Source organism: Dendropsophus ebraccatus, chromosome 6 (genome assembly GCF_027789765.1).
Source record: "Dendropsophus ebraccatus isolate aDenEbr1 chromosome 6, aDenEbr1.pat, whole genome shotgun sequence".
NCBI lineage: Eukaryota > Metazoa > Chordata > Amphibia > Anura > Hylidae > Dendropsophus > Dendropsophus ebraccatus.
Window position 1 is genome coordinate 55690449 of NC_091459.1, and position 60948 is coordinate 55751396.

The 60948-nt window shown below is 46.7% G+C and overlaps 1 protein-coding gene, 3 non-coding genes and 1 pseudogene across 4 annotated transcripts; all 5 read left to right on the plus strand.

The window, feature by feature from the left end:
- Positions 1-4278: 4278 nt before the first annotated feature.
- Positions 4279-4466, plus strand: LOC138796088 (U2 spliceosomal RNA). Its single transcript, XR_011363716.1, has one exon. It is a non-coding gene; the product is annotated as a U2 spliceosomal RNA (small nuclear RNA).
- A 3605-nt stretch (positions 4467-8071) lies between these two features.
- On the plus strand, positions 8072-8248 carry LOC138796086 (U2 spliceosomal RNA; annotated as a pseudogene).
- A 3329-nt stretch (positions 8249-11577) lies between these two features.
- Positions 11578-11759, plus strand: LOC138796085 (U2 spliceosomal RNA). Its single transcript, XR_011363715.1, has one exon. It is a non-coding gene; the product is annotated as a U2 spliceosomal RNA (small nuclear RNA).
- A 6945-nt stretch (positions 11760-18704) lies between these two features.
- Positions 18705-18887, plus strand: LOC138796159 (U2 spliceosomal RNA). The gene has a single exon (XR_011363760.1). It is a non-coding gene; the product is annotated as a U2 spliceosomal RNA (small nuclear RNA).
- An 11219-nt stretch (positions 18888-30106) lies between these two features.
- CCDC28A (coiled-coil domain containing 28A) lies at positions 30107-53350 on the plus strand. The gene is made up of 7 exons (XM_069973749.1): positions 30107-30264; positions 33080-33108; positions 34440-34600; positions 36825-36985; positions 45360-45514; positions 51469-51491; positions 52679-53350. Exons 3-7 carry the CDS (start codon positions 34443-34445, stop codon positions 52731-52733), a joined length of 552 nt encoding a protein of 183 aa, XP_069829850.1. The 5' UTR covers positions 30107-30264; positions 33080-33108; positions 34440-34442; the 3' UTR covers positions 52734-53350.
- The last annotated feature ends 7598 nt before the right edge of the window (positions 53351-60948 follow it).

Genomic DNA, 60948 nt, shown 5'->3' on the forward strand with positions numbered 1-60948 from the left:
AGTCTTTTATACTAAGGCAATGACAGCATGGGTTCTGCCCAGAATAGGATGAGAATTGTGTAAAAAGTAATCCAGATTTTCTGCATGCTTTAACTCTAGAGATTTGCGTGTCAAGCACCAGAAAGCAATAGAAGAGTTAAAAACATTATATTTAACAGGTCATGTGAGAAACATGGTCTGGAATGTTCTACTTCTATAGTTTTTTTCCTGACGCATGCATTGTATCTGTTGGAATATAATTTTCCACCTGGAGTACTAGTCATTCTGCATGTATAATCAGTATTGGAGCATATATATGTATACACACTGTAAGAGGGTAATAGATTAACCCCATAACGACTGATGATATAAATGTATGCCATGTATATCTGTCACTTAACCAGGCCCGCTTCTGCCATGAGGCGGAATGAGCCTTCCGCCTCAGGCGGCAGATTTTGCGGTCCGGCAGGGGGCGGCATTATGTCCCCCCTGCTGTCATTTTTGTTAAGTATCACTTAATAAAAATGACAGCGGCCGCTTACCTGTCCCGTCGCCTGCGCTCTCCACATCCCGTCAGGTCCCGCGATGTCACCCTGCAGCTGTCACGGACCTCCAGGCTGTGGTGAGTGCCCGGGGTCGGTGGGGGACGCGCTGGGGTGATCGGGTCGCACGGGGCCGCCCTGCGCGACCCGATCACCCCACTCACTCACCACAGCCTGGAGGTCCGTGACAGCTGCAGGGTGACATCGCGGGACCTGACGGGATGTGGAGACAGCGGAGAGCGCCGGCCGGCTGCGGCGTGGGACAGGTGAGCGGCTGGCTGCGGGGGGGGGGGGGGGGGGGGGGGTGGTTGGGGGGGGGATGCCGGCCATCACTCGGGGCGGCAGAAACCCCAGAATCGGCCCTGCACTTAACCATGGATGGCATGGTTGTGTCCAGTGGTTAAAAATTTGAGGTCATGTCTGGTGGTAAAGGTCATTGCTAGTATAAATCCAGTAGTGAAGCCAAATCTAGTGGTGAGGGGTGAGGTCTCATTCAGTAGGTTGCATCCTCTTCAGGAAGCAGGTCATCGTCCTTTTCAGGAAGCAGATTTCAATAATGGGAATAATAAGCGGTGTGAACTGCAGGGCTTCAGAAGCAAACCACCGAAGCCACCATATTAAGTAGCCCTATAAGTCAATGTAATGACAAGGGAAAAACTTAGGTCAGGTATCCATCCACAGATGGGCGACTTAATATGGTGGCTTTGGTGATTCCCTTACAGGAGCCACCCATCTGCTGGGCCCCTCCTGGTCTGGCTAGTTCTGTGTTTTGAGACTCTTAATGAAGCTCCACCGTCTCTTTTTTGCATATTCATGTATTACAAGAAGCAATGTACCTAGGATTTCACTGTATTAAAGCAGTTCACAAAAAATTATTATTGGCCCCCCCGGTAGGCGCTGGAACGTATAGTCACCGCAGCAAATCGGCTTCGTTCTGGTCCCCCAGCGCCATTCAAATCCGGCTCCCTCACTTTAGCCTCTGCTGTGACTCCTCTTCTGTCTCCTGTGATTGTACGCCGGAACTCAAGTGATTCAATGCATTCTCTATGGAAGCGCGTGACTTCCGGCGTTCAATCACAGGACACAGAAGAGGAGTCACAGCAGAGACTGAAGTGAATGCGTGCTGAATTTGAATGGCGCCGCGGGACCAGAACGAAGCTGCGCCATGGGACACCAATCAGCTGTGGTGAGTATACGTGCCAGCGCATACCCGGCGGGGGAGGGAGGGGGAGCAATAATAACTTTTTGTGAACTGCTTCTTTATGACTCTACTAGGCATTGCTCCCACCTAGTGGATGGATACCTGGCCTAGGTTTTTCCATTATCATTACACTGACTTATAGGGCTAGATAATATGGTGGTTTTGGTGGTTTCCTTAGAGGAGCCATGCCTTGGCTGGGCCTTTCCCGGAGAAGTCTGGCTAGTCCTGTGTTTTGAGACTATTAAATGAGGCTCCATGGGCTCTTTTTTGCACTATACTGTGAAGATGAGATACTAGACACACAGCAGTACATGACATGTGGTATCACACTATACTGTGGAGAGGAGATACTAGACACACAGCAGTACAGGACATGTAGTATCACACTATACTGTAGATAGGAGATACTAGACACACAGCAGTACAGGACATTAGTATTACACTATACTGTAGAGCAGGGGTTCTCAACCTGCGGTACGCGTACCACAGGGGTACGCGCCACAGGTTGACGGGGTACGCCGGGAGATGATGAAAAAAAGAAACTTTTGCCTTGGGTGTCGGGACACTGCTATCACTCAGCATTGTCCCAGCACCGATCCCCGCCGCAGCTCTCACCATCCTTACAGGGTACGAAGCAGCAGCGGCAGCCTCCAGTGCACGCTGTCTCACTGCGGCTGCCGGATCGGGGATCGGCGTCCAACTGGGGGCTCCAGGAGGGTAGGCGGCACCCTGGGGACGAGTTCCAGGCAGAAGATAGTGACCCACATGGGTGGAGAGGAAAAGCGGCGGCAGGTTGATGTCTCCGCCAGTGACCGCTGGATCAGCCACTTTAGATCAGTGGCAAGGGTGTTGTAGTGTGCGGGGCTACCCAGCCCAGGGCTCCAGCAGCAGTAAGTTGTGGACTGGGAGATGGGGCGCCCCTACGTCCACCGGCTGCTGCTCACCTCTGTTGGCCTGCCCTGGGTGGCTGGTGGTTGGTCTATCAGCCGCCTCCGGGGACATCAGCCTGCTGCCGCTTCTGCTCTCACCCCCGCGGATGACCGCTGCCTACCCTCTTAAAGCCCCCGGCTGGACGTTGCTCCCAAATTCAGCAGCCGCAGGGGGAGAACAGGCACCAAAAACTGCTGCTGCTTCGTACCCTGTGAGGTACCCTGTCCCCATCCACAACTCACTACTGCCAGAGCCCCCCGCACCACGGCCCCCTCGCTGGCCGTACACCTCTAATAATAGCACATACCCCCTTCACCTCCTCTCCCCACTTCTATACCCCCTTCTCCTTTTACCTCCTCTCTCCCCCATCACCTCCTCCCCCCACCACCTCCTCTCTCCATGACCTCCTCCCTCCCCCACCACCTCCTCTCTCCATGACCTCCTCCCTCCCCCATCATCTCCTCTCTCCATGACCCCCCCCACCACCACCACCCCTCTCTCCATGACCTCCTACCTCCCCCCACCACCTCCTCTCTCCATGACCTCCTCCCTCCCTCCCCCCACCACCTCCTCTCTCCATGACCTCCTTCCTCCCCCCACCACCTCCTCTCTCCATGACCTCCTCTTTCCCCCATGACCTCCTCTCTCCCCCCATCACCTCCTCCACCTGTCTTCCCTCACCTCCTTTCTCTTCCTCTCCTCCCTTTAACTCCTCTTTTCCTCCCCCTCTCTCTCCTGTTACCTCCTCCCCCCCCCCTCTGCCCCCTTACCCCTATCTCCTCCTCTCTCCTCTACCTCACCCCCTCTCTTCTCCTTCACTTTTTCTCTTTCCTTCTCCTCCTCTCTCCCCATCTCCCTTTACCGCCTCTCTCTTCCTTTCCCTTTACCTCCTCACTTCCGCCTCACCCCCTCTCTCCATAACCTCCTCTTTCCACTCCCCTTTTTCCCTCCTCTCCTCCCTTCACCTCCTCTCTCTTCCTCTCTCCGCCCTTAGACCTTACCCTGCCACACTGGGCCTGGAGGCTGAAGAAGAGAGGAAGACCCGCTCCATGCCCAGATTGGGGGGCATTTACTATGGTGACATAGCTGGTGAGGGGGCATTTATTATAGGGGCAGTGCAGGGAAGGGAACAATATTACTATATGGAGGGCACATCAGGGGGCATTGTTACTATTGGAAGGCACAGAAGGGGACATTATTACTATATGGGGGCACAGCAGGGAGCATTAATACCATATGGAGGACACAGCAGGGGACATTATTACTATATGGGGCAGAGCAGGGGGCATTAATACTCTATAAGGACACAGCAGGGGCATTATTACTATATGGGGGCAGAGCAGGGGGCATTAATACTATATGGAGAACACAGCAGGCAAACAACCAATCAGCCTACCTGCGGTTTAAACCATTTAATTTGGATTCTTTGGGGTCCAGTGTATGCTTTTGTTAATACTGCTGCACAGATGAGAATTCACCATAGTTTTTCTTTAATAAATAGTTATCAATGTGTAGCTATCCATACATAGATTTGATACATAGATTATCATATAGTCCGATTGATGGATGGAGAGGCAGACAGATTCAGGTAGACAGAACGAGGCAGGAAGACAGACAGGCAGGCAGACAGACTCTCAATATAAAAAAAAAATAAATCTGTTCTTATCAGTTTAATATCTGATACGTCCCCTATCTGGGGACCATATATTGAATGGATTTTTAGAACAGGAAGATGGTAAAAGAGCTTGCTCTCTCCAGGCATTGATCTGGCATTGACCTGGCATAGCAGTGCTTCCAGGTTCACAGTACCCCCCAAATGTGTTGCCTAAAAACAGAACTCCTCAAGGGTACCTCCAAATAAAGTCAGCTGCACTGAAACGGCATTGCAAGAAACACCCCCGAAGTGGGGTGCGCAGCTACACCCCAAGATTTAAGGCTTAGCATTGCTAATAAAAGTTTGTTTGGTAAACACTTGTTTTTCTCTGGCAGCCTGTTGCTATGGCAACAAAGTTGTTTACCACTGGTGATGTTGCAGTGTCCCAGCACATAGGTTCTTTCTTTCTAAAAGTATTCTGTTAGTTTAGGATATGGCCTAATCATGGACTCGTACAATGGACATGCTGGTACTTGCCAATAGACGGGCCGTGATGCGAGAGTATCACCCAGTGTACCTGCACAATCTGACACCAGAGTAGGTGGTGGAGTACACCCTAGTAGGATCTCAGAAAGGCCTCTGGGCGGCAGCTGTCACCAGGCCCAAGAATCCAGTGCAATGACCCTTTTTGCCTTCACCGTCTGAGCAGTGGGATGAGGACTGGCCTGACTTCAAGCCTCTAGGATCACTTGTTGCCACTCCCACAACCCCTGGTCCACCTACTACGGTAGCTAACACTACCTCTTCCACAGCGGCGCCAACGCTACCACTACTGTCACCTACCATGTGGCCCCTGTCATTTCGCCCATAACCACCGTGACCCCAAGCATTGTGGTCACCACAGCGTTGAACGAGGCTCCTGCTCCCGCCTCCTCCCAGTACTATCCCTGGAATAAGAAGAGAGGAGCCACTTGGGGTCCTCCTGGGCACTTCTGTTAAAAATTTATATGGGAAACTAGGCTGAGATGGCCATCGTGACTGCCCTCACTGTTGTTTGTTTTTCTTGTTCTTGAGTGATGTAAAGTTTTGCAACGTTTAAGCCTCAGAACCTGGTCCTCCAGACCATGCACCTTGTTGTTTTATTACCCAGCCTATAGACTGAGAGGACATTTTGTTGTTGTTGTTCTATTTCTTCAGTGCCTGCTCCTAGAGCCTTTCAAGGACAATGGTCATAATTGCCGAAAGAGACCCTCCTATCACAGAGACACTTATCCAGTTCCAGTACTAAAAAGAAAAAGTTCTTCCTAAAAGAACTTTCCAAAGATGTGTATTGTTTATATGGTTGATTATTGCACTAAAGCAAAGAGTTTATTTTCATATATTTCCCTCTTCTGAGTAAGGAGTAAGTTTACATGAGTAACCTCAGCAAGAGAATGTATTTTTCTAAGTATTGCATCTTTATAATATTTTATGTGCTGTTGTTGTATTTTGTAGCTGGGAAGATTCCATAATCCAGCCTTTCAAGACCTCAGATTAGTCTATATATTCTATATTTCTTCTCAATGTGCCTTAATTGTTTTGTCCCTCTACGGTCTGTTCCATAACATATTCTTTCAATACCCAGTAGTTACTACACATAGTGGCATCAAACACATACACATGTTAACTATATACTATACTACACCTTTGGCACCTTTTCGTGCGCATGGTCTATAGAATAATTTAATTGTATGATTGATTGGTATGTATGGGGCGCCCAATGTATGGTTGTATTTATTATTTTATTCTTTTCCTCTTCTTAAGGTGTCCAAAACACGCTTCACACACTTCACACACATTCTCAAGTCTGTCAAACACCCAAGAATCAACACAGGTTCCAAGGTATCTTCTCCAGTAGGACAACCCATGGATATTGTAAACCTACTGTCTAAACTGTATGGAATTGGAGGGTCTCCCGCCAATATTTGAGTAGTCCTGGCTCACATGTCAGATGGTTCACTCACTAGCTACCTGGTCAACAGAGTATGTTAGGCACCCCTAGCTGAAGTCCTGCCACTAGGGTTTTCTTTGTATTTCTTCAAGTCTCTTATTGCCTGTGTCCTTGAGTGTGGAACATACAGATAATCTCTTTCATGTCTATGTTGTCTTGTAAACCTATTTCTCTTGTAAGTCTCTTAAATTCTGATTCGCCGAGGTCGGCTCATTCGTAGCGGGGAGGTATGCAGTGTCCCAGCACATAGGTTCTTTCTTTCTAAAAGTATTCTGTTAGTTTAAGTGCTGGAAAGTGTAATAGACACTGCAAAAGCTCGTTTTATGTTGCCCCCAGTGTTTAAGTCTGGTATTGTATCTTACTGCTCATGTATATTGATTATACTTATTTGTTAGTCATGTGGTGTGGTGATGCAAGAGGCCTAGTGTCACATGATCCCCTGCTGCCATAGCAACTCCAATAGCCATCGAGCTTTTGGCTTGGGTTTCAGTTCAGTTCCTCTCTAGTCTTGAAGAAAGAAGGTCGCTTTCTCGCTGTCCTGTGAAGAGAAGGTCCGGTACCGCCAGCCTCGTGGTGCGGACGCTTTGCTACCACTCCTCTGTCTGATATATCTATATACCTGTTCCGGTCCAGTCAAGACCCGCTGTATTCTCCAAAACTCCTATCCACTTCAAGATCTGGGTTCATCGTTCAATTCTCCATATTCTCCTCATCATCGCTAACTGCAAGTATTTTATTCATAACTACTATACCCAGCATCAGTATCTCAAGGGAACTACTACTCCCTCCCTCAGTAAAGATTCTTCCTAACAAAAGAGACACTTATAGATCACGGCCTATTGCAAAACCACCTATCTATTCAGTTATAACTAATTCTGCCTATTGCCAAGTTGATTATTCCTGGTTGCATCCAGAGACTGTTGCTACTAGAGTTGCCGTTCAAATAAACATACAACTACCATTGTTTTCGAACCCTGGCATTGGTCTTATCATTGGTGCCTTGCTAGGGACAACGAAGAATTGGGCTGCGTGATCAGGCTCCCGTGGACTAGCCACATACCCTCGTGCCATAACCGTGACCATACCACCTTGCAAGTGGCAACCCGGAGCCTGGTTAACGCAATGTCATTAACGCTGTGCTGACATATACAGCTGACAGAAAGGCTAGCAGTTCATCTGCAGGCAGGCAACCAAGCAGGTAGGCTAGTTGGTTGCTTGCCAGCAAGGAAGACGCAGATGCAGTTTAAACCATTTAATTTGGATTCTTTGGGGGCCAGTGTATGCTTTTGTTAATACGGCTGCATCAGCATTGCAAGAAACACCCCCCAAGTGGGGTGCACATCTGCACCCCAAGATTTAAGGCTTGGCATTGCTAATAAAAGTTTGTTTGGTAAACACTTGTTAGTGTCTGGCAGCCTGTTGCCATGGCAACAAAGTTGTTTGCCACTAGCCTGCCAGGGCAGGGCTGGTGATGTCATTAAGGCTGTGATGACATATAAAGCTGACAGAAAGGCTAGCAGTTCATCTGCAGGCAGGCAACCAAGCAGGTAGGCTGGTCGGTTGCTTGCCAGCAAGGAAGACACAGGTAGGTGCGGTTTTAACCATTTAATCTGGATTCTTTGGGGGCCAGTGTATGCTTTTGTTAATACAGCTGCCCTGATGAGAATTCACCATAGTTTTTCTTTAATAAATACTTATCAATGTGTAGCTATCCATACATAGATTAGATACATGGATAATCATATAGTCCGATTTATGGATGGAGAGGCAGACAGATTCAGGTAGACAGAACAAGGCAGGAAGACAGACAGGCAGACAGACAGAGGCAGGATGAGACAGACTCTCAATATAAAAAAAAATCTGTTCTTATCAGTTTAATATCTTCTATGTCCACTATCTGGGGAACACATATTGAATGGATTTTAAGAACAGGGAGATGGTAAAAGAGCTTGCTCTGTCCTCTCCAGGCATTAACCTGGTATTGCAGTGCTTCCAGGTACAGTGCTACCTCCAAATGTGTTGCCTAAAAATAGAACCCCTTAAGGGTGCGCAGCCGCACCTCCAAATAAAGTCAGCTGCACTCGAAACGGCATTGCCGGAAACACCCCCAAGTGGGGTGCTCAGACTCGTAACTGAGGCTCCACGGACTCTTGTTTTGCATATTTAAATTTTGGGGGGCATCAGTGGAGACTCTTGATTGAGTACTTCATTGGAATTTTTTTCGCTGTTCTCCTTGAGTTCAGTGATCACTGTGTTTTGTTGGTTGATTTTTCATTGCCCCAACTAGCCAGAATCCTACCCCACACTGACGAGGGGCAAAAACCCCGAAACGGCTGTCTGTGGGTGGAAGCCTGCCTTTGCAAGCCCTTGTCATGATCGCAATACTCGCACCTTGAGTTAGACATTGACAAAAGGGGCCACCCTGTTGTTTCCCTGTCTATGTTCCAATACTCGCAACCGAGTGGGACTTAAGGGGTTATTTATCAGGGTGGTGTGGTGCTCTCCCCATCATGGAGGCACCCCGTTGGCAACAGGCTAGAGATATCTGGCTATCCCGTGTTTTGAGACTCGTAACTGAGGCTCCACGGACTCTTGTTTTGCATATTTAAATTTTTGGGGGCATCAGTGGAGACTCTTGATTGAGTACTTCATTGGAATTTTTTTCGCTGTTCTCCTTGAGTTCAGTGATCACTGTGTTTTGTTGGTTGATTTTTCATTGCCCCAACTAGCCAGAATCCTACCCCACACTGACGAGGGGCAAAAACCCCGAAACGGCTGTCTGTGGGTGGAAGCCTGCCTTTGCAAGCCCTTGTCATGATCGCAATACTCGCACCTTGAGTTAGACATTGACAAAAGGGGCCACCCTGTTGTTTCCCTGTCTATGTTCCAATACTCGCAACCGAGTGGGACTTAAGGGGTTATTTATCAGGGTGGTGTGGTGCTCTCCCCATCATGGAGGCACCCCGTTGGCAACAGGCTAGAGATATCTGGCTATCCCGTGTTTTGAGACTCGTAACTGAGGCTCCACAGACTCTTGTTTTGCATATTTAAATTTTTGGGGGCATCAGTGGAGACTCTTGATTGAGTACTTCATTGGAATTTTTTTCGCTGTTCTCCTTGAGTTCAGTGATCACTGTGTTTTGTTGGTTGATTTTTCATTGCCCCAACTAGCCAGAATCCTACCCCACACTGACGAGGGGCAAAAACCCCGAAACGGCTGTCTGTGGGTGGAAGCCTGCCTTTGCAAGCCCTTGTAATGATCGCAATACTCGCACCTTGAGTTAGACATTGACAAAAGGGGCCACCCTGTTGTTTCCCTGTCTATGTTCCAATACTCGCAACCGAGTGGGACTTAAGGGGTTATTTATCAGGGTGGTGTGGTGCTCTCCCCATCATGGAGGCACCCCGTTGGCAACAGGCTAGAGATATCTGGCTATCCCGTGTTTTGAGACTCGTAACTGAGGCTCCACGGACTCTTGTTTTGCATATTTAAATTTTTGGGGGCATCAGTGGAGACTCTTGATTGAGTACTTCATTGGAATTTTTTTCGCTGTTCTCCTTGAGTTCAGTGATCACTGTGTTTTGTTGGTTGATTTTTCATTGCCCCAACTAGCCAGAATCCTACCCCACACTGACGAGGGGCAAAAACCCCGAAACGGCTGTCTGTGGGTGGAAGCCTGCCTTTGCAAGCCCTTGTCATGATCGCAATACTCGCACCTTGAGTTAGACATTGACAAAAGGGGCCACCCTGTTGTTTCCCTGTCTATGTTCCAATACTCGCAACCGAGTGGGACTTAAGGGGTTATTTATCAGGGTGGTGTGGTGCTCTCCCCATCATGGAGGCACCCCGTTGGCAACAGGCTAGAGATATCTGGCTATCCCGTGTTTTGAGACTCGTAACTGAGGTTCCACAGACTCTTGTTTTGCATATTTAAATTTTTGGGGGCATCAGTGGAGACTCTTGATTGAGTACTTCATTGGAATTTCTTTTCGCTGTTCTCCTTGAGTTCAGTGATCACTGTGTTTTGTTGGTTGATTTTTCATTGCCCCAACTAGCCAGAATCCTACCCCACACTGACGAGGGGCAAAAACCCCGAAACGGCTGTCTGTGGGTGGAAGCCTGCCTTTGCAAGCCCTTGTCATGATCGCAATACTCGCACCTTGAGTTAGACATTGACAAAAGGGGCCACCCTGTTGTTTCCCTGTCTATGTTCCAATACTCGCAACCGAGTGGGACTTAAGGGGTTATTTATCAGGGTGGTGTGGTGCTCTCCCCATCATGGAGGCACCCCGTTGGCAACAGGCTAGAGATATCTGGCTATCCCGTGTTTTGAGACTCGTAACTGAGGCTCCACGGACTCTTGTTTTGCATATTTAAATTTTTGGGGGCATCAGTGGAGACTCTTGATTGAGTACTTCATTGGAATTTTTTTCGCTGTTCTCCTTGAGTTCAGTGATCACTGTGTTTTGTTGTGCGCAGCTGCACCCCAAGATATAAGGCTTGGCATTGCTAATAAAAGTTTGTTTGGTAAACACTTGTTTGTCTCTGGCAGGATGTTGCCATGGCAACAAAGTTGTTCACCACTAGCCTGCCAGGGCAGGGCTGGTGATGTCATCAAGGCTGTGCTGACATATACTGCTGACAGGCTAGCAGTTCATCTGCAGGCAGGCAACCAAACAGGTAGGCTGGTTGGTTGCTTGGTTGCTTGCCAGCAAGGAAGATGTAGGTAGGTGCAGTTTAAACAATTTAATTTGGATTCTTTGGGGGCCAGTGTATGCTTTTGTTAATACGGCTGCACCGACATTGCAAGAAAAAAAACAACAAGTGGGGTGCGCAGCTGCACCCCAACATATAAGGTTTGGCATTGCTAATAAAAGTTTGTTTGGTAAACACTTGTTTGTCTCTGGCAGCCTGTTGCCATGGCAACAAAGTTTTTTACCACTAGCCTGCCAGGGCAGGGCTGGTGATGTTATCAAGGCTGTGCTGATATATACTGCTGATAGAAAGGCTAGCAGTTCATCTGCAGGCAGGCAACCAAACAGGTAGGCTGGTTGGTTGCTTGCCAGCAAGGAAGACGCAGGTAGGTGGGGTTTACACCATTTAATTTGGATTCTTTGGGGGCCAGTGTATGCTTTTGTTAATATGGCTGCACCGATGAGAATTCACCATAGTTTTTAATAAATAGTTATCAATGTGTAGCTATCCATACATAGATTAGATACATAGATAATCATATAGACCTATGGATGGATGGAGAGGCAGACAGATTCAGGTAGACAGAACGAGGCAGGAAGACAGACAGACAGACAGACAGAGACAGGCAGACAGAGGCAGGCAGAGACAGACTCTTAATATTAAAAAAAAAAAAATCTGTTCTTATCAGTTTAATATCTGATACATCCCCTATCTGGGGACCATATATTGAATGGATTTTAAGAACAGCAAGATGGTAAAAGAACTTGCTCTGTCCTCTCCAGGCATTGACCTGGCATAGCAGTGGTTCCGGGTTCAGTGCACCTCCCAAATGTGTTGCCTAAAAACAGAACCCCTCAAGGGTGCACAGCCGCACCTCCGAATAAAGTCAGCTGCACCTGAAACGGCAGTGCAAGAAACACCCCCCAAGTGGGGTGCGCAGCTGCACCCCAAGATATAAGGCTTGGCATTGCTAATAAAAGTTTGTTTGGTAAACACTTGTTTGTCTCTGGCAGCCTGTAGCCATGGCAACAAAGTTGTTTACCACTAGCCTGCCATGGCAGGGCTGGTGATGTCATCAAGGCTGTGCTGACATATACAGCTGACAGAAAGGCTAGCAGTTCATCTGCAGGCAGGCAACCAAGCAGGTAGGCTGGTTGGCTGCTTGCCAGCAAGGAAGACGCAGGTAGGTGCGGTCTAAAACCATTTAATTTGGATTCTTTGGGGGCCAGTGTATGCTTTCGTTAATACGGCTGCACTGATGAGAATTCACCATAGTTTTTCTTTAATAAATAGTTATCAATGTGTAGCTATTAGAGATGAGCGAACCTGCTCGTCCGAGCTTGGTACTCAATCGAGTATTAGGGTACTCGATGGTACTCGTTACTCGGACGAGCATCTCGCGATACTCAAGGAAATCTCATCATCCGTTTCCTGTAAGTTTGCACGCTTTTTCGCAGCCAATAAACATGCAGGAGACTCTTTGGTACATCCTGCGATGACGTGGGACCCATACATGTCAATAGCAGCGATTGGTTGGCCAGATCAGATGACCCTGCCATATAAAACTCGGCGCCGGCAGTACTCGCTTCAGACGCATACTGTGAGAGATCAGGGACAGAGCTGCTGCTGGTCAGGGAGAGTGTCAGTGTAGGATTTAGCGTTCCAGTAGGCAGGATATATACTAGCAGTATAAACAAACAGCCCTTTTCAGGGCTTAAAAGCTTTTATTAATATATTACTACAGACTGTTGGGTGGGAGTTGCAGTGCTGCTACCACGATTTCACCCGCACACTGTGGTGACCGGCTGCTGGCAGAAAGGTGACATTAGGTGTTAACCCCCCCCCCCCTAAGAAGTGCTCAGTGTACTCCTTTTCGATTTTGGGGCTGGTGGTCCTGGTGTACTGCACTGTATAGCTGGGAGTTGTAGTGCATCTCGCATAGAACTTACTTCACTGCTCATATTGTATTGGGGTGACAAAGCGTGTGTACAGTTGTTGCCCATACCAGATAGCATCACATAAACTAGTGTGTACTGCACTGTATAGCTGGGAGTTGTAGTGCATAGATCTTACTTCACTGCTCATTGTATTGGGGTGACAAAATGTGTATAGTTGTTGCCCATACCGGATAGCACCGTCAAGCCCTCCCTAAACTAGTGCGTACTGCACTGTATAGCTGGGATATGTAGTGCATCCTGCATAGAACTTACTTCACTGCTCATTGTATTGGGGTGACAAAGTGTGTACAGTTGTTGCCCATACCAGATAGCACTGTCAAGCCCCCCCTAAACTAGTGTGTACTGCAATGTATAGCTGGGATTTGTAGTGCATCCTGCATAGAACTTCACTGCTCATTGTAAGGGGGTGTCACAGCGTGTGTATAGTTCCGGCCAATAGCAGATTGTACCGTACAGCCCCCCCTAAACTAGTGGGTACTACACTGTATTGCTGGGATTTGTAGTACACCTGCATAAAACTTCACTGCTCATTGTAAGGGGGTATCCCAGCGTGTGTCTAGGTCCAGCCACTACTAGATTGTACCGTACAGCCCCCCCTAAACTAGTGGGTACTACACTGTATTGCTGGGATTTGTAGTACACTACCCCTCAAGTGATGATCCCTTTGCATGAGACAATTGCCAGATCCTCAAGGATCAAAGTCAAATTTAAAATCAAAACAGCGGTGTGGGGAGAGGTGGTGAGTCACATTATGCAGGGAATGCAGTCAAATTGAAAATCGAAAGGGTGGTGGCGGGGGTAGAAGTGAGTAGTTACATTATGCAGGGAATGTTACCCCAACTGCTGCAGTCAAATTGAAAATCGAAAGGGTGGTGGCGGGGGTAGAAGTCAGTAGTTACATTATGCAGGGAATGTTACCCCAACTGCTACAGTCAAATTGAAAAGGGTACTGGGGGTTGTTGGCTACTTGTTGGCTACTGCTGGGCCTTAACTGGCACCCATGTAGACTACTGGTGTGCCTGCCCTTGCCTTGTTGTTGCTGGGCCTTAACTGGCACCCATGCAGACTACTGGTGTGCCTGCCCTTGCCTCGTTGTTACTGGGCCTTAACTGGCATCCATGTAGACTACTGGTGTGCCTGCCCTTGCCTCGTTGTTGCTGGGCCTTAACTGGCACCCATGCAGACTACTGGTGTGCCTGCCCCTGCCTCGTTGTTGCTGGGCCTTAACTGGCAACCATGTAGACTACTGGTGTGCCTGCCCTTGCCTCGTTGTTGCTGGGTCTTAACTGGCACCCATGTAGACTACTGGTGTGCCTGCCCTTGCCGGTAATGGCCACTTTATGTTTTTTTATTTTCTAACCTTCTGTCACGACTGGCTAGTACAGACAGGAGGGAGACAGTGGGCCCTGATCTGAATCCACCCACTGACCCTATCTGCTTGCCTCTGTCGACCCTAAACGGTTGCGGACAACAACGAAGACAATCCCTACGCTGGATAGGTGTAACACATAAAACGCAGACAGACAGACAAACAATAATGGAAGGTCAACTAGCCAAGTCAGAAACCGAACGAGCAACGCAGTACAGAATCAGGAAGAAGCGGGTAGTCAGGGGACAGGCAAAAAGTCCAAATCCAGGTAGAGCAATATAGAAGGGATCAGGCAGAATGCAGGGAATAACTGGGAAGCTGGGATCAGTAGAACCAATAGCCAGCGAAGTGCGCTGGCAGTGAGAACACTTTATACTGGGTCAGGAGGCCGGACCAGCACACCATTGGTCCGACCTTCTGATCCCAGATACACAGCAGCTGGCATGCTACAGACTGAGTGGCGGAGCGATCCGCCCCTCAGCCCGAGCGTGATGCCGTTCAGCTGCACAGTCTGGGCGGCCGCCACGAGTGACACGGAGCTGCGGCCGCCACGAGTGACACGGAGCTGCGGAGCCGGGTGACATCACCCGGCTCGGGCGGCCGTGTCGGCGCTGAGTCCTAGCGCCGACAGAAGGAGTTGGGACCGAAGAGGACGCCGCAGGAGCCCCGGCAGGTGAGTTCCTAACGCCTTCAATTTAAATTTTAAAATCAAATCGACTTCAATTCAAGTGCAATTTTTACTGTTCAAAGGAACAGACAGTGATAATGGTGAATCCTAATTTAGCATCCTTGTGTTATCCATTTCAAACCATCTGATCTTTGGATGTGAACTTGCGCAGGTTCTCTGCCATCCTTTTATTTTTTTAGCTCGGGGCCTCTTAAGAAGACTGTATTGTTATTCTTCGTCCCTACCTCCAAAGAGATGCCTATCACGCACAACTGCATGAGGGTGTGAGGCTAAATGTAGCCATAATCCGGCTATTTTAGTTTTAGGCGCAGCAGCACTGCCGTGGGTAAGCGCCAACAGGCGGTGCTCAAACTGCTGAACAGCACCTTCTACCTTCCTTGGATGTTTTAGCCGTTTTGAACGCAGGATTGACCAGGCCTTTTACCAGTAGCTTCTTTCCTTCCTTGGATGTTGTAGTAGCCTTTTTGAAGGCAGGATTGACCAGGTCTTTTTAATACACAGGCTACCGCACTTGCCGTCTTTTAGAGACTCTTTAAATGATTGAAAGTGTATTTGATCAAATTCCATGGCCTCTTAAGCAGACTGTATTGTTCTCTGTGTCCTCACTGCCATGCTCTGACGTCACACTACGTCTGCGGAGGAGTGGGACTGGTTGCCGGGGGCCCGCCGATCGCGCCCCCGACAACCAGCCAGCTGTTTTATTTTAGTCTTTTTGGTCTAGCTGTGGTCGGGGCCTCACCACCCCTGGTCGAGAGTCATCAGGTGTACCCTTGATGGTCACTGACAGCTGGCCTAGCCAGTTAGCTGTCAGCACCCGGGTTCGTGTGTAATTAGCAGTGAACTTGATTGCGTGTGACAAGGGGCGGAACCTGGTGGCGGCTCTGCAACTCGGCAGCCTCACACATGTACCGTGCCTGGCCCACGTCTTCAACCTAATGTTGCTGCGGTTCCTTAAAGCTTACCCCAATGTGGCTGACTTGCTCAACAAGGTGCACCGCATCTGTGCGCATTTCCGCAAGTCAACTGGCATCCATGTTGACTACTGGTGTGCCTGCCCTTGCATCCTTGTTGCTGGTCCTTAACTGGCATCCATGTTGACTACTGCTGGGCCTTAACTGGCATCCATGTTGACTACTGGTGTGCCTGCCCTTGCATCCTTGTTGCTGGTCCTTAACTGGCATCCATTGTGACTACTGCTGGGCCTTAACTGGCATCCATGTTGACTACTGGTTTTAGACAACACAGATTACTGAATGTTCACTCTCCTGGACCCTTGGTAGAAACCGAACATTTCCACTGTCATTCCTGCCGAGGAACGCAGTATGACAGTGAGTGAATCAATATCAACAGGCCCTGGTGCAGAAGCTGAAAATATACTTCCCATCTGACACCACTAGCTCCAGAGGACGTAGTTTTGTGGGCTAAAGAGTGGGGAAGAGGAGCAGTGGAGCAGGCAGCTTGTCAAGGGGCAGGGGAACACTCTCCAAGGCCTTTGACAGTTTCATGGCACCCCAGCAAGACTATGTCAACCGTCCCCAGTCTAGACAGAGTAGGGGGGAAGCCTTCAGGAAGATGGTGAGGGAGTACCTTGCTGACCATACCACCGTCCTTCCCGATCACTCTGCTACCTACAACTACTGGGTTTCAAAGCTGGATACGTGACCCCAACTGGCGCTTTACGCCTTGGAGGTGCTGGCCTGCCCTGCCGCTAGCGTGTTGTCAGAGCGGGTCTTCAGTGCAGCTGGTGCCATCATCACTGATATGCGCACCCGCCTGTCCACTGACAGCGCTGGCAGGCTGACGTTTATAAAAATGAACAAAGCCTGGATTTCACCTGAATCCAGCTGTCCACCCGGGGAAAGCAGCTGAACATGAAGATTCTTGGTATCTCCTCTCCTCCTCCTCCTCCTTCTCCTCTTCCTACAATTCTCAGCCAACTGCCAAGTCTTCTTCTGCCATGCAGAGTCTGGCATAACTATTGTGAGGCTCAATTGCTTCCTCACTCCTAATGGTTCTCTGTGTCCTCACTGCCATGCTCTGACGTCACACTACGTCTGCGGAGGATCGGGACTGGTTGACGGGGGCCCGCCGATCGCGCCCCCGCCAACCAGCCTGCTGTTTTTTGGGGTTTTTTTTGTGGAGCCGTGGCCGGGGCCTCACCATCCCCGGTCGAGAGGCATCAAGTCTACCCTTGATGGTGAGTGCTGACTGACAACTGGCCTAGCCAGTTAGCTGTCAGCACCCGGGTTCATGACCACTACATATCCCAGCCCCTTGACTCACTCCAATTTTTGGGTGGACTCACTTGTAATGGCTCTCTTTGTCTGGCCTAATTTTTGGGAGGCTCACTAGCTTCCTCACTCACTTGTAATGGCTCTCTGTGTGCTGAATGCCATGCTGTGTCTGGCCTGGTTTTGGGGAGCCTCACTAGCTTCCTCACTCACTTGAAATGGCTCTCTGTGTGTTCAAGGCCCTGCAGTGTCTGGCCTAGTTTTAGGGAGCCTCACTAGGTGTGCCTGCCCTTGCCTCCTTTTTGCTGGCCCTTAACTGGCATCCATGTTGACAACTGCTGGGCCTGCCCTTGCCTCCTTTTTGCTGGGCCTTAACTGGCATCAATGTTGACTACTGCTGACTACTGGTGTGCCTGCCCTTGCCTCCATGTTGGCTACTGCTGGGCCTTAACTGGCATCCATGTAGACTACTGCTGGGCCTTTACTGGCATCCATGTTGACTACTGCTGACTACTGTGGTGCCTGCCCTTGCCTTCATGTTGGCTACTGCTGAGCCTTAACTGGCATCCATATTGACTACTTCTGACTACTGGTGTGCCTGCCCTTGCCTCCATGTTGGTTACTGCTGATCCTGCCTGGCCTCCATGTTAACTACTGTTGCTCCTGCCTGGCCTCCATGTTGGTTACTGTTGCTCCTGCCTGGCCTCCATGTTGGTTACTGTTGCTCCTGCCTGGCCTCCATGTTGGCTACTGCTGATCCCGGCAGTTCTCTGTGTGCTCAATGCCATGCAGTGTTTGGCCTAATTTTGGGGAGGCTCACTTTCTTCCTCACTCACTTTTAATAGTTCTCTGTGAGCTCACTGCCATGCTAGGTCTGGTATAATTTTTGGAAGGCTGACTGGCTACGGCTTCTACCTTGTTGACTTTGAGGTTGTCCTCACCGCTATGCTGTGTCAGGCTGAATTTTTGGGTGGTTCATGATAAGCTACCTCTGTTTTAATGGTTCCCTGTGTTCTCACTGCCATGCTGTGTCAGGCTGAGTTTTTGGGTGGTCCCTATGCCTACCTCTGTTTTTAACCAGGCTGTTGCACAGAATTAGGCATAATGGTGCCATTAGGCAGCCTCAGAGGCATGCATACATGCTGCCCCTGCTGTTTCCTGTCCATTTCCGTTGTGTTTCCATCAATTTCTGAGGTTGACAGGTTTTCACACGACCTTCTCTCTACCGAACTTGAGTCCCCTCAAAAAATGCTCGAGTCTCCCATTGACTTCAATGGGGTTCGTTACTCGAAACGAGCACTCGAGTATCGGAAAATACTCGGCTCGAGTAACGAGCACCTGAGCATTTTAGTACTCGCTCATCACTAGTAGCTATCTATACATAGATTTGATACATAGATAATCATATAGAACGATGGATGGATGGATGGAGAGGCAAACAGATGCAGGAAGACAGAACGAGGAGGGAAGACATACAGACAGAGACAGGCAGACAGGCAGAGAAAGGTAGACAGAGGCAGGCAGAGACAGACTCTCAAAATAATAATAGAAAAATCTGTTCTTATCAGTTTAATATCTGATATGTCCCCTATCTGGGGACCATATTTTGAATGGATTTGTAGAACAGGGAGATAGTAAAAGAGCTTGCTGTGTCCTCTCTCCAGGCATTGACCTGGTATTGCAGTGCTTCCAGGTTCAGTGCACCCCCCAAATGTGTTGCCTAAAAACAGAACCCCTCAAGGGTGCACAGCCGCACCTCCAAATAAAGTCAGCTGCACCCGAAATGGCATTGCAAGAAACACCTCCCAAGTGGGGTGCGCAGCTGCACCCCAAGATTTAAGGCTTGGCATTGCTAATAAAAGTTTGTTTGGTAAACACTTGTTTGTCTCTGGCAGCCTGTTGCCATGGCAACAAGCTTGTTTACCACTAGCCTGCCAGGGCAGGGCTGGTGATGTAATCAAGGCTGTGCTGACATATACAGCTGACAGAAAGGCTAGCAGTTCATCTGCAGGAAGGCAACCAAGCAGGTAGGCTGGTTGGTTGGTTGCTTGCTTGCCAGCAAGGAAGACGCAGGTAGGTGCGGTCTAAAACCATTTAATTTGGATTCTTTGGGGGCCAGTGTATGCTTTTGTTAATACGACTGCACTGATGAGAATTCACCATAGTTTTTCTTTAATAAATAGTTATCAATGTGTAGCTATCCATTGTGGGAGATTAGCTCTGTGGAGCAGGGCAAACAGCAGGATTGGCAGTCAGAGACAGTGACACAAACTTTTATAAAACAGAGATGCCCCTGTTTATTGAAACCAAAAGAAATTCAGCCTTACCTACAGGCACAAAATAAAATAAGTCCTGCTCGTCTGAGCTCTAACTAACACAGCAAATCCTAGCTAAAGAGGTGACTTGCTACCAGTTACCCAACATAAAACAACATCAGTTGGTACAATACCGGTGTGGCTCAAAGTCCCAGCAGAAGCTTTAGCAGCCCTGACCCTCTCCACAGCCAGGAGAAACCTCCACGCACAGCCACAGCTCTATACACTCTGTGCCTCCACTTATGAGACCTGTGATCAGTGGCCTCCAGCACCTGGGCTGACTTGGCCAGATAGAAAAACCTGGACTGGCCAGAAAGGGAATGACAGGCCCCACTACCAACCTGCCTGTCATTCCATAAAAATCCAGGCCCTTTTACAGCAACTAAAAACAGTCCCATAGCAAGTAGTTTGCTATGGGTTTTAACTTTCCTGGATTCCTCCATATCTCATCCAGCTTTCCCTGGATGAGGTATGGACTTTCGGGAACCTAGTGTTCACATATGACCTGTACCTCGGGGAGATATAGCGATTCCCAACCACAATCCCTGTCACTGTCTCACACCATACATAGATTAGATACATATAGACCGATGGATGGAGAGGCAGACAGATTCAGGTAGACAGAACGAGGCAGGAAGACAGACATGCCGACAGAGACAGCCAGACAGAGGCAGGCAGAGACAGACTCTCAATAATAAAAAAAAATCTGTTGTTATCAGTTTAACCCCTTAGGGACCAAGCCTATTTGGACATTAATGACCAGGCTCCTTTTTCAAAATGTAACCTGTCTCACTTTATGCGCTTATAGCTCAGTGATGCTTTAACGTATGCTAGCGATTCTGAAATAGTTTTTTCCTAACATATGGTACTTTATGTTAGTGGCAAAATTTGGTCACTGTCTTGTGTGTTTTTTGTGAAAAACATCAAAATATCATGAAAAATTTGCACTTTACGAACTTTGAAATTCTTTGCTTCTAAAAAAAGAAACTCATATCACATAAATTAGTTAGTAAGTTACATTATCAATATGTCCTATTCTGGCTTCATTTCGTAAACATATTTCACTTTTTTCACGGGGCTTAGAAGTGTATCAGCAAATTATGAAATTTTCATAAAATTTCCAAAACTGATTTTATTTAGGGTCCAGTTCTTTTTTTAAGTTGATTTAGGAGGCTTGTATACTGGAAACCCCCATAAGTGACCCCATTCTGGAAACTAGACACCTTAAAGAATTAATCTAGGGGTATAATGAGCATTTTAATCCTACAAGGGCTGGAGGAAAGTATTCACAATTAGGCTGGAAAAAAATGGAAAATAGAAATTTTACAATAATATATTTGTTAAGATTAGAGTATCTCATTTTCATAATAAACATGAGAGAAAATGCACCCCAAATTTTGTAACGCAGGTTCTCCTGAGTACCCCATATGTGGGGGTAAACCACTGTATGGGCACACAGCGGGGCTCAGAAGGGAAGGATCGCCAATTAGCATTTCCAGTTCAGATTTTGCTGAAGAAGTTTCTGAGCGCCAGGTGCGTTTGCAGAGCCCCTATAGTGTCAGCAGAATAAAACCCCCCCAAAAGTCACCCCATTTTGGAAAGTACACCCCTCAAAGAATACATCTTGGGTGTGGTGACCATTTTGACCCCACAGGTTTTAGAGGAAAGTATTCAAAAGAAGACAGTAAAACTGAAAAAATAGAATTTTTCCAATAATATGTTTGTTTAGTTTGAAATTTCTCAATTTCACGAGGAACAGGGTAGAAAACTCACCCCAATATATGTAACGCGGGTTCTCCTGAGTATAACGGTACCCCATACGTGGGCATAAACCACTGTATGGGCACACAGCAGGGCTCAGAAGGAAAGGAGCGCCAATTAGCATTTTCAGTGCAGATTTTTCTGTTGAAGTTTCTGAGCGCCAGGTGCGTTTGCAGTGCCCTTGTAGTATCTGCAGAAGAGAAACCCCCTAAAAGTCATCCCATTTTGGAAAGTGAACCCCTCAATGAAGTCATCTTGGGGTGCAGTGAGCATTTTGACCCCACAGGTATTAGAGGAAAGTATAAAAAATTAGACAGTAAAAATGAAAAACTAGAATTTTTCCAATAATATGTTTGTTTAGTTTGAAATTTATCTACTTCACAAGGAAAGGGAGAGAAAATTCACCCTAAATTCTGTAGCGCAGGTTCTCTTGAGTACAACGGTACCCCATATGTGGGCATAAACCACTGTATGGGCACACAGCAGGGCTCAGAAGGAAGGGAGCGCCAATTAGCATTTTCAGTGCAGATTTTTCTGAAGAAGTTTCCGAGCGCCAGGTGCGTTTGCAGAGCCCCTGTAGTGTCTGCAGAAGAGAACCCTCCAAAGTCATCCCATTTTGGAAAGTGCACCCCTCAAAGGAGTCATCTCGGGGTGCAGTGAGCATTTTGACCCCACAGGTAAAAAAAATTTTTTAAATGAGATTACAGGTAATCTGGGGTGGTGACGGGCAACCTGGGAGTGTTTACTTGCTATCTGGGGTGGTGACGAGCAATCTGGGTTTTTTTACTGGATATCTAGGGGTGTTTACTGGCTATCTGGGGGTGTTTACTGGCTCTATGGGGTGGTAACGGACAATCTGGAGGTGTTTACTGGATATCTGGGGTGGTGACGGGCAATGTGGGGGGGGGGTCACAGGCAAACTGGGGTGGTGATTGGCAATCTGAGGGAGCAGTGACAGGCAATCTAGGGTGGTTACCCGCAATCTGGGGTGGTTACGGGCAGGGATGGTCCGAACCCGCCGAGGTTCGGCTGAACCCGAACGCTCTGCATCGGAATCCTGCTGTCTGCCAGCTCCGTGCAGTGGGCGTATACAGTGGGAGGACTGCCTGGAAAACTGGGATACAGCCTATGGCTATGGCTGTATCCCAGTTTTTCAGGCGTTCCTCCCGCTGGATCCGCCCGCTACACGGAGCGGGCAGACAGCGGTAATCATTGCGGATGGTTCGGGTTCGTTACGGGCAATCTGTGGCAATCTGTAGTGGTTACAGGTAATCTTAGTGGTTACAGGTAAACTGGAGTGGTTATGAATAATCTGGGGTGGTTACAGGTAATGCGGGGTGGTTACAGGTAATCTGGGGTGGTTACAGGTAATGCGGGGTGATTATGAATAATCTGGGGTAGTTACAGGTAATGCGGGGTGGTTACAGGTAATGTGGGGTGGTTACAGGTAATCTGGGGTGGTTACAGGTTATGCGAGGTGGTTACAGGTAATCCGGGGCACTTGACTTTTTATCCCGTCACCAATGATTTATGGTGACAGGGGATAAAAAGTGACGGCAGCATTTGGAACAAGTGATCAGTGGTATATAGTATATACCGCTGATCACTTGTACCAGGACCACATCGGCTAGTCCCCGATCATTGCCCCATGCTCTCTGCCACCTCTGGTGGTGGAGAGAATGAGAGTTTGATCTTTTTTTAAGGGTACAAACACACTTGCCGTATCCGCAGCGAGTTTCTGGCTGCGTATTCGCAGAGAGACTCGCTGCGGATCCCAGCCCTGTGTACTCAATGGCAGAGTTTGTCTGCCATTGAGTACACAGGGCCGGGATCCGCAGCCAGCCTCGCTGCGAATGCGCAGCTAAAAACTCGCTGCGGATACGGCAAGTGTGTTTGTACCCTAAGGAATTAATCACTGTAAACACTAAGGTTATTCCGGGGGGGACAGGACATATATTCATCTCCTCTCACTGTGGATTCACAATAAGAGGAGATGAAAGCATCCAGTGCCCGTTATCGGTGCCCGCCGTTATACTGTTAATAACGGAGATCGCCGGTGCGGGGACTGGCCGGGACTGAACCCACACTCTGCCTCAACCCCTCAGCTACCTCCGATAGCTGAGAGGAGGGGGCTGCAGGCCTTACCGGCGCTGCTGCACTATTCTGTGCCATTGCCATAAAGAGCTGATGGCAGCAGAATAGAGCCCATTAGTGACCGCCCTAAAAATCCGTATCGGCGGTCACTAATAACATAATACATGTAGTCTCTGGGTCACTATGGTTACGGCGATACCACATTTGTGTAGGTTTTTTTTTTAACTATTACCACTTTGGCGCAATAGAAACTATCTTCCTAGCAAAAACCCACAAAAACTGTTGCCACATTGCAAGATCCATAGCGTTATCTTTTGCGCGACAGAGCTGATTTTGGGCTTATTTTTTGCAGGAAGATCTGTAGTTTTTATTGAGGTATTTTCTAAAGAAGATTGATAAAATACAGCTATTTTACAGTTTTTTTATATTTTTTTTTTTACAGCGTGTGTCGTGCGATATAATTATTGACATCGTTTTATAGATTGGGTCGTTATGGACGTAGCGATACCAAATATGTATAGGATTTGTGTTTTTGATCTGTTTTTATGTAATGGTTTATTGTGTATGGGGAATGTAATGCATTTTTATTATGGGGGAGGGGGGGCTGGGGGGAATGTGTTTGGTGCACTTTTTTTTACTTTTACACTAGTGTACATTACTGTACACTAGTGTAACACTTTGATCACCTTTTACAATACACTACACTGCTTCTGCAATACAGTGTATTGTATTATGTGACCATCCTGCTGACAGGCAATAGCCACAGCCACCCCTGTCAGCAGGATGGCTTATCCATGGTAAGCCCGGGTCCTTCATTAGGCCCCCGGAGTTACCATGGAGACATCGGGGAACCGGACGGCACCGCGGGACATCGCGATCACGTGAGTGGACCTGTGGCATTTAACGGGTTAAACTGCCCGGAGCAGAGAATCCCGCTGAGTTTATCCGAGAGAATTGCTCAGTGTAAACCCACCCTATGGGAGGGCTCAGGTGCCTCTGCTCTCAGCTCAAGGAATTGACTTGTCAATTCTTTGAGAGAGGAGATGCTTGAGCCCTCCCATACTGTGTTGCAAGAAAAACTATAAGTTCTTCTATGTATGCTGATAGTCAGGTCTGATCCATAAGCAAGTACAGATTTGCAGTGACTTGGGAACAGAGCTGGAGATCTAAGAAAGGCTGACACCCCTGGATTCAGAGTATGCAGCCCAGCCCAGAGAGGCATGGGTTAAAGCTATTAACCCCATTCCTCCATGGGCTAATCTGTGTCCGGGAGATGCAGACACAGGGAATTTGCTTTCTCTCCCCTGTGCCTGTATCTTGCACTGCACCCAGTCCATTGAGTAAGGAAGGGGGCACTTAACCCACTTCTTTGCTGGTATGGATGCTGTGTGAAATAAGTCTGGCCCCCAAGAGGTTAAGTGTGAATGCAATGCATCCACATTTAACCCCTTGGTTGCGCTGCCAGACTGTAAGCAGCTATCTGTAAAGATGCTGCATACTGTAAGGAGTAGAACACCTGTCACAATGATGGGTGTTCTACTACTGCCTTTTTTGTCTCATCTCTTTGTTTTTCAGATATCGGTATATGGAGGATTACATCAGATTTCGTGGACTACGTCGATGACCAGCAGATTTTTTATATATATAAAATGGTCAACGAGGGGTCTGGGGGTGTTTTTTTGTTGTTTTTTTTATAAAAAAAAATATTTATCAATTTTGTCTTGTGTTTTTTTTCTTCTTTATATTACAGGCTTAGCAGTGGAAGCTGTCTGATAGACGGCATCCATTACTAAGTTGGGGCCTAGTGTTAGCCGGTATAAAAAGGCTTACACTAACCCCACCCCATTTTTACCCCAGTACCCACCACACCAGGGGTACTGGGAAGAGCTGGTTACCAATAGTTCCGTAGGGTAAAAAATGGCGCTCCCGGACTGGTACTGGCGCTTCTCACCCTAGAACTACTAGTTTGCTGCTGTATGGTTTTTTAACCTGGCTGGGTATGGAAAAGAGGGGAACTCTACCCACTATTTTTTTTTAATGAATATTATTTATTTAAATCATTGCTTTTTTTTTTTTTTTTTTTTTTTTAACAAAAGTGACTGTGACTGGGACGGGTGAAAGTGTCTCATAGAGAAGTGTGAGGCGCCCAAGCCAGTGATTGAACATAAACCAAGACAGAACACACAGTTAGGGTATAAACCCACACACCGTATACACAGCGTATTTACTATTTACTATGAAATACACAACAAATACGCAAAAAATACGCAGCAGATTAGATCTAAATAACTGAACACAGCATCAAATCTGCACCATCAAACTGCTGCGTATTTGCTGTGTATTTGCTGCATATACGGTGTGTGGGTTTGTATCCTTAGGGTATAAACATACACACCGTATACGCAGCGTATTTACTGCTGCAATATGCAGCAAATACGCAACAAATACGCAGCAGATTAGATCTAAATAACTGAACACAGCATCAAATCTGTACCATCAAATCTTCTGCAGATCTGCTGCGTATTTGCTGCGTATCTGCTGCGTATACGGTGTGTGTGTTTGTACCCTAAGCGCTTCCCTTCAGCTGTGCAATAAGAAAAGTGGAGAGTGAGACACCAAGTGCAAAATGGCACTCATCATCCCAGAGTGTGGCAGAGTGAGATACCTTTTGACAGGTGGAATAAAGGCACAGGGGGAGATTTATCAAAGGATGTAAAATTTAGACTGGTGCAAACTGCCCACTGCAACCAATAACAGCTCGGCTTTCCTTTCACCAGAGCTGAAAGCTGAGCTGTGATTGGTTGCTGTGGGCAGTTTCCACCAGTCTAAATTTTACACCCTTTGATAAATCTCCCCCATAGTGTTGGGATGGGGAACCTTTGGCCCTCAAGCTGTTGCAAAACTACAATTCCCATCATGCATGGACAGCCAAAGCTTTGCTTTGGCTGTCCATGCATGACAGAAATTGTAGTTTTGCAACAGCTGGAGGGCCGATGCGGTTCCCTATGGCTGGTGTAGTGGTACTCCTGTACTGGGACACTAAACCACTGTTATAAGCTACTATATATCCTGCAGGAGATATTTATTTACTTTTAGAAACAGTGCTCTCTGCTGACATCTCTGGCCGATTCAGGAACTGTCCAGAGAAGGAGAGGTTTTCTATGGGAATCTGCTGCTGCTCTGGACAGTTCCTGACTCGGCCAGAGATGTCAGCAGAGAGCACTGTTTCTGAATGTAAATAAAACAACACTTCCTGCAGGACATACAACAGTTTATAACTATGGGAAGACTTAAGATTTTTAAATAGAAGTAAATTACAAATCTATATAACTTTTTGACACCAGTTGATTTGAAAGAAAAAAAATTTTCGCTCGGCAACCCCTTTAACCCTTTGAGGACCAGGCCCAAAATGACCCAGTGGACCGCGCAAATTTTGATCTTAGTGTTTCCGTTTTTCCCTCCTCCCCTTCTAAGAGCTCTAGCACTCTCAGTTTTCTATCTACAAGCCATGTAAGTGCTTGTTTTTTACAGGAATAGTTGTACTTTGTAATGGCGTCATTCATTTTACCATAACATGTATGATGGAATTCCAAATATATTATTTATGAAGATATAAATTGGTGAAATCGCAAAAAAGAATGCAATATGGTAACGTTTGGGGGGTTCCTGTGTCTACGTAATGCACTATATGGTAACAGCGACATGACACTATTATTCTATAGGTCAGTCCGAACACAACCATATGCAGGTTACACAGATTCTCTAATGTTATATATTTTTTTTTTTATGAAATCCGTTTTTTTGCCAATTAAATATTAATAAAATGGGCCTATTGTGACGCTTATAACGGTTTTATTTTTTCACCTATGGGGCTGTATGGGGTGTCATTTTTTCCGCCATGATCTCTAGTTTTTATTAATACCATATTTGTGAAGATCGGACGTTTTGATCACTTTTTATTGATTTTTTTTAATATATAATGTAACATAAAATCGGTAATCTGCGCACTTTTTCCCCTCTTTTCGTGTACGCCGTTTACCGGTCGCAATGACGCTTGTTATATTTTAATAGATCGGACAATTACGCACGCTACGGTATATTATATGTTTATCTATTTATTCATTTTTATATGTTTTATTTATATAATGGGAAAGGGGGGTGATTTAGACTTTTATTGGGGGAGGGGTTTTGGGGTAGTGTGTTAGTGTTTTGAACTTTTTTTTTTTTACACATTTGAAGTCCCTTTGGGGGACTTCTACATTCACTAGTTTGATTTTTACACTGATGAATGCTATGCCATAGGCATAGCATTGATCAGTGTTATCGGCGCTCTGCTAATTGAGCCTGCCTGTGCAGGCTCAGTGTAGCAGATCGCCGATCGGACCGCACGGAGGCAGGTGAGAGACCTCCGGCAGTCCGTTTTACCGATCGGGACCCCCGCAGTCACACTGTGGGGGTCCCGATCGGTAAGTGACAGGGGACTCCCCCTGTCACTTACACTTAAACGCTGCGGTCGCGCCGCGATCGCGGCGTTTAAGGGGTTAATGACACGCGGCAGCGCGATCGCTGCAGCGTGTCATTACCGGTGAGGTCCCGGCTGCTCACTGCAGCCGGCCCCCACCTCCTATGAAGCGCGCTCCGCTCCGGAGCGCGCTTCATAGCGGGAATAACACCCATGACGTAAGGTTACGTCATGGGTCGTCTGGGGACAGACTTCCATGACGTAACCCTACGTCCAGGGTCGTCTAGGGGTTAAGTAACAAGGGGGCTCACTATATGTACATATATAGTTTTTGTCTGTATTGCAAACTGTCACTACAAAGTACAATCGGTAATGTAAAAAAACAATCCCCCATATGACTCTCTAGATGAAGAAAAAATAGGTAAATATATACAGTGGTAAAAGAGTAACTTGGATTGGGAGCGTTTTGCAAGAAGAGCTTACAGTTTTTCAAAAGTGTAACTTGGTTTAAGTGCTTACTGTCCTGGTTGGTATTGCTTTGGTTTAAGTGCTTCCTGTCCTGTGGAGATAATCCTGCCATAGCTGTAACCCCTCTGTCCCCGGACAGAGAGTGCTGCTGTACTATGCTCATCCTATACCCTGCTCATTGCTTCCTGCAGTCTCTGTCATCCCTTGTGTTTACCATCCTCTGCATTCCTGCTATAATGTGCCTGAACTCACACTCAGCCATTCACACTGCTGTATAGAAAAGTTTCTGTCACTGTCCTCCTGCATAGCTCTATGATTCTCACTTCCTGATTGGTCCATGCTGAACACACCCCCTTTCCTATTGCTGTCATGTGACCACTCAGACCTCTGACAGCAGCCCTGCTTCTCTATTCTCGCCTGTTGTACTACCCTACTGCATTATGGGGATCTGCAGTTCCTTCCTGTATTTACAAACTGCAGCTGTTTTTCATTCTTATGCACTTACTATACATTATACACCACATGCTGATTGCTATACTGTACAGTAACTTATAATATAACATATCCAGCTGTTTCTAAATGTTTGTTTCATCTGTTTTACATGTTATTCAGAATAAAAAAATCATTATTTTTGGGGTGTGGAACCAATTGTGTGCATTTCAATGATTTCTTATAGGAAATTTTCATAGGAGGTGCGGGCCGGCTGCAGTGAGAAGCCCGGCCCTCACCATTAATGACAGGCTGCAGCGATCGCGCTGCAGTGTGTCATTAACCGCTTAAACTACCGCAGCGTTTAAGTGTAAGTGACAGGGGCAGTCCCCTGTCACTTACCGATCGGGACCCTCCGTGCGGTCCGATCGGCATAATATATTATTTACTATATATATATTATATACCGTAGCGTGCGTAATTGTCCGCTCTATTAAAATATAACAATCGCCATTGTTTTGTTTTGTCGATTTTTTTGTTACATTATATATATACATATATATATATATATATATAAAAGTATTAAAAAGTGATCAAAATGTCTGAGCTACACAAATATGGTATTTATAAAAACTAGAGATCATGGCGCAAAAAATTACATCCCCATACAGCCCCGTAGGTGAAAAACTAAAACCGTAATGTCACAATAGGCCCATTTTATTAATAATTAATTGTACAAAAACAGGATTTATAAAATAAATAAATAAATATATATATATATATATATATATATATATATATATATATCATTAGAGAATCGGACTGACCTATAGAATAATGGTATAATTTCGCTTTTATCATATAGTGCATTACATAGACACAGGAACCCCCCAAAAATTACCATATTGCATTCTTTTTTTTACGATTTCACCAATTTATATCTTCATAAATAATATATTTGGAATTCCATCATACATGTTATGGTAAAATGAAAGACGCTATTACAAAGTACAACTATTCCTGTAACAAACAAGCACTTACATGGCCTTGTAGATAGAAAACTGAAAGTGCTAGAGCTCTTAGAAGGGGAGGAGGGAAAAACGAAAACACAAAAATGAAAATCATTTTTGGGCTTGGTCCTTAAAGGGTTAATGAGTTAATAAACCTGTCCCCTTGCAGGAACTAGCTTGTAATGAAATGCTCTTTGAAAAACAGCTTTCAGATGCTGTAATGTGAGTGTATTGCCATCATGTTCATGTTCTGTCTGTGCACTTACAAGACACATGTTTATACACTAGTAAGAAACACGACTCCTGATCCCTGTCTGTGTACTGAGGTATACGCTTCATGTATAAAACTGCGCATGCTCCAGCCTTTACTGCACTGTAGCAGTTTGTCCACTAGGTGTCAGTACAACCCGGTTTAATTGTCTAAGCTCTGTAAATTATTTAGCTCGGAACCTTTGTTTTGTAGCTATGGTTTCCCTACATCCGGGGTGTTCAGCAGAGAAGCCCACTGTAATGTCTGTACAGGAAGAGGACTGAAAACATTTGAATGGTGCGTTTTCGCGTCGGTTGTTCGGTGTGCTGTGTACCTGTTATACAGACACTCTTATACACTGGGTTTGCTGTGTAGTGAGCTGTCTGTTCAACCTGTGGATTTACTGCACGGAAATGCAGCAGACATGCTGGGACTTATAGTTCCACACTGCTAAGAAGTAGCAAGTTGACCTCCTGACAGCTTTATAAGGGAGAGAGAGCAATATTTAACCCTTTCCTTGCATAGAGATTTGTGTAATTTTAGAGGTTTTCCACCAGTGTATGTGAATGGGGCAGGATGGGGTGTTTGTAGATTTATAAGATTATGTTGGCTTTGTTTTTTATGAGGTTACTTTTTATGCTTTTATGGGAACATTTACAGTGATATCACATTTCTGTGGGTTTTGTTACATTTGTAACTTGTATATATACATTTGTTACTTGTATATTTTGTACATATGATGTCCATGATCGCTTTCATACTTTTTTTTAACTATTAAATTATTAGATTTTAAACTTTAGACTTTTTTTTTTTCAACTGAGACTTGACCACTGGTGGGCTCCATCAGCTCTGTATTTCCACACTGCAGTGTTTTGGTGTTTAGTACTGTAGTAAGACCCACCCTTCACACTACTGTGGCAGTTTTTACTGTCAGGATACTATGATTAGGAAGCCTTTAAAGTAACTGTACAATCAGGCCGTGGGCTGAAGCACTGGAGGCGGGCCAACCCACCCCCAGTGGGAGGAGTGGTCCCTCTATGACACTGCTCCATTAGCAGCAATGGAGCCCTATCATAGAGGGGTGGGTGTTCCCTCCCACTGGGGGTGGGTTGGCCCGCCTCCAGTGCTTCAGCCTGAGTCTGGTGGTACATTCCCTTTAAGGAGGTTTCAGGAAACCATCAGTGTTTCCTGACCAAAAAAAACCCAGAGGGAAAAAAAAAATAAAAATACCCCCCTTCTCTGGTTTCTCTCTCTTTCTTCCGGCTTTGCGAGTTCACAAGTAACATCACTCATGCGCTGCAACACCGGGGACAGAGAGCAGCCTCTTGTGGCTGGAGGTATAATGCTGCCTTTGCCCAGAAGAGTAATTGATAGGGCCGGGAGTCTATGGCTCCCAGCCCTGCCAAACACACTGCAGCATTTAACTTTATGCACGCCTGATTAGCAGTGAATACAGTTAAAGAGCCAGCGTCAGCATCCAGCAGGACTTGCCTTGGTGGTGCTGCTGGTCTGGGCTGCCAAGCAAAGCATCTTGAATTTCAAACAGTTTCTGGATGTATAGCTATTCCGGTTGCCCTATAATTTCCAGGTCTATTTTCTGGGAGGGACACCCTTCAAGAAAATCCTGGGGGAGATTTATCAAGGATGGTGTAAAGTGAAACTGGCTCAGTTGCCCCTAACAACCAATCAAATTCCACCTTTTATTTTCCAAAGAGGCTGTGAGGAATGGAAAGTGGAATCTGATTGTTTCTCGGGGCAACTGAGCCAGTTTCATTTTACACCATGTTTGATAAATCTCCCCCTATGAGTCATGAAATCTATTATATAGTGTGAAGAGGCCTACATTAGGGATGCACTATGCACCGAAATATCGATACTACTATCGATATTTCGGGGGGAAAAACGGTTCGGTACCAGGATTTCCTGGTATCGATACTTTATGTTTAAGCTGCACTATTAGGCAGCTTAACATAAAGTATAGCGCAGAGAACACGGCCAGCGGCTATCTGAGCGCCGGCCGTGTTCTCTGTATGCCTCTTACTGCCCCCTGCGGTCACCTCCACTGCTCTCCCTCCCTCCGCTCTCATTGGCACCAATTTCAAATAGCCGGCACTTTGCGATTGTTAGTGCCGGCTATGTAACTGTGTAGATGCCGCTGTCACAACTGACAGCGGCATTTACCACTCCTTAGCCCGCTCCATATGCAGCAGGGGTCGGCTACTGTGGGTAGCAGACCCCCGCTGCCGATGTCTCTCCGATAACAGAGTCTGGCCGAGCCAGACTCTGTTATCAGGGAAATGATTTATGCAGAGGAGCCGGAGCTGCACGGAGGGAGAGCGGGAGGTCCGGGAGAGGACGACTGAGAAGGCTGGAGGTGGGGATAGCTGAAGAGGGAGAGCGGGAGGTCTGGGAGAGGAAGACGGAGAAGGCTGGAGGTGGGGGAGGCTGAAGAGGGAGAGCTAAGTAAGTAGCGTATAGCAGAGCTAAGTAAGTAGCGTGTAGCAGAGCTAAGTAAGTAACGTGTAGCAGAGCTGTCCTTGTACGCAGTATAGTGGAGCTGTCTAAGTGATCTCTGTACTCGGTACACAATTATGTAAAAAACGCAAACCTTTATTTTTAACGTAATAAAATAAAAAAAAAGGTCCATAAATTGGTATCTCTGTAATAGTGCAGGTTTGAAGAATATAGATAACATTTCAGGTTTATTATATTCGCTGTCTAAGGGGTATTATATTTCTATGTTTTTTTTTTGTTTGTTTGTTTTTTTATATTTTAGTATCGATCTGGTATTGAGTATCGAAATAAAAACGTTAGTATCGGTATCGAACTCAAAATTCTGGTATCGTTACATCACTAGCCTACATATAACGTACCAATTTTTTTCCTCTTAAACAAGATAGAAATGTATTGGTAAACATTGACTTCTATGCTGTAATGTAGACAAAATATTACTGCTTGTCTAGGCTGAACTGTTTTTTTCGTTTTATGATGGGGGTTGCTGCGTAATGTAACACGCTAGTCTGCGCTATTGCGTACAGCAATACAATTTATATACTGCAACGCTTTAAACGTTATAATGTAAATTAATGGGAAAATATGATATTCATTTTAGCGGGAAGATAGGGAGGAAGCTGCCTTGTCTTAAAGGAGAAGTCCGGCGAAATTTTTTTTCCCCCACTTCTTCCCTACATAAAAAGTTATATAAGTTCCTAATGTACACTCATGTCAGATTATGGTCCCTTACCAGACTTTCCCCTGGGTCTCCAGCTGCAGGAAGTGGCTTACTTCCTCATTCTGTGCTGACGTCACGACGAGTGCAGGGTCCCTGCTGCACCTTGGGTCGTGATGTAGGGCTTGCCACGTCACTGTACAGGCGTGCTCTGAGCTCCTGGCACGCCTCCCTGCCTCATGCATATTCATAGAGATGCCTCCTTCCTGTACAGAGACACTGACTACAACCCGTTCTGTACAGCAATCAGAACGGGATGAGGTGGGGGCTGCTGAGGGGGAGAAAGTACGGCAGACTAGAGCAGCCACACTGAGAACACCTCAGTGTGTGCTGTAATCAGATCGGGAGGAGGTGGGGGCTGTGGGAGAGAGCATGAGACTGGAGCAGGCAGGCTGGGAGCTCTGTATGAGCTGTGATCAGGACGGGAGGAGGTGGGGGCTGTGGGAGAGAGCATGAGATGCTGGAGCAGGCAGGCTGGGAGCTCCGTATGAGCTGTGATCAGGACGGGAGGAGGTGGGGGCTGTGGGAGAGAGCATGAGATGCTGGAGCAGGCAGGCTGGGAGCTCCGTATGAGCTGTGATACGGACAGAGAAGGTGGGGAGGAGAGGGCATGAGATGCTGGAGCAGGCAGGCTAAGAGCTCAGTGTGTCTGCTCTTACCAGAACGCTGATAAGGTGGAGGCTGCAGGAGGGAAAGAACATGACAGGCAGTGCAGGCTCACTGAGAGCTCCATGTGTGCTGTGATCAGAAGGGATGAGGTGGGGGCTGCAGGGGGGACAAAGCATGACAGGCTGTGCAGGTTCACTGAGAAGACAGTGTGAGCAGTGACCAGAAGGGGAGGAGAGGGGGGGCTGTGTATACTATGTGGTGATTTGTTAGTGTAATTTACCATTTTGCAAAGCTGCACATTAGGTGTGCAGACACTAGCAGTGATGGCACAGAGGATGCAGGTGGCAGGAATACAGGCTAAGCACTGGGAGGGTGGTAACATTCAGGGGGTGGGACAAACAGCAAGGTTTGACTGAGTGGGCTGGACAAGGAGGAGAGGGGCGTATACAGTGGGCGTGACAGAGTAACAGAGCTTGGACAGGAAGTGAGGAGACACCAGCTTATAGTCAGAACGGGCGATGTGGGGGTCCGAGAGTGGCGATTCTGGGCTCAAACTGTTACTATACAAAAGGTGTACATGATCTCTTGTTTTTTTGGTTATTGTTTTTTTTTTAACAGACCCCGGAATTCTCCTTTAATGGATGAGAGGAAGATGAAAAGGAGGAGTCCTAAGTCCTCCACTAGTCACCCGCCACCTCTGGTGAATTCCAAGAAAAACTCTGTGCCACTCAGCCGGAGCACTGGGTTCTCTAACGCTGCACCACAATCAGCTGGGCAAAAACCAAAGTTGAAAAGGTGAGTTACTATTTTATAGCCAGTAATCCAAGCAAGTTCCGAAGTGCTTTATGAGTTTGGTTGGTAAACCCAGAACCAGGTGGTTATGTACTGAGCTCAGATAGCTGCATCTCCATCATCATAACACCAAAATAATAATAATAAATCCTTTATTTATTCCTCAGCAGTTTACATCCAAAACTTTGCCCTTGATATTAACAATGGGCTTTGTCTTTTCCTTAAAGAGCCACACTGGTAGCTGATAGATATCCAGGAAGTGAAGAAAAATGGCCCCTGTGCCAATCCACATTGTCTCCTGCTCCCACTGCTCTCTCTCCTTAGGAGACAAAAAATACATGCCTCTGTCTCTTATTGTGTGTGTTTGCTGATGGCACAGGCTGATGATGCAGACAGCAGGCTTGGCTGGATCCCCCAATCTGTGACCAACCATAAGCAGCTGCTGCAATTTCGCTGATTGTGTAGGGAAATTAGGGCAGAGAAAAAACAAGGCATAAACAGTATATCCAATGTAAGATAGTATTGGATAAACTTCTTATTGTGGGAGTCAACTTCAAAGATAAAAGATGCTGATCATAGTATGTGCGTGGAGATAAAAGGAAATAAATTCTAATTCAAAAAGTTCTTAACTTTATTCCAATATCAGCGTTACAGGTAGAGAATACAGTGTGCTGTGTGGTGTTACAGGTAGAGAATACAGTGTGGTGTTACAGGTAGAGAATACAGTGTGCTGTGTGGTGTTACAGGTAGAGAATACAGTATGCTGTGTGGTGTTACAGGTAGAGAATACAGCGTGCTGTGTGATGTTACAGGTAGAGAATACAGCGTGCTGTGTGGTGTTACAGGTAGAGAATACAGAGTGCTTTGTGGTGTTGCAGGTAGAGAAAAGAGATGAGCTAACCTCGAGCATGCTCGAGTCGATCCAAACCCGAACTTGCAGCATTTGATTAGCGGTGGCTGCTGAAGTTGGATAAAGCCCTAAGGCTATGTGGAAATCATGGATATAGTCATTGGCTGTATCCATGTTTTCCAGACAACCTTACAGCTTTATCCAAGTTCAGCAACCACCACTAATCAAATACTGAACGTTCGGTTTCGGATCGACTCGGATAGAACCCGGTTCGCTCATCTCTAGTAGAGAATAAAGCGTGCTGTGTGATATTACCAGTAGAGAATACAGGGGGGCTGTGTGGTGTTACAGGTAGAGAATACAGTGTGCTGTGTGGTATTACAGGTAGAGAATACAGTGTGGTGTTACAGGTAGAGAATACAGTGCGCTGTGTGGTGTTACAGGTAGAGAATACAGCGTGCTGTGTGGTGTTACAGGTAGAGAATACAGTGTGCTGTGTGGTGTTACAGGTAGAGAATACAGTGTGCTGTGTGGTGTTACAGGTAGAGAATACAGTGCGCTGTGTGGTGTTACAGGTAGAGAATACAGCGTGCTGTGTGGTGTTACAGGTAGAGAATACAGTGTGCTGTGTGGTGTTACAGGTAGAGAATACAGTGTGCTTTGTGATGTTACAGGTAGAGAATACAGCGTGCTGTGTGGTGTTACTGGTAGAGAATACAGCGTGCTGTGTGGTGTTAAAGGTAGAGAATACAGCGTGCTGTGTGGTGTTACAGGTAGAGAATACAGCGTGCTGTGTGGTGTTACAGGTAGAGAATACAGTGTGCTGTGTGGTGTTACAGGTAGAGAATACAGTGTGCTGTGTGATGTTACAGGTAGAGAATACAGCGTGCTGTGTGGTGTTACTGGTAGAGAATACAGCGTGCTGTGTGGTGTTAAAGGTAGAGAATACAGCGTGCTGTGTGGGTGGGATCACAATGAAATGATAAAGTACTGTAAATAATTCAGTAACACAATGAAACTAATGTGTGAACACAGCCTAGATGTTCTGCAACAGATTTGGGTGGGGAATGGGCAGGGTGGAGGACTGTGATGAACAGCTGAGGGAAAGCAATGCATTCTGGAACTAAAAAATAAAAAATAAAGGTTATTTTTTAGCTCATTTCCTCTATTATTTGTTTCACATATACTAGAGCTTGGGATTACTTTGATACCATATGGTTAGTATACCGTACTTATACACAATATAACAGTTTCAAAACTGGGATAGATAGGTAAGTAATGCTATATGCTTCTGCAGAATTTTCATTTTTTTTAACCTCTACCTGGAGTTCCTCTTTAGTTCCCTTTTTTTCTTTTTCTTTTTTTTTTTCTTTTTAGAGCTATTAAAGAAAAATCCAAGTCTCAGGGAGAAGGTAAAGGTGCTACATCTGCTTCCACTCAGCATTCTTTCCTTACAGATGTTTCTGATGTTCAGGAGATGGAGAAGGGTCTTCTCAGTCTCCTCAATGACTTCCACTCAGGCAAACTCCAAGCTTTTGGTAAGTTAGTGTTTCCAAGTGATTATAAACTAGTGATTATAGGGATAGAAATTATGGCTGTAGAAGTGTTTAGCCAGAGTCTTCACCTCAGAGTTTTACTGTTTATCCCCCTTACAGTTTTGCCCAGGCCCTGCTTGGGCTAATGGCCAAGGCCATAACAATTCTGCCAGTGCAGGGCCCAAGCTAATTGTGGGGCTGTGCAACAACTTTCGAAGTAGGTACAGCTTAAGGCTGGGTTCACACTACGTATATTTCAGTCAGTATTGTGGTCCTCATATTGCAACCAAAACCAGGAGTGGATTGAATACACAGAAAGGCTCTGTTCACACAATGTTGAAATTGAGTGGATGGCCGCCATATAACAGTAAATAACTGCCATTATTTCAATACAACAGCCGTTGTTTTAAAATAACAGCAAATATTTGCCATTAAATGGCGGCCATCCACTCAATTTCAACATTGTGTGAACAGAGCCTTTCTGTGTTTTCAATCCACTCCTGGTTTTGGTTGCAATATGAGGATCACAATACTGACTGAAATATACGTAGTGTGAACCCAGCAAGATTCAACAACAACCAACTTAGTGAGGCCTCATGGGCCTCGATCTCAATCAGTATTATATGCACTTTCAGCTTTGTAGAAAACAGAAATAAAGATATCAGTGAGCAGATGTGCTATGGCCTTTTAAACACAAAGAGGAAAAAATGAAAGTGCAGAAACAAAATTTGGCCTGGTCATCAAAGGGTTATCCCACACGATTAAAGCCAATAAATAAAAAACTAACCCAAATGACTATTTTTTTGTTAATCCTGCCCCCTTTTTTTTTTTTTTAAAAAAGCTGTTAAAATGTCACATGTAGCTAAAAAGTGTACCACTAAACATGTCCGCTTATGCTGCAAAAAGAAAAAAAAACAACAACCCTTGCATACTCCATCAGTGAAAATATAAAAATATTACAGCTCTTACAATATGACATTTTTTTTTTTATTTTTTTTATTTTTTTTTTTTATTTTAATTCACAATACAAACCACCTTAGCTCTCGTCCCAAAATCAGGACAATCGCACATATACAAATCTTATTTACCCCAGTACATCAATCAGAAATAATTGTAATATCATAGAAACAAACCCTCCCCTCCCCCATAACCCCCCCCTACCAGCCACAGAACGAGAGACAAAGGAAGAGGAGAAAAAAAAAAAAAAAAATTCACCACTTCCTCCACAACCGCTTACACTTATCCTCTCTACTCCTAATACCCCTAGCCTCCCACCAATCATACCTTTTGATCACATTCACTTGACTTATCCACTCCTCTATTGAAGGTCCCGTCTTCCCTATCCAGTTTCTCAAGATTACCAATCTTGCCAAGAACAATACTTTAACCAAAAGATTTCCCTCTAACTGTAATTCCGTTTTTTCCCCCAAAACTGCCACCTCTAATGTGAGTTGCCCTTTACAGATACCTTTATTATCCAGAACTTCCATTACTCCTATCCAGTATTCTTTAATCTTAGAACATAGCCAGAACATATGGGTCAGATCTGCCTCCCCCTCTCCACATCTATCACAGCATGAGCTCTCCCGGACTCCCACCTTGTGCAAAAACAATGGTGAATAATGAACTCTGTGCAATATTTTAAATTGTATAAGTTTGTATTCAGGATTCTGTGATACATTATTAACACTCTTAAGCATACCCTTCCATCTAGATTCTGAAAGTGATCCACACACCCTCTCCCATTTAGCCTTAAGGGCGGGCACCCTTAATTCATATCTTTCTTCCAATAATATTGTGTACACCCGTGAAGGAAGCCCCTTCCCTTTTGTCAAAGCCATAACTTTTTCCATTCCTTCATTACAGAAAATAAAAAAACTCTCTTTATTACGTGTTCTATTAACCGCGTGTTTTAATTGTGCATAAAAAAATCTATTTTGCCAGGTATCTACATAACCTATAAAGAGATCTTCCCATTTCCTGAGAAGACCTCCCTCAAAGAAAAACTGTACTTTACTATGTCCAAACTCCTTCCAAAACTTCTGATTAGAAAGTTCCTCAAATTCAGGGAAGTTAATATTATTCCACAGCTCCGTACATGCCAAGCTCCCTCTAACCTTACAAACCTTCTTAATTTCCTGCCAAATCCTGTGAGTTAGTGTACCAAAAAAATCTACACCCTTTGAGAAAACCTGTAAACCACCTGACTCTAATCTTTCAAAAATCCCCAGTTCCCTATTTTTCATACAATTTAAGAAACACCAACTTGACTCCTTATGGGTAATAATATAGGCAAACTGAAAAGCCAAAAAATATAAAAAGAAGTCCGGGAGAGCAAAGCCGCCCCAATCCATCCTAGGGCAGAACCGACCATACCGAAGCCTTACCCTCTTTCTTCCCCAAATCAGTCTGTTAAGCAATATCTCAATCTTCCTAAACCACTTAGTAGGTATCCAAATTGGTGAGGCGGCCAGAAAAAAATTTATCTGAGGGAGAAGGACCATCTTGATAAGCGCCATCCTCGCCGACATCGATATAGGGAGACTAGACCACACCGCCACCTTCTTCTCTATTCTTTCTACCAGAGGCTTAATATTATGTTTCAAAAAATGAGAGGGATCCACCGCCGCCAGTACCCCTAAATACTCAAGACCCTCCCCCATCTTGCAGACTTTCAGATTACAGAAGCCGTCCCCTAGGTCTCTATCCAAAGGCATAATGAACGACTTGGTCCAGTTTATCGACAACCCCATTAGATTACCTAACACCCCAAAATCCTCTATTATGCCCGGAAGATTCACACCGGGGTCGACGACAAAGAGGAGCAAGTCGTCCGCGTACATAAGTATTTTTTCCTTATCTCTCCTCAAACCGAAGCCCCTAAATTTACCACAAGACCTTATCCATTCCGCCAAAGGCTCGATGTACAGAGCAAATAACATAGGGGACAACGGGCACCCTTGTCTAGTCCCTCTATGAATACTAAATTGTGGAGACACCCTACCATTAATAAGGAGTCTACCCAAGGGCTGCCTATACATCACCTGAATCAATTTTATAAATTTAGCACTAAAGCCAAAATGCTCGAGGGTCTTCCATAAATATGCCCATTCTACCTGATCGAATGCTTTACACGCATCCAATGCTACAACAGCTCTGTCCCCCTCAGCTGGAATTTGCATATTCAAGTACATCCTCTTTATGTTATTAAATACTGTACGGCCTGGCATAAAGCCGTTTTGATCTTCCGAAATCAAAGCCGTAATAACCTTTGACAGCCTCCTAGCTATTAGTTTAGAGAACAATTTAAAATCTATATTCAACAGAGAGATTGGCCGGTAGTTCCCCATCTCAAGATGGTCCTTCCCCCTCTTTCCTATAAGCACAATAACCGCCTCCTCCATAGATCCCGGAAGTCCCCCGTCCCAAATAGACTGATTCAACACCTCTAGCAGAATCGGAAGCACCACCTTAGCATGTCTTCTATAAAATTCATACGGTAATCCGTCTGCCCCCGGAGCCGTATTTCCAGCTACAGAGGCCAAAGTTGCCTCCAACTCTGCCAGAGAGAGTGGTGAGTCCATTACTTCTCTCTGCATTTCTGTTACTCTAGGCAAGGAAATGCGATCAAACAATAACATATCTGATTTGGATAGGTCTGGGGAAGAAGAGGAGTACAATTTAGTATAGAAATTCACAAAAGCTGTTTCTATGGCATTCTGATCAGTGGCTAACCTACCATTTTCTCCCCTAATGGAAAAGATATTACTGTTCTGTGTCTGATTCTTAATTATATTAGACAAAAGTTGGCCTGGTCTACTCCCATCCCTAAATCTCCTATAGTCAGAAAATAACATTTTATTATAAGCTCTATCTTTCACAAACCTAGCATATTCCTCTTGGGCTATCTTTAATTCTCTAAGTGATCCTTCATCCGCCCTTATCTCATAATCTCGACTTTTCTTCTCAACCTCCTGTACATGCTTCCTTTCCCTATCTTTAAATTCTCTCTTTTTAATCAGGATCTTTTTAAAATAACACCCTCTAATAAATGCCTTTAAGGCATCCCAAACAACCTGGATACTTGCTGTTCCCCTATTAGACAGCATAAAGCCCTCTATTTCTCTGTCAATTTCCTCATCCTCCTTTCCCAGAATATTAAGCCAATGAGGGTTAAGTTTAAAGGGTCTATCCAAATGCTCATTTGCCCCACATAATTTCAGACCCCATATCACCGGAGTGTGATCAGATATGTTTTTTGAAGCATATGTAACCTTAGTAACTAATCTAAACCCCCCCTGATCACTGAATACCATATCTATTCTAGAAGCCGAACTGTATGAGGAACTAAAACAAGAGAATGCTTTCCTTGTTGGATTATGACACCTCCATACATCTAGCCATCCCACTTCATCCACAAACCTCTCCAATGGAGAGCTTCTATTGACTAGCTTTCTGACATCCGATCTCCTGTCCTCCAAGGACATAGTACAGTTAAAATCCCCCGAGACATAAAGCCCCCTATATTCCTTATTTGCCGCGAAACGCAGCAAATCCTCCAATATGTCCCTGGAGAACGGGGGAGGGATGTACACAAAAGCCAAAATTATATTAGAACCCTCTATGCAACCATACAAAAATACATATCTTCCCCTATTGTCCGTCTGTGACACAAAGATTTTATGGTCTATTCTACGGTGAATCAGAACTGACACTCCTGCAGAAAAGGAGGAACCAAAAGAGTGAAATGACGAGGCTACCCAGCCCCTAGAGATACCCACCACCGATTCTGAAGTTAAATGGGTTTCCAACAGCCCAACTATTGCCGGCAGATGTTTATTAACTTGATCAAACACAGAAAACCTTTTAAGCCTTTCACCCAAACCTCTCACATTCCAACTAACTATATTGACCATAACACCTACTCAGCCAAAATTGCGTCTCCACAGCAAAAAAAAAAAAAAAAAAAAAAAAAATAAAGAGAAGAGAAAAAAAAAAAGATAAGAGAAAGAAAAAAAAAAAAAAAAAAAAAAAGCCTCCTATCTCTCTCCCGTCCCGGGCTGGACCCACCCTCCCCTCCCCCCCCCCTCTCCCCCCCCCCCCCCTCTCCCCCCCCCATCCCACCCACCTCTAACCCCCCATAACCCACTGCAAAACACAGTGTGTCCTACACCCGAGTTTTCCCCACCCGCCACACTTGCTACCTATCCCACTTATATAAATATGGGGAAAGGAAAACACTAGAATAAAAAACAGTTCATATTATGGGAGCTTCATACTCCCTCATTAATTTATCCCCTGCGTATCCATCCATTTTCTTGCTTCCTCCGCCGACTGAAAAAACAAAACCTTCCCCTCCCATTCCACTCTGAGTCTAGATGGAAAAAACAGGGAGTATTTAATACCTCTGGATCTCAACGATTTTTTAACCTCTAAATACTGGGCCCTAGCTCTCTGTGTCTCTACCGCGAAGTCTGGAAAAATAACAACCTTAGCATTGTTATAACGCAAATCCTCCATTTGCCTTGCCTTCCTCAAAATCACATCTCTATCCTTAGATAGTGACACTTTAACAATCATGGCTCTCGGGTTGTTACCCACAATAACCCTACCTGGAATCCTGTGCGCCCTCTCCACCGCAAAGAGGGAAGAGAGACCACCCGCAAATTGTTTCTTCAACCAATTTTCCATAAGTTCACATGCACCTTCTCTCTCTTCCCCCTCTGGGATGCCTATTATCCTCAAATTGGCCCTGCGGGATCTATTCTCCAAATCCACCACCTTCTCCTTCAGTGCTTTATTACTGACCAGTAATGAGGCCACCTCCTGTTTGATTTTATTTATGTCATCCTCTGCTGTACTAATCCTAGACTCAGCTTCCGTACACCTATCCCTAATTTTCTTAACATCTTCTCTGATAAGGGCAATATCTTGCTGTAGGGCTCCCACTTGTCCCGACAGTGCCTCCAAAGTGCTGCTGCTCTTTGTCACTACTCCCAAGATTCTTCCCAATACCGAGGAAGGATCTACCTCCTCCATCTCCCCTCCTGGTATCTCTTCCGAAGCGGACTCATCAGCTGTCCTTGTAATAACAGTTTTACTTTTACTTGCCCCCTGACCAGGAGAGAGAAACTTATCCATTTTGTTACTGGGTTTCCCCGGGGTACCCCCTCCCTTTTTCCCTCCCCTTTTATCCATCCGAATGCAGTACTCAAAACCACCAGGCAAAAGGAAACAACTCTTTGTTTTGAAGTCTCTTGTTCTCGGGTCCAGTAAAGCACTAAGATCCGACCACAGAGTCCCCAAAAAAATTCCTCTGATAAATCCCTATCTGGAGTCTCTTGTTGTCGGGTCCCGTAAATCACTAAGATCCGACCCCAGAGTCCCCACTAAATCAGTACCCACAGATCACCTAGGTCTCTTGTTCTCGTCTCCAGTAACACACATAGATACGAGCCCAGAGTCCCAGACCAGATCTTCGTCAACCAGCATTCCCCACTTTCCCTCCCCCAGAACTGTAAAGAACACAGAGATATGTCATGCAATCATATAGAAAAATCAGTCCGCCTGTCCACCCTCGACTAAGCAGAAAAGAGATGACCGTTCAAATCTCTTCGCCCTCCCGGGCCAAGCACATAGGGAAGTCCACCATTTTATGGGGGAGGAGCCCCTTCTTAGTTCAATGCAGTCCAGATCTTCAACTGCAAGTCAATCTTACACTTTATATCCTCAACAGGATATTGAGTTACAACCCAGGGTTCAGCAAACACGAGCTTCTGGTTCCCACTTATACAAGAAAGTTATGGGCTTTATATTTCCAGCAAGGTATACGAAGGCAACACAGGATCCAGTAAGGATAAGAAACTTCTCTTTTGCCAACCATAGAGAGTATGACAAAGAGCACAGTACATAAACCAAATACATAAGCTGCGAGGTTATGTCATTGCTCCTGTTCTACAAGTTCTGTTGGATCAACTCTCAGGTGAGGGAGGGAGAGAAATTCACTTAGCAAAGTGAGGCACCATAGTGCCATAGTCCACGTAGCATGGGAAACATAGCATAAACTTGTAACTCCGCTGCTCCCAGGACTTAACACATAAACAGATTTTAAATGGCTCTGACCCAGATAATAATAAAAAAAAAAAAAAAAAAAAAAAAAAATCAGCAAAACGACACAGTTCACTAGATAGACACGGTCAGATAAAAGAAGCCGTTATTCCCTCTTGAGAGGGTATCACCTGTCTTCACCTCCTGCCGAGGCCGCTGCCGTATGTCCTCATATGCCCGAGAGGGGGAGGCCGATAGCCGAGTCTCCCAGCCGCCAAAGATCCTCCACGCTCGCTGCTGAGGCCAGACTTTCAGCCTCGTGGCTGCCTGCAGCTCTCTCACCGCTGCTCCGCAGCCCTTCATCCGGCCGGAGACCACCCCCTCACGGCGTGAGTCGCTCCCGCTCTCTCACTGCAGGAACAACCCCACTCTCAAATCAGTTTGGGGAAATCGCCAGTCACCCTCTGCAGCTCTCTCACCACTGCCTCGGGTGACAGAGGCGCTCTCCGGCACCTCGCGGCCCTCCCGCCCTCTCACTGCGGGGGCCGCAGTCTTCAGCGTCTGGCCGACTCTCCTGGCTTAGTCCACCACGGCACTCCGTCTCCCCCACACTCCTCATCAGCAGCGCTCGGCCTATTCCGGCTTCAGCAATTCATGGCACCTGGCCCAGCAGTCATTCAGCCCTGGGAGCTCTCATGCAAGCGTGGCAGGTGAGCAGAGGAACACACCTAGCTCCTCCTCTTCCTCATCCCCCCACAATATGACATTTTAAAATTCCCCCTCCAACTTGCCTAAATTTCTGTGAAACACCTAAAGGGTTAATAAACTTACAAAATGTTACTTTGAATACTTTGAGGGGTGCAGTTTTTACAATGGAGAAATGTATGGGGGTAACTAACATACAGGCTCCACAAATCCGCTTCAGAATTGAACTGGTAACTAAATTTTAAAAATTGCTGCTAAATTTCAAAACCCCCAAACATCCTCAAATAAGTAAAAGGATGTTCACCAAATGATGTCACCATAAAGTAGACAGTATACCATGATTATAAAGAGGAATATGTCCTGAGAAAAGAATCACTATAGTAGTTAAAAGCATCCCAAGTGTATTACTACATAAAGTAAGACAAGTCTGTGGAGGCAAGGGGCTAAAGCAAATGAACCAATAGCTACATCGCTGTTGTTTTTTTATTTTTTTTTAATATACATGAATAGACCGGTGCGTGGGTCACACACCTCTACACTTCACATTCACACACTAGTTCTCCCTATTTGAGGTGTTCCCATCATGTATCTTATTCTGTAAGCTATGTTCTTGTTGCTCTTACAGGTAATGAATGCTCAATAGAACAGATGGAACATGTCCGAGGGTTGCAGGAAAAGCTGGCGCGTCTGCATTTAGATTTGTATGGTGAACTGGAGGAAATGACAGAAGACAAACGCAAGATGGCCAGAGATTCCAATCTAGACAGACTCCTCTCAGATGTACGTGTTACTGGGCTGTCAAATATGCTTACTTTAATAGAACATAGTGGGGGGCATTTATGGAGACTGGCGTATCTATATGCTGGTCTTACCCCCCATGTCCCACTATTGAGAGGTGCACACTAGAGATGAGCGAACCGGGTTCGTGTTCGAGTCCATCCGAACCCGAACGATCGGCATTTGATTAGTGGTGGCTGCTGAACTTGGGTAAAGCTCTTAAGGTTGTCTGGAAAACATGGATACAGCCAATGACTATATCCATGTTTTCCACATAGCCTTAGGGCTTTATCCAACTTCAGCAGCCACCGCTAATCAAATGCCAAAGTTCAGGTTTGGATGCACTTAAGCATGCGCGAGGTTCGCTCATCTCTAGTGCACACACAGTAAATACAATAAATCTGAGGCTCCCATGCTGCAGTGCCTTGAGTTGGTGTAGATTCTCACCTACACCTGCTTGCAAGCCTCGCCCTTTTGTGACTTGCCATCATGCCCATCAGACAAGAAGGTGGAAGTCCCTGATTTTGCACAATTCGGGTGGTTTGCACAAAAATCAGTGACGCTTTACAGATTTACACTGGGGATGAGGTTGTTAAATCATCCCCTTATAGACTGTATTACATATGAAATGTATTATTGGTGCACTTAGAGGGGTACTCCGGCATTCAGGGTTATATATACAGTGGTCCCTCAACATACACTATAAATTGGTTCCAGGACGACCATTGTATGTTGAGACCAAAACTCTATGGAAAACTGGTAATTGGTTCTAAATCTCCCAAAATGAGAAAAAAAAAAAAATTTAAAGGAAAATTAACGGCTTATTAATATGGATACAGCAAGTCCTTACATACAGTCAGAAAGAGCTACAAGAGACTCTAAATTTCTTTCTATGTAGAGGACTGGAGCATTTTCAGGTCCTGTACAGGTCACACAGGGTCCCAGAAAAATAACATGAAGCCGCTCTCACCCGGTGCCTAAAGGTGCAGCTCATCCTGGTACAGGTAAAGAGCAGCACAGGACATGTAGTATCACATTGTACTATAAAGAGGAGATACTAGACACACACAGCAGCACAGGAAATGTAGTATCACATTGTACTATAGAGAGGAGATACCAGACAGCCAACCAGTGCATGCACTTCACTTATACTGGGATTTTACCAGTAAAATGGCCACTTTCATTGGTCGATAATCTAGTTTTTTGTACATGTTCTGTGGATCTGGACTGTCCATAGCATTGTAAGTTGAGATTGGTTAGGATGGTACAGAAAGGAACATTGTATGTTGAAAATATTGTATCCTTAGGCTAGGGCTGGGCGATTAATCGAATTAATTCGATTAATTCGCCCAGAGTGTTTGGATCGATTTGATTTTTTGTGAAAATCGTAAATTCGATTTTCACAAAAAATCATTGCGGGCGGGCCGGACGGTGCGGTACGCGGGCGGGCAGACAGTCCGGAGACGGGCAGTATGGGGCTGGCGAGCGCTGCTGTGAGGTGCAGGGCGGGCCGGCAGTCCGGAGAGGGGCGGTGCGGGGCCGAGAGGGGCGGATCGGGCCGGCAGTCTGGAGAGGGGCAGTATGGGGCTGGCGAGCGCTGGAGTGAGGCGAGGGGCGGGCAGTCCGGAGTTATGCAGCGCGGGCGTCCTTGAGCACAGCGTTCCGCTCCCCTGTCAGCCACAGTTACAGCTCCCCGGTCTCTGGAGGAGACAGCAGGGACTGCAGGGTGATAGTGTCGCTGCGAGTCCTGGAGCTGTACAGCGGGATCTGACCCCGCTGTACAGCTCCAGGAATCACACTATCACCCTGCAGTCCCTGCTGTCTCCTCCAGAGACCGGGGAGCTGTAACTGTGGCTGACAGGGGAGCGGAACGCTGTGTGCCGGGGTGACAGAAGGAGGGCTATGTGCACTCCTGCTCCAGTCACCCCCAGCCCCCCTCAGTCACCTCCAGCCCCCCCTCGGTCCCCTTCCAGTCACCCCCAGTTGCACCAGTCCCCCCCAGTCATCCCCAGCTGCCCTAGTCCCTGTCAGTCATCCCCAGTCCCTGTCAGTCATCCCCAGCTGCCCCAGTCCCCGTCAGTCTTCCCCAGTCCCCGTCAGTCTTCCCCAGTCCCCGTCAGTCTTCCCCAGTCCCTGTCAGTCTTCCCCAGTCCCTGTCAGTCTTCCCCAGTCCCCGTCAGTCATCCCTAGTCCCCGTCAGTCATCCCCAGTCCCCGTCAGTCATCCCCAGTCCCTGTCAGTCATCCCCAGTCCCTGTCAGTCATCCCCAGTCCCTGTCAGTCATCCCCAGCTGCCCCAGTCCGTCAGTCATCCCCAGCTGCCCCAGTCCCTGTCAGTCATCCCCAGTCCCTGTCAGTCATCCCCAGCTGCCCCAGTCCCCGTCAGTCGTCCCCAGTCCCCTTCAGTCATCCCCAGCTGCCCCAGTCCCCGTCAGTCATCCCCAGTCCCCGTCAGTCATCCCCAGTCCCCATCAGTCATCCCCAGCTTCCCCAGTCCCTGTCAGTCATCCCCAGTCCCCGTCAGTCATCCCCAGTCCCCGTCAGTCATCCCCAGCTGCCCCAGTCCCTGTCAGTCATCCCCAGTCCCTGTCAGTCATCCCCAGCTGCCCCAGTCCCTGTCAGTCATCCCCAGCTGCCCCAGTCCCCGTCAGTCATCCCCAGCTGCCCCAGTCCCCGTCAGTCATCCCCAGCTGCCCCAGTCCCCGTCAGTCATCCCCAGCTGCCCCAGTCCCCGTCAGTCATCCCAGCTGCCCCAGTCCCCGTCAGTCATCCCCAGCTGCCCCAGTCCCCGTCAGTCATCCCCAGTCCCCGTCAGTCATCCCCAATCCCCGTCAGTCATCCCCAGCTGCCCCAGTCCCTGTCAGTCATCCCCAGTCCCTGTCAGTCATCCCCAGTCCCCGTCAGTCATCCCCAATCCCCGTCAGTCATCCCCAGCTGCCCCAGTCCCTGTCAGTCATCCCCAGCTGCCCCAGTCCCTGTCAGTCATCCCCAGTCCCTGTCAGTCATCCCCAGCTGCCCCAGTCCCCATCAGTCATCCCCAGCTGCCCCAGTCCCCGTCAGTCATCCCCAGTTCCCTTCAGTCATCCCCAGCTGCCCCAGTCCCTGTCAGTCATCCCCAGTCCCTGTCAGTCATCCCCAGTCCCTGTCAGTCATCCCCAGTCCCTGTCAGTCATCCCCAGTCCCTGTCAGTCATCCCCAGTCCCCGTCAGTCATCCCCAATCCCCGTCAGTCATCCCCAGCTGCCCCAGTCCCTGTCAGTCATCCCCAGCTGCCCCAGTCCCTGTCAGTCATCCCCAGTCCCTGTCAGTCATCCCCAGCTGCCCCAGTCCCCATCAGTCATCCCCAGCTGCCCCAGTCCCCGTCAGTCATCCCCAGTTCCCTTCAGTCATCCCCAGCTGCCCCAGTCCCTGTCAGTCATCCCCAGTCCCTGTCAGTCATCCCCAGTCCCTGTCAGTCATCCCCAGTCCCTGTCAGTCATCCCCAGTCCCTGTCAGTCATCCCCAGTCCCTGTCAGTCATCCCCAGTCCCCGTCAGTCATCCCCAGTCCCTGTCAGTCATCCCCAGCTGCCCCAGTCCCTGTCAGTCATCCCCAGCTGCCCCAGTCCCCGTCAGTCATCCCCAGCTGCCCCAGTCCCCGTCAGTCATCCCCAGCTGCCCCAGTCCCCGTCAGTCATCCCCAGCTGCCCCAGTCCCCGTCAGTCATCCCCAGCTGCCCCAGTCCCCGTCAGTCATCCCCAGCTGCCCCAGTCCCCGTCAGTCATCCCCAGTCCCCGTCAGTCATCCCCAATCCCCGTCAGTCATCCCCAGCTGCCCCAGTCCCTGTCAGTCATCCCCAGTCCCTGTCAGTCATCCCCAGTCCCCGTCAGTCATCCCCAATCCCCGTCAGTCATCCCCAGCTGCCCCAGTCCCTGTCAGTCATCCCCAGCTGCCCCAGTCCCTGTCAGTCATCCCCAGTCCCTGTCAGTCATCCCCAGCTGCCCCAGTCCCCATCAGTCATCCCCAGCTGCCCCAGTCCCCGTCAGTCATCCCCAGTTCCCTTCAGTCATCCCCAGCTGCCCCAGTCCCTGTCAGTCATCCCCAGTCCCTGTCAGTCATCCCCAGTCCCTGTCAGTCATCCCCAGTCCCTGTCAGTCATCCCCAGTCCCTGTCAGTCATCCCCAGTCCCTGTCAGTCATCCCCAGTCCCTGTCAGTCATCCCCAGTCCCCGTCAGTCATCCCCAGTCCCCGTCAGTCATCCCCAGCTGCCCCAGTCCCTGTCAGTCATCCCCAGCTGCCCCAGTCCCTGTCAGTCATCCCCAGTCCCTGTCAGTCATCCCCAGTCCCTGTCAGTCATCCCCAGTCCCCGTCAGTCATCCCCAGCTGCCCCAGTCCCCGTCAGTCATCCCCAGCTGCCCCAGTCCCTGTCAGTCATCCCCAGCTGCCCCAGTCCCTGTCAGTCCCCCTCAGTCACAGGGGAGCACTGTTCCACTGGGAAGCAATACAGTTGTTGTCTCAAACATCATTAAAATTGTATCTGACGCTGTGAGAAAAATTTTGTTTATTTAGCAAAATAAAAAAATCGAGATTTAAATCGAGAATCGTTCAGATTTCTAAAAAAATCGAGATTTTATTTTTTGGCCATATCGCCCAGCCCTACCTTAGGCCATTATACGTTGAGGGATGACTGTGTTCACTATATATAGTGGTACCTTGGTTCTCAAACTGCTCAATTCTCAAACTGCTTGGAACTCAAACAGTATTTTCAAGGAAAGTTTGCTTTGGTTCTCAAACTCTTGCTTTGTTCTCAAACACTTTTCAGACACCCAGTCTTGAAGTACTCGGTATCTGAACGTTTTTGCGAGTGTGGATTGTGGGTTGTACCTGGTGATTTTAGCACTGGAGAAGCTTCACATACAGTACAGTACTGTATAAGACTGCTGGAGTGTATATACAGTACAGTAGTAGTACAGCCAGTGCACCACAATCTCCCACCCTGTACAGCACTGTATAAGATTGCTGGAGTGTAGATACAGTACAGTAGTAGTACAGTCAGTGCACCACCCTCTCTGATACTCTATCGTGCTGGAATGGGGGTGCCTCTATACAGTAAAGGAGGAGTGAGGAGTTAGTGATTACTGTTTACTGATTAGTGTGTACTATAATTGTTGGTTTTGGTGAATGTTTCTTGTGTATAATGTCCTGTACAGTATAGTGCTGTTCAGTCATGTTCTGTAGAGATTACGCTGGGCACTTTTTAATGTAATAATTGAGTATTGTAGGTAATTATTGGTGGGTGCTGAAACCAATTAAATACATTTACATTGTTTCCACACTGCTCAGTTCTCAAACTGCCTTCCGTAACCAATTAAGTTTGAGAACTGAGGTACTGGGGGTACTAGACATTACAGAGATATACATACCCATACATGAGGAGTGAGGGCCCTGCTCGCATGTATGAGCTTACAGACTATTAGGAAGGGGTTTGAGACAAAATGGCAGAGAGGCAAAGTGCTTCATTGTTGCAATGGTCCGCCCATCTTTATAAATAAGGCAGTGCAAGTAAGGTGAACCTGTCACTAACCAATGCCTGCATGCACAGATCTAAGTGCTTATCTATCTATCTATCTATCTATCTATCTATCTATCTATCTATCTATCTATCTATCTAATATAATATTTGTATTTTGAGCAGCACTACAAAAAACACGAAATTGGTGCCAGCAGGTAGTCTTGACCAGGACTTCTATTCAATACTTCAGATTACTTCAGACTTTTTGCTGTGCTGTATTCATAATGAAATAAATTCACGTTTTTGCTTTGAATATATTGGAGTGCTGTGGGCGATTTCTGAAGTGTCTGTCTGTCTGTCTATCTATCTATCTACACACATATATATACCCTAAATGCCCAGAGTAGCCCTTTGATAATTAACTAAAACATGACATTTTATCTTAACTTTTTTTTTCCTTTTTTCTGCAGCTGGAAGAACTGAATTCTTCTATGTATCCTTTTCATGAGTTCTCAGCTTTATCATTGTGGCTGTAGTGTTTTGGTGGTATTTAATGTTGCACAGTAAAGCAGACTATGCATAGTAGTTTGCTGTCTGCCAGCAGCGATCACTCTTGAACTACACATCAGCATAGACACTCGAACACAAATAGTTTTCTTTTCTAGATAAAACTTTCTCCTTTCATTGATTGTTCAGTTTTAAAGAATAATTGTAAATGTATTAGGTAAATCTACATACATACATACATACATACATACATACATACATACATACCTGACATACAAGAATGTTTACTTTTATAGTGACGTTAAAGGGTCACAATGAATTCATATGTGTCTCTCACTTCACACAGACACAGCTCATGCCAGGGGATCCAGCTGCCAAAGCAACTACTCCACATCCAGTGAGTGCCACGCCCGAGCCCTATTAATAAGACAGTGGCTGGGTATGGCAGTGTCGCCTTTTTCCAACTCTCTATGCTGACCTGTGGATAGCGCATGTGGACACATCATGGCAGTGACCATTTAAACTTGTGAACCTATTAGATATCCATACAAATACCCTCCTAAGGACACAGTGAATTTTGGCCTTAAAGGGGTATTCAGGTGAATTGTTTTAAAAATTTCATATCAACTGGTGACAGAAAGTTATAAAGATTTGTAAAGTACTTCTATTTAAAAAATTTCCAGTCTTCGAGTACTTATCAGCTGCTGTATGTCCTGCAAGAAGTGGTGTATTCTCTCCAGTTAGACACACTTGGACATACTTTTTTCAAGTCCCCCTATGCGACTGTTACCAGCAATCATTAGATAACATTCATTGATTAGTTCTATGCCCTTGCATAGCATTGATCAGTGTTATCTGCGATCTTCTCATAAAGGCTGCTTGAGGCAGACAGTATGAGAAAATTTCCGATCGGACTGTACAGAGGCTGACTGCAGAGACATCCAGCAGTCAGGGGAATGGGACTCCTGCAGTCACTGCAGGGTCTCAATCGGACAGTGACAAAAGCAGTTCAGACAGGAGACAAATAGTTATGTGCCTGTAAAGGACCTGTAGTCCTTCCTAGTCTGTGGAACACTCTATGTTCTCACTATTCATGTGTGCGGCCATTTGGTAATGACATGAACAGAAAAATAATGCAGTCATTTTATGTATACCCTTAACTGCTTGATCCAGACAAAAGCTTCACCTGGCAGATGTCCAAGATATCCCAAAAACCACCGCTAACTGAAGACATGAGCTCTCCTGTGTATTGAGCACCATATATCATGCTTCATTGCTAACAGTATTCTGAACTGTGTGTCCATGTGTCAGTGAAGCTGCTCTGTGAAATGATCCTTTGATATCTTACATACCTCATAATCACAATGATCGGTGTTTTCATTCCCAGTTTGTGAACTTCAGGCTTTTATGGGCTGTGGACTGTGACTTCCAAAATATTCTGTTGAATTCATTCCTTTTGCATGTACAAAACAGCTTACTGCAAGTGCAATGTACTGAGACCTATTGTATCATTGGTCTAAATATGTAAATATGTGAACTTGATGCCTGTACTGTATATATGGGCATTACAAAGCCGTTCTCGCTCTTTGGGAACGGCTGGCCCAGCCTATGTATCTTTGATGTTTACATGCTGACAATCAAATGCTGCTGTGTATGCTAACATTTGGATGCTTTGGCTGGTGCTCTTTTAGTTTGCACAGATCCACTGTGTATATAGTTTATAAATACTGTCAGGAAAGTATAAGCATTTTATGATTGTTTGCTGCACTGGTTTATTAAAAGTTTGGTATTTAATAGAGATTTCACGCTAAAAAATGTAAATTAAAAAAAAAAGTTTTTAAAAAAATTAAAGGTCCTGGACACCTTTTTCGTACTTTTTATTTTTGCTTCTATGCCCTTTTGCTGTGTCCTGTTATCTAAGAAGTCTGTAAGAGAAGATATCCTCTGACAGATTTGATATCAGCTCCCGTTTCCTTTCTTGAAAGAACATCTAAGCTGATTTATGGCCACATCTTAACGGGAGACACTGGCAGTATCCCCCTCCCCCCAATCAACTGGTGTCAGAAAGTTATATAGATGTGTAAATCATTTCAATTTAAAAATCTCATCTGCAGTTTTCCTGCAATAAGTGGTGTATTCTTTTCAGTCTGACACAGTGCTCTCTGCTGCCACCTCTGTTCATGTCAGTAACTGTCCAGAGCAGGAGAGTTGTTTTTTTTATTTATTTATTTTTATTTTTTTTAAATGAAAGATTTCTTGTTAAAACAGTACAGGCAATAATTTTTTGCACATTAAAAGATGTTATAAAATGGATCAAAAAGAATAATAGAAAGGTGTAACATAAAATGTAATCAAGTAGAAAGAACTGAATGTTACATCGTACATTGAGTTTACAAATAGACGGCAAGCCTGTAAAGTATACATGTGTTGTATAAGGAATACTGAACAGGTTGTTTAAGGAATATAAAACAGGTCAAATAAGGAATATATAACACATGATATGATATACAGTGCAATAAGTATATATATTGGAGTAAAAGTGTAATATTAGGTAGGATAGGGTTGAGATCTGTTAACTATATGTTGGTTTAGGGAGTATTGAATCAGGATAGGAGATCCAAGGAGTCCATAAATTTAAAAACTTGTGTCGGTTATTAGGTTTCCAGTGGCAGATCTTTTCAAGCCTAAATACCTGATCTACTCTCAAGAGCCAGGTGTTTTATGGAAGGAACTTCTGTAGAGAGCCACATTGTTGGTATCAGCAATCGGCCGCAGACAATAAATATCTAAATAATAACATTTGTGTGCCCTTCAGGTTTGGTGGCAATATAAAGAGTAAAGCAAATGGTCAGTAGAAGGTAGTGCCCGCACTAGGGGTGAACTGGGCTCACGTGTGGATACTTAGGCGATGCATAGACATATACGAACCAACTGAGATAATAGTCGGGGTGCAACGGGGAGAGGGAGAACGATACTGGCATAAGCGAGGAGAAACAAAAGTCCAGTGCACTCACCGATCTGCTGAAATCTTCAGTGGTTTATTGATAGCAAATCATACCGAGGAGGGGGAAAGGTGGAATAGGTGCGGGACCGTCTTTGCAATCACAACAGTTTCACGCCGCAGCACTTTGTCAAGTTCAGAGTACTGAAGAGCACTGAACTTGACAAAGCGCTGCGGCGTGAAACTGTTGTGATTGCAGAGACGGTCCCGCACCTATTCCACCTTTCCCCCTCCTCGGTATGATTTGCTATCAATAAACCACTGAAGATTTCAGCAGATCGGTGAGTGCACTGGACTTTTGTTTCTCCTCGCTTATGCCATAAAGAGTAAAGCACTTTCTGGAGAGAGAGTTACTTTTTTTTCTCTCCTCATCTTCATGACGGCACCACCGGAGTTAAACTCATCCCCTAGGGACAGGAAAAGCACAAACACGAGAGGTTAAAAGCCCCTCCCTTTCCCACAATCACCAGTGCTTTTCCTGTCCCTTTAGGTGGAGGATCCGTCATAAAGAAGAGGAGACCCCCCGATGCAATTTTTCAAGCAAGTCTTACCACTCAGCCGGGTCGATCAAGGTCTAACCTCCTTCCTCCCTGGGAGCAGCTGTGGATCCTCGATCTGGGGAGTGGGATGGTTCCCTCCGGTCCATCCCGGTGTGTGTGTGGTCTGCAATGGCGGTCCCAGCCTTGATACAGTCGGCTCCCCGGGCTCCCCAGGTAAGTAGAGGGTGCGAGACCACCTGGGCCTACTTCCGCTGCGGCCATACTGTGTAAGACCTTCTTCCGGTCACGTTGCGTGCATTGGAAGTGGGGCGGCGGGTCACAGTGATGTCCTCACGTTACGTGGGGACGTACTGACGTCACACTCCGGAGGTACTGTCATCTTCCGGGTGCCGATTTCAAAACCCTGGGACGGCATAAAAGGAGAGCGGGTTGTCCGTCTAATGAGGTCTGATTGGTCAGGATGGGTTCCAATTCTTCCTCTGCAGTGGCTGCCGCGACTGATAAGCCTCCCCATGTGTCCCACGCGGTGAGTGCCCATTCCTGATATATACAGCTATGACTACTCTTATGAGGGTTCTGAATCTTAACTATTTCACTCCTCCTTCCTTAGTCCTAACTTACTGGGTGATTATATCCTATAGATTATAACATCCTTATGCCTTTTTTTAGGATGAGGACAAGGATTCTGCCCAGAGGGAAAAATTTAAAGCCCCTTCAGCAAGGAAATGTGTGACCAGTAGTAGTCGCCTATCATCCTCTTACAAGAAAAACATTTGCTCCACCTGCATTGGAGATATAGTTAAGGAGGATAGACCATCATTCCTGGCAGAAATAAGGCCAATGATGAAGGACGAAATAAAAGCGTCTCGTTCTGTTCCGACACCTATGGTAGCTCCACCTACACCAGCCCCTCCTGTGGTTTCTGTGGTACCTCCTGTAGTGGCTCCAACTCTAAATCCCACCCCGCTAAATATAGCCCCACCAGACCCTTCCCCAGCTAGTATTTCTGGGGATTCTTCCAGATCTAAAAGACGTAGATCTGCATCACCAGAGTCTGGTTGTGAGTCGGGTCAGTTATTGGACTCGGTGGTTATAAGTGATGAGGAGGTGGAGGAACATGCTAAAAGATTCCTCTTTCCTTCCAAACTTACGGGCCCCTTTATAGAAGCAGTAAGACATGCCCTAGGTATGGAAGAGGTTCAGGAAGACATCGCTCCTAAAGATAAGCTCTTTGCAGGTCTTGAGTCTAAAGAGAAGACAGTCTTCCCCATTCATGAAGCCCTTCAATCCCTGGTTCTGGATGAGTGGAAGGAACCAGAGAGAAGGTTTACTACTCCCGGAGAGATCAGGAGGAGACTACCATTTATAGATGAGGACATTATTAAATGGGGTGAGGCACCTAAAATTAATGCGCAATTAGCCAAAGTCACCAAGAAAATGGTGCTTTCTTTTGAGGACTCCTCCCAGTTTAAGGATCCTATGGATCGCAAGGTAGAAAGCTTATTAAAGAAATTCTGGGATACAAGTTCTTTTTCCATTAATAACAACATTGCAGCCACCAGTGTAACGCGTGTTATGCATGTATGGATAGAGCAATTGGAAGATAATTTGAAGTGATTCTGTACCCACAATCTGACCCCTCTAAACCGAATGTACCTTCAGATAGCTGCTTTTAATCCAAGATCTGTCCTGGGTCCGTTTGGCAGGTGATGCAGTTATTGTCCTAAAAAACAACTTTAAATTTTGAGCTACGTGCCCTACGGGAGTGGCCTAGGTTGTGTATGCATTAGGCTGGCACAACCTCTCTGTCCCTCCTCCCCGCCCTCCTCATCATTAGAAATGCTCCAGGCAGATTGCCTACTATTCGTCAGCTGTGTCAGCCCGGCACATGGGCTGGATCGTGAAGACACCTGTGCAAATGTTCAGCATGGAGAAAATGTTCCAGTGGCATTCCTAATGATGAAGAGGGTGGGGAGGAGGGACGAAGGGCATGGGCCTGTAAGTTTAAAAGTTGTTTTTTAGCACAATAACTACATCACCTGCCAAACGGACCGCAGGACAGATCTTGGATTAAAAGCAGCTATCTGAAGGTACAAGGGGTTTGGGGGGGTCAGATTGTGGGTACAGAGTCGCTTTAAAAAAATAAATCCTCTAAGGAGGATATATCTGATTCCATTTTGCTTCTAAAGGATGCAGCGGCTTATTTGGCTGATTCATCTGCAGAATCAGTAAAGGCAGCTATATACTAATGGGGAGAGCACACATAAAGAGGGCTATATACTAATGGGGAGGGCACACAGCAAGGGGGCTATATACTGTTTGGGGGAGAGCACAGGGCGCCTATATATTATTGGGGGGAGAGCACAGGGGGGCTATATACTATTGGGGGGAGCGCAGGGGGGCTATATACTAATGGGGGAGCGCACAGGAGTGCTGTATATAACTGGAGGAGCACACAAGGGTCTATATACTACAGGGACACCTTAAAACTATAGAGGCACAGAGGGGTGTAACTACTATATAGGGGTACAAGGGACCTAATTACTGTATGTGTTGGAGCCTAAAATATTTGTCTGGCAGATTCTGGAGAGAAGATTCACAGCCAGGAGAAGACTTCAAAGTGGCCCAGGCTGGATGGAGAAAAAAGAAAAAGTGACAGACTCTGATCGGAGAACACGGCCCCGGTGAGTCACTGGATGTAACTGCACTCTGTTATAGGCTTGTAGTGATAGGGGTCATGGTGTGGCGCTATTATGTAATGGTATCATTGGTGATATCTTTGTTTTGTTCAGTGCAGTTTTTATGTAAAATGTAATCACTGTATGGTGGAAATGGCAGCCCTGGACCATTAGGTAAGGGATACATGAGAGAATAGGCAGCAAGGGAGGAAGGGATATGTAATGAAGTGTTACAGGTTTGTGATAGGCTGTCAGGAATAGTGGGAGGTAGAATTAGTGAAGGTATAAAATAGGGGTTGCTCAGGCAAGACAGGGTCTGTCTGCCGGAGCAACCTGAGGATAGGAGAGAGCTAGTGAGCTGTGCTTTCTGTGACTAACCGTGATGGAGGCTTTGTTTGAGGAGCTGCGCCGCCGGGTGGATTCTGCTGATCTGACTGCCTGGCTGGAGCGCTGTGCTGTGGAACTGGCATCCGGGTGCCCACCTCTTCCCTGGGCCGGAGACGGTATCGGGTCCTGCTGGTGCTGCCGCTGCTGCTGCCAGTGATGCTGCTGTGATGGATGATGGCGCCGTTCTGGGACCGTTGGACTTACAGGCTGCCGTGGAGGAGGGAGAGCTGCCAGCCGACTCTGAGGGGGATGCGAGGCTTCCAGTTCCTGTGGTGGGATCCCGCAGTGCTGCCAGGGCGAGACGCCGCTGCCGCCAGTATTCACCTGTCCCTGTTGGAGCTGCCGGCCGTGTGGAACGCAGGACGGCCGGAAGCTGCTGGGAGGTCGGGATCGGGAGGCCGGAAGTTGCCGGGAGGTGCGGGCATCTGCTGCTGCGGCCCCCCTCCATGCTGGTGGTCGGCAAGCTGCAGCGGGCAGGAGCACAGGGTCGGCTCCCGGCAGTTCGCTGCCACGTGGGGTTTCCCTGATACAGCCGCCTGACGCTGCCGGACCATCTGTGGGGCCCTCCTCTGGAGTCGGAGTGGAGGCGGTGAGCCGGAGTTCCGGGTCGGGTGAGTGCTCTACCATCCCCCTGGCCCTGCCATCTGTGCTTGCCCAGCTTTCCTCAGTCTTAGTGACCCTGCAGGCTGCTGTCTCTGCTCCTGCCTCCCTCCCTGCTGTGGCTCTTCCCTCCCGCCCCCCTCCTGCCCCCCCCTCCTGCCCCCCCCTGTCTCCCTAGTACCCACCGCCCCCCCTGTTGGTGGTGTCTGGGCCCCTCCTCCTCTCCTGGATGTGGCGGGGGCTTGGCAGCGGCCGGAGTCAGCACTGGATATGTGTGACTCTGTGTCTGATGTCACCCCTATTGGCCCGTCTGGGAGGGGGGTCCCATGTGTCCCATGTCACCTCTGGGTTTTCACCTCTCCATGTCTGTGAAAGATAAGATCTTGAGTGGTGAATTTGTTGACCTATTGTCCCTCTTGCCAGCTGCTAAGGAGCACCCTGTGCGGCAGGATAAGGGGGAGGATGGGTCTGAGGCTGACCGGCGTCGCACGGCTCCTCGTTCATTTAATAATTGGCTCCAGGCCTTTTTTATTTATGCCAGTGTTTTAGGTGAACGTTTTCCTGTGCTGTGGTTTGTTTCAGCACGTGGAAATAATACTCAAGGCCTATAAACAATTTGGGGGCCTTGGGTGGTATTTCTATGAGGGCTTCCACCAGAAGCTGCCGGTTTTTCCCTCCCTGCGTTGGGGGGTGAAGGACGTCGGCTTGTGGCTGAACCTTATGGCACCTCAGCGCCCTCCCCCACAGAAGAGCACGACGGCAGCGACTGTGACTTTTCGTAAAGGCACTTGCTTTGCCTACAATGATTCCCAGTGTCGCTGGCCGCACACATGTAAATATAAACACGAGTGTGCTTTCTGTGGGGGGGGCACATCCCATGTCGCGTTGTTTCAAGCGAATCAATGCCGCGAGTCAGCCTGCCACCAAGGACTTGGTGTCAAAAGGCGTTGACGCTGGTAAGGCTGGAGGGCATGCGTTACTGGCTCGAGCGCTATCCAAACAGACCGATGGCGCAGCTGCTCCTTTATGGGTTTAGTCGTGGTTTTGTGTTGCCTGGTTTTGCCGGTAAAGGTTGTACATGGGTTGAGAATTTGTTGCCGGTTAGGGAGCACCCTGAGGTGGTTCGACAAAAAATTGCAAAGGAGATTCAGTTGGGCCGCGTAGCCGGGCCCTTTTCGGCACCGCCTTTTGCGGATTTCTGCATCTCCCCATTGGGGGTAGTGCCGATAAAAGAGCCGGGGGCCTATCGCATAATTCATCATTTGTCTTTCCCTCCAGGGGGCTCCCTGAAAGATAGTATTTCTAAAGAGTTATGTTCAGTGTCGTATGCTACTTTTGACCAGGCTGTGGAATTGGTGAAATCTTTTGGTTTAGGTTGTTTGATGGCTAAGGCTGATGTTGAGTCGGCGTTCCAGTTGTTGCCTATTTTTCCTGGTTCGTTTAATTCTCTAGGGTTTCAGTTTGATGGTTGTCTTTTTGTAGATAAGTGTTTGCCGATGGGCTGTTCCCTGTCTTGCTTTTATTTTGAGGCGTTCTCATGTTTTCTGGAGAGGGCGGTGGCGGTCCGCTGTATGAGGGGAGGCATCACCCACTATCTGGATGATTTTTTGTTTTTAGGTCCGGGAGGGACTGGTGTGAGGAGGTGATGTGCTGTTTTAATGTTGTTTGTTCTGAGTTTGGTGTTGCTGACAAGGCTGTGTTACCTACCACCTGTATTGATTACCTTGGCATTACTATTCATTCTCAGTTGGCAGAGTGTTGCCTGCCGGCGGAGAAGGTAGCGAAAATTTGTGAGTGGCTGTGTAGGTTGTTGGCTAGGAGATCGGCTTCGGTGAAGGAACTGCAGTCTCTGTTGGGCCTTTTGGCATTTGCTTCTCGCATTATGCCAATGGGCAGGATATTCTGCAGGCAGGCGGCGGCTCGCATTTCGGGTCTCAGGAATCCGTTGTTGCGGGTGCCGGTAGACGCCGAAATGCGAGACGATTTTGTAGTTTGGTTAGACTTCTTGCAGAGTTATAATGGTCGTTCCTTTTGGCAAGCTGATTTTGTGGATGCTGCGGAGCTGCATTTGTTTTCAGATGCTGCAGGTTCGGTAGGGTTTGGCGTATATATTGCAGGGAAATGGTGTGCAGCCAAGTGGGTCAGCGGTGGGATGGTCTTATCAACCAGCTGCTTCTCCTGTCTGTGCAATCCTCGGAGCCGGACGTCATCATCCACTTAGGTGGCAACGATGTTGGTAAGATGGGAACTGTCGACTTATTGTTTTTGATGAAGCGT

Coding starts and splice junctions, on each gene's coding strand:
- CCDC28A (XM_069973749.1), top strand. CDS start 34,443: ATGGATGAGAGGAAGATGAAAAGGAGGAGTCCTAAGTCCTCCACTAGT. Junction 36,986..45,359: donor AGGCAAACTCCAAGCTTTTG/GTAAGTTAGTGT, acceptor TTGCTCTTACAG/GTAATGAATGCTCAATAGAA. Junction 45,515..51,468: donor TAGACAGACTCCTCTCAGAT/GTACGTGTTACT, acceptor TTTTTTCTGCAG/CTGGAAGAACTGAATTCTTC.